Source organism: Petromyzon marinus, chromosome 31, assembly GCF_048934315.1.
Source record: "Petromyzon marinus isolate PM22_M1 ecotype Great Lakes invasive population chromosome 31, UKy_Petmar_22M1.pri1.0, whole genome shotgun sequence".
Classification (NCBI taxonomy): domain Eukaryota; kingdom Metazoa; phylum Chordata; class Hyperoartia; order Petromyzontiformes; family Petromyzontidae; genus Petromyzon; species Petromyzon marinus.
Window position 1 is genome coordinate 6,352,161 of NC_133697.1, and position 72,089 is coordinate 6,424,249.

General features: G+C 51.8%; 1 protein-coding gene across 1 annotated transcript; it reads right to left on the bottom strand.

Moving 5' to 3' along the window:
* Positions 1-6,986: 6,986 nt before the first annotated feature.
* Positions 6,987-47,200, bottom strand: CRIP2 (cysteine rich protein 2). The gene is made up of 8 exons (XM_032963762.2): positions 46,945-47,200; positions 39,982-40,076; positions 36,486-36,543; positions 32,402-32,560; positions 28,651-28,722; positions 23,504-23,598; positions 14,269-14,326; positions 6,987-13,456 (listed from the first exon to the last, which is right to left on the bottom strand). Exons 1-8 carry the CDS (start codon positions 46,982-46,984, stop codon positions 13,389-13,391), a joined length of 645 nt encoding a protein of 214 aa, XP_032819653.1. The 5' UTR covers positions 46,985-47,200; the 3' UTR covers positions 6,987-13,388.
* Positions 47,201-72,089: the final 24,889 nt, after the last annotated feature.

The following is a 72,089-nucleotide window of genomic DNA, read 5'->3' on the forward strand; positions in this document are numbered from 1 at the left end:
CAAACACGGGCAGGGTCACTCGCGCGTGAGCTCTGTTTGGGAATTAGGCCGGCTCCCCTTGGCCCGTTGTTCGGAACTCGCAACCCAAGAGGCAGCTGCTTTTTAAAAAATTTAAGTCGCATTTCTAAACTGTGATAAATAAAAAATAAATTATCACACTTTGTAAAATAACGTTACTGGACGTCTAGCGAGGAAATGGAGCGATTAAATCAATTCCGTTCGCGCGGTGGGTTATCGCTTGACGGGGCCGTGAGAGATGACAAGGCCTTCATCCAGCAGTGGATTTACCCTGGCCACCGACGACGGATGATGATTATATTACAATGTGTACGTATGTTGAACATCTTTCGCGACGTACGTAGCCCACCGCGCGAATCGAAAGGTGCTCTGCCCAACCGCTGCCGGATGAAGACCTCCCCGCCACGGCGTCTCGATAGCGGGGGGTTGTTTGACCATACTTCAACCACTCTGGGCAGCCTGGCTTGGTAAAAGCTGGGGGAGCAACAATAGCCACAGACGGCGGGGTTCGTGGTGGGGGGGAAGCTCTTGAACCTGGACTTGGACCGAGGAAGGAGGTCGACATCACGGATGTCTGGAAAGAGGGAGTTCCATGTGAAATTAAATAGGGGCTTAGTAACCATGCCATGGGCCGGTTCAGAAGAGTTGATATATCGCTCGCCACTGATGTTAGCCTTGGCCCGGAATCGTTGTCTTCTGCGGTGGCGAGATGTTAACTCCCTCGCCTGGTATGCAGGAGATCGTGGGTTTCGATCCCAACTCTGGCGCCTGCTGCTCTATATTTGGAGTTTGCGGTGTCTCTCTCCCTGTGGTCGTGTGGATTTTTCTCCGGGTCGTCCGGGTTTTCCCTCCACATTTAGAATCGGCGTGCGTTTCGAGTATTTGGCTGTTGTAAATTTGCACGTGATAAGCCACTTCGTTGAGCTATCATTTGTGGTCAGGTCGCTTCTGAAAAAGAGCTACATAGCTCAGTGGGGCCTTACCGGGTAAAATAAAAAAATAGTTTTCAAGTTTAGTTTAGAACTCGGTTCACGGCATTCGTAGCGCAGAGTGCTAACAGAACTGTTTCAACGCCACCTTCACAAATATCACTCTCAATCAATGTATTAAAGTCGTGTTTGCATTGCACTGCGTGCATGTTTAGTTTGCAGTGGCCCGTGACAATCCACTGCTGGATGAGGGCTTCCCCACGCCTTGTCGGTCCACGAGTGTTGTTTGTTCGGAGCCATACTTCACCACGCTGGTCGGAGCGGATTTGGTTTAAATGGAGGGTGGTGGCGATCCGCTTCCAGTTGCCGCGTGTCCAGATAGTTCCAAGTTTAAGTTGCTTAGCCAGGAGAGAGAGTGGGGGAGATAAAACTGAACGAAACGATTTTAATTTTACCAGCTAAGGCCCACTGAGTTGCAACCTGGCTATTACAAATGACAGCCCAATGAAAGTTGCTTATCATGTATAGCAGGCAAATACTCTAAACGCGTGGTTCTAAATGTGGAGGGAAACACCGGAGGACCCGGAGAAAAAAATATAAACAGGGGTCAGGGTCTGGATCAAACCCACGAAGTTCCACCGGACATCCAAGGTTCATCATACATCCTACACACGCATCCATGACAACCTACTCAATCCTGACGGCGTACACATTCCTTCACTGTCAGTTTTCTGTATAACGTCTAGGTTGAGTGCTGTCCTTCCGTGAAATTCCAAGCACTCAGCCTCATCCATTGTTGAATGTCTGCACCCATATGATCCATGATAGCTTCTGCTGCCGATAGCTGGTGTCTGTAGAGTCGCTGACCTACCGCATACCAGGCGAGGTAATTAACATCTCGCCACCGTGAGGCCCTCCCCGATCTAATATCGAACCCACGACGGGAATCTAACTGCGGTTAGGAGAGAGAAGACGAGAGAGAGAGATAGACAGGGAGATCGCCTGTTGATGCAGGGGCTGCTGTATCAGCCGCCTGGCCTCACCATGCAGCACCCTCACCACGGCCGGGGGAATCCAACTCAGGTTTAGGTTGGTTCAGAGCGCAGTGCAGCCGAACCCGAACGGAGCTTTCGACCACGGGGTTCAAAGGCGCGGGCGTGTGGCACGCGTCACGAGCTGTGTCTCTCGCCACCGTGAACAAAGATCGACCTGCGACCGTCAATCGAGGACTTTGGCTGGCTTGCTGTGCGCCTTGTTGCTGATGCAGCAAGCCCCAGCCATCAGCAACCACTCCTCCCTCCCTTTTTCTCTCTCTATCTTTCTCTCTATCTTTCTCTCTATCTTTCTCTCTATCTTTCTCTCTCTATATATGTCTATATCTCTCTTATCTCTTTCTCTTGTCGTCCCCTCTCTCCTGGCCCGACACGATCTCTGGTTTTCATGACGCACGTTCTCCCTTTATCGTTTGTTTTGAAGCTGTCATTGTTTACCGAAGGGTCAACGTCACGCTTTTAAGAGGTCGTCGCGGGCAAGACTGTTGAGGTTGCCCTCGCCACTCCCCCCTAACACCCCCCCCCCCTCTCACCACACTCATCGCCGTAGCTTCCTTCCTTCTGCCCTATGTCCCGCAGCGGGTTTTTGTATCGTCGAGACCCGACTCTCAAATCAGTTGAATCGCCGCTGCCGCTGTCTCCATCTGGATTGCGGTCTCTCTCTTGTTGCGAAGGTGGCTTGACCTTTGAAGGCCCTCTCATCACCACCACCACCACCACCGAAGGCCCTCCTCCGCCCTGCGTACGTGTTCATAGCGCAGTGCACTAACCACTGCGCCACCACTCCCCACGACCAGCCTAGATAGACTCTTGGGGCAGGTGCTGTCAGGGGCCTGTGTTGTCACTCTCAGTCACTCACCCAGTGGTGCCAACTGGTGGCTGAGTCGGCCCGACGGGTGTACCCCTGCGCCGCCAACCCGGCGAGCCGAGTTCGATTCCCCGATGTGACGATGGGTAATATGTCCGAGATGAGCGGCAGATGCATCGCCCACACCTGTACTACCCATTCACACAGAAGACAAATATCCCCCGTAGAGCCTTTAAGAGACTCGCGGGACAGGTGCTGTTAGTGAGCATCAATTGTAGGCAGGCACGGCACACGAGGGGATGGGGTGGCCAGCATTACGTCCGACCGCCTTTATCTGCCGAGCGACGATGTTTACACACCGCACGTTTGAGGCTGAGTCGACCTAAGGGAGGCCCAGGATCGGTTCAGATAACCGTCACTTTGTGTTGGCCGTGATCAGGAAGCGAACTCGGGTCGCCGGATTTGTAACGCAGCGCGCTAAGCACTGTCCCGCACACACTCACCCCCAACTGACCCAAAGACAAAGATCCCCCGTATAGCCTACAGCCTGTGAGGGGCAAGTGCTGTTAGCTAGCACCTACGAAGGCCGAACCCCAAAACAGTGTCTCACACACACACACATCACTCACGTATCGTACCCCCTGCAGGGTTGAAATGATAAACGACTTCCGAGTTCAGAAGGGTCGTATAACCGGTCAGCGGTGCTAGTGTGTGGGTAGTGTGAGGTGTGGTGAGGGCAGTTTGGTGGTTGGCCGGTTGTTCTGGTTGAAGTAATTGCGATGTAATTTTCAACGTTGTTGACTTTCACAGTAGGGCGTGCGCGTGTGTGCGTAGTGGGGAGCGGTAGTGTAGCGGTTAGCGCGCTGCGCTATGAACCCGGTCACCCGGGCTCCCGCTCACGGCCAACACCCAGTGACGATTATCTAAACCGGTCCTGGGCCTCCCCAAGGTCGACTCAGCCTCAAATGAGTACCTGGTGCGATGTGTAAACATCCCCACTGGGGGCTGAGCGTGGTGTTGTCCAACCACCCCCTCGTGTGCCGTCCATGCCTTCATGGCTGCTCGCCAACAGCGCTTGCCCCAACAAGTCAAAGGCTATGTAGGGGACCTTTGTCTTTGTGCGTGTGAATGGGGAGCTGTAGTATTGCCTTGAGCGCGCTGCGGTACGAACCCGGCGACCCGAGTTCGATTCGACCCCTAGGTCGACTCAGCCTCAAATGACTTCCTGGTGTGGTTAAAAAACATCGCCACTGGGGAGACAAAGGCGGTCGGGCGTGGTGCTGGGCACCCACCCCCTTTCGTATTCTGTATCGGCCTCCATAGGCGCTGCTCGCTAAATTCACTTGCCCCAACAGCCCGCCGAAGGCTATACTGGGGATCTTTGTCTTTTGCCTATTGAATGTGTTATGGGAAAAATTAAATAACGTAATGCGGTACCGGATACAAACAACGCACATATTTGATCGGGGTCGTCAAGAACCATGCAGCCACGCCCCGGTCTCCCTTGCCACAGGGGGGGGGGGTGGGGGGTCTCATCTAGCGCACGACACGTTCCCTATCCGTCACGTGCATTCCCCTCTAGATGATTTGAAAGTGCACAGCTCCCAGTGACACCCTAATGTGGGAACAAGGAGCCGTCCAGACGGCCGCAGAAGCGCATCTTGAAGGAGCGCGATGCGGTGGCCGTCTTTATTCGATGGTGATCCGAAGGTCGCTGCGTGGGCTGACCGCGGCGCGAGTGATGCTTTGTTGTCACGTTGTTGTGACGTCTTTGAACCGTTGACGTAAATGAAGATAAAGGCGCCTGCCCACGAGAGGGGAAGCTCTCGGAAATGTTCGCCGTAAAAATTTTGTTTCACTGCGAGAGTTCGATTCTGACAACCAACCTTCAACGATGATGGCGCATGCAGTTGCCAGCGGCACGTCGTTCGGATGATTGTTCAGTGCGCGTGGGTTACTCTCCAACGTACCGGAGTGCTGAAACGACGAGACATTTGGCGTGACAACTTCACTTTTGCTCGCGGCTCTGTTGGGTGGAGGGAGGGAGAGAGAGAGGGAGTGACGACACAACATTGCTTTGTACTCGACCAAACCCCCCCCCCCCCGCCCCCCCAAAGAAAACAAACTCTTATGGATCGACCTCTGGCTGGTGAGAAGTCTATTTCGTGACCGGAGTACCCACTCTTTCTTTACCCCACCACACGTGACCTACATATTTGGCCGCAGGTGTGATCCATTTACACCGCACGCCGGTTGATCGTTGGGAGCGGTGGTCCAGTGGTTAGCAGCACACTGCGCTGTAAAACCGGCTACCTGAGTATACTGGCGCGGCCCTGGGTCTCCCCAAGGTGGACTCAGCCTAAAGTGTGTGCCTGATGCAGGGGCGTGAATTCCGGCGTAACCGGGGCGTGGTACTGGTCCCGACTGCGTTGTGTGTGCGGTTCCGGCTGGAACAGGCGAGGGTGCGTGTATGCGTGTGACGTGTTTGTATTTGAGTAAGTGCCTGCGCGCGTGTGTGTGTCAGTGTGTGGAAAGGGCGCTGCGCTACAAACCCGGCACCGCCAGTTCGATTCCCGCTTACGGCCAACCGCCAGTCACGAATTATCTGAACCGGTTCTGGGCCTCCCCTCGGTTGACTCAGCCGACAAAATGAGTACCTGGTGCAGTGCGTAGTAAAACACCGCCACTCGGGAAACCAAGGCCGGCCGGGCGTGGTGCTGGCCACCCACCCCCTCGTGTGCCGTGCCGGTGTCCATAGTTGCTCGCAAACAGCACTTTACCCCAACAGTCTGTTCAGGCTATACGGGGGATCTTTGTATCAAAGTTTTCACCCAGCCTGGCACAAGCACCGCCGGTTGCTAGTTGTTGTGTTTGTGTCGCCATGGCAAACCGTGGCGTGACTCAGTGGACATCACCACGCCCGGCGCCCGTGCGTGACACCAACCGGAGCTCGCGGTGATGCCGATGACGATGCTGATGGCGATGATGATGGTGATGATGATGCTGATGACGATGCTGATGGCGATGCTAATGGCGATGATAGTGATGATGGCGATGATGATGATGACGATGATGATGATGCCGATGCTGATGGTGATGCTGATGGCGATGCTGATGTCGATGATGATGATTTTTTCCATTGATCGCTTCGTGCCATTGGTGACTGAGCGCGCCTGACAGCTCACACAGCCCCCCCACCCATCCTCTCCACAAATGTCCATAGACAAGAAGCTGCCCCACCCTCACCTCTCTCTCGCCCTCGCTCCAACTTTTCATTTAACGAAAGTGTTGTGAGTCTCAGACAATGCTTCATTCGAGTGCCTATTAAAAAAAACGAATGCCCCCCCCCCGCCACTAATGAACAGCGCCCCCCCCCTCTTCCCTTAGACGGGCCCCATTCAGAGGCGGCTCATCAACAGCCGTCATTCGCCAGCCAGTGGCGGTGACGTCACCGTAGTGCTGTGCCAGGCTAGGTGCACTTGACTCGAGAGGCACTTTCCTTGCCTGCATCTCTCCCCTGTCGCAGATACCGGCAGCAGTTGCACACAGCCGCCACGCGGCCTCAATCCAAGGTTTGATGTTAAAGTCTCACCACCCCCGCCGTCCGCCCCATCGTCTTACACAGTGGACCCGTCCTTCAGTGCACGCTCTAACATCTCACCATTACCTTATATGGCCACCACCATCATCATCAACGACAAAGATCGCCCGTGTAGCCTACCCTACACTGTTAGGGGCAAGTGCTGTTAGCGAGCACCCATAAAGGTCGATAGCGGCACACGAAGAAGTTGGTGTGGCCGTCACCTTCACCCACACCTATACGACTACACATGTACCACCCACCCACACAAAAGACAAAGATCCCCCGTAGAGCCTTTAACGGACTCATGGGAGAAGTGCTGTGTAGGCAGGTGCGGCGCACGAGGGGATGGGTGGCCAGCACCACGCCCGGCCACCTTTGTCTCCCCAGTGATGATGTTTACACACTCGACCAGGTACTCATTTAAGGCTGAGTCGACCTAGGGCGGGGCCCAGTGCCGGTCTAAATACTGTCCACGAATATCATTATCATCACCACCAGATCAAAACCCCTGTTACACCGTGTCCTTGGTAGTCATCAATGATCGTTCGAACGGTCTCAAGGTACAGCGCAACAAACATGAGACACACACACACAGGTACAGGAGATAGTAGTTTATACTCGGGTGTAAATGACACGACACACGGGCGGGTGGGTTGGTGGGTGGGTATACGATTCTGCAACGTGTGTCACCACACACCGTGTGTGTAGTAGTAGTAAGAGTACACAATACGCAAGCCGGTGCAGATTGATCGATGGGTAGCGCGTTTAGGGGAAAGTATAGCAACTGCACAGATCACGACAACAACATTGACAGGAGAGGTCAGCTGTTCGCGCGCAGTGTGTTGAATGCATAGAGGGGGTGAGACGGAGTCTGGCGGCGATGCGATGTCGAGTGTGCAGGCGGTGCAACTGCTACAGGCAACTATTGTCCGAATAAATACTTTTAAATAACGTTTGCGCCGTCTTTCGATGTTTGTTCGCGGCGTCTCGTGCGCGGGCATCTTGCACTGCTAGATGGCAATCTCACCAGTCGTTGTGTCAATTATATTCGTATAGATGTACAGGGTCCAGCCACGCGAATCTCCAGCAGCCAGGACCAGCGTTCTATCCACTGCTGGTTGAAAGCATCCCCACGCCATAATCATCATCATCATCTATTCACTGATGAATGAATGAAGGCGATGGCACGATCCATCTCAATCCACCAAATAAAGTGATCTCATCGAAATGAGATACATAAACCTCTCCATATAAACACATTCATAATTATAATCCACAAGTCTTTGTCAATCCACTGCTGGATGAAGACCCCCCCCCCATCCCCTCGCCGCCACCCCATGCCGTGTCGGTCATGTGAGTTGATTGACCATTCTTCACCACGATGGTGAAGATGGCAGTGGGGGGTGGAGGGAGGGGAAGGGAGGGGGAATCTCAGGACCAGTTCAGACATCACTCGCCCAATGACGTTAGCCGTGTTCGTGGGATCGAACTGAGCCCGCACGGGGTTCACAGCAGTCCTCTCTAAACACACCGCGCCAACGGCTCCACACACACACACGCGACGAGAGACCTTGAGTGGGCGTCATTAATGTGTGGTCGAGTCTTGGTTAAATTGTCGGCTGCTCCAAATCGTGTTCAGTCGTTAAACGCGGGCGACCGTGGGTGTGGTCGCCTTGGCACGACCTTAGTCGTGCAGCTTGGCTCGCCCTGCCCGGCTCGGCCACTTCGTTACTCCGAATGCGCCCGCGTGTGTTGACCCTGTGCGCAAGGACACCCCGGGGGTGACGCGAGGTTGTGTGAGGTTGTGTGCGGATCTGTGTGAGCGTGTGTGCGGGGGTGTGTGTGTGGATAGTGTAGCGGTTAGCGCGCTGCGCTATGAACCTGGCGACCCGGGTTCGATTCCCGCTCACGGCCAACACCAGTGACGATTATCTGAACCGGTCCCGGGCCTCCCCTAGATCGACTCAGCCTCAAATGAGTACCTGGTGCGGTGTGTAAACATTGCCACTAGGGAGACAAAGGCGGTCGGTCGTGGTGCTGGCTCCCCCACGCCCTCCTGTGCCGTGCCGGCTTTCATAGGTGCTGCTCGCTAACAGCACTTACCCCAACATTCCTTTATGCCTATACGGAGGGAGATCTTTGTGGCGCATCTGGGTTTGTGATTGTCAATTTTTACGCCGTCTGGCTGAATCTTTAGTTTGTCCCTTAGCGATAGCAAATGGAAACATTTCAGGTTATGCGACTGGATTTGTTCAGAGTGTATGCGCGTCTTTGCATATGCATGTGTGTATGTATGCGTGTGTGTGGAGGAGCACTTGCCCCAACAGTCTGTTATGGCTATACGGAGATCTTTGTCCTTATTTGCATGGGCTGCCTATGGCCAAAGTATCGTCATTCAATCTTCATGAAGAGGAGAGACGTGGGAGAGACGCGTGCTAGGCACGCGTGTGTACGTATTACGATCGCTGACGGCACTTGCCCCAACATTTAAGAAATCCACACGGGGTACCTTTGTCTTTTGTAGGTATCTGCATGTATCTATTTGCATACGATTGAGTGCATCCCCGAGTTGCCAAAAGCAACAGACTTTGTTTTGGCAAGCGCTGTGAGCGACTTCCCATCTCTTTGTCTGAACATGCCTGCGCTGTATCCGTACTTATTTACACAATTCATCATGCATACTACCAAGAATAAAATGTATTTATACCAAAGCTTAATTCTGCCCCTGGACTTTCTCCTTTTAAAAGAGGCCGCTGTGCGTTCAAGGGGTCGATTTATGGTTGTGAGCTGTCCGTGTGCGAGTGAATACGTGTAGAGTGGTGACGCAGCGCTTAGTGCGCTGCACTGCGAACCCTGCGACCCGGGTTCGATTCCCCCTCACTGCCACCAACACCCGTGACGATTATCTGAACCGGTCCTGTGCCTCCACCAGGTCGACCCAGCCTCAAACGAGTACCCGGTGCGATGTGTAAACATCGCCACTCGGGAGACAAAGGCGGCCGGGCGTGGTGCTGGCCACCCACCCCCTCGTGTGCCGTGCCAGCCTTCATAGGTGCTCCCACGAGTCCGTTAAAGGCTCTACGGGGGATCTTTGTCTTCTGTGTGAATGGGTAGTACAGGTGTGGGCGATGCATCTGCCGCTCATCTCGGTCAGATTACCCATCGTCACATCGGGGAATCGAACTCGGCTCGCCGGGTTGGCGGCGCAGGGCTACACCCGTCGGGCCGGCTCAGCCACCAGTTGACACCACTGGTGGCTGAGTGACTGAGAGTGACAACACAGGCCCCTGGCACGTTGCTTGCCCCGTGACCTCCTGCCGAGCGGCGAGCCTTCGACACTTCACGTGACGGCCTCCCAGCCTCAAATGTGCACCTCGTCTGGCACTAGCGCTGTCGTGGTGACGTCGCCGCACACACCGAGCGGTGATTGGCCGCTGCTGCTTCTGTTGTTGATGTCATCCATAGGTGAGGCGTTTGGGTTAGATCGCGTAAATATCAATGCGCCGTTAAACCCGCCACCACTCGACAAAGTCAACTAGTAAAGTTCGTCACGTGAACAGAACATGCCAATTCATTACTAGTTCAGCACACCGGTGTCAAACCCACAGCGTTTACAATTCGAGTACGACGTTTCGCCAGTATTTACAACGAGCATCATCAGGCGATTGCCAGAGTTGTGGAGAAATCCTCCTGTTGCGGTCTTTAAATAGAGGGATAATTGTGATGCCGTCACTTCTGAGCCAATCAGGTGTGACGGCCAGAGGGCTGGGGGAGAGGGGTTAATGTACGCATAGAAATTACAATGGACATCCATTAACGGTTGGGTTATTCATAGGGTAATCAACGTACATTATGCTGCTGTTGTGTGTGTGTGTCTGTGAGCCACAGTGGCGAAGTGGCAGTACCGTGAATGGCTGTAATCAGGTGCCCAGCGCCTTGCTGGCTTCGTGTTATTTTTGCGTTGAATGTCCTCTGCAAAACACTCGCTCAACCAGACTTCAGCGAGCGCTCTAACGTCAGCGGAATTTTGGGAGAGGTCTCCTTTTTTTTCTTTCAAAATAGCCCGCACTTGTCAAATGTCACCCCACGCCCTGGGGCTTAAAGAGGAATAATAATTGTTATTATTATAATAGTAGTACTACAGTAATGCCCTTAATTTTTTTTACCCGCGAAAGCCTCAAGACTTGCTCGAAGAAGGGGGGCCCTGGCATAATGAGATATTTGACCAATTCCATTCGTTGAGAGTTTGGCTTCGTGCGGGAGGAACCCGGAAAATGCCCCCCCCCAAGTCTCCACCCCCCTCCCCCACTCAAGCTGCGTAGGCCGCGGTCTATAAACTCGGCCGCACCCTGCAACACCTGGCAAGGCCTTGTGGCGATCACCCACCCAAGAACCAACGCGTCTCAAGCATAACTAAACCAAGATATTCCCAACACGTTTCAATAACACTGCGTGTGGCCTTAAAAGTAAAAAAAAACATGTATAAGAGTTGACGTTTCGGGCAATGACTCTTCTTCATAGCACACACATGATGTTACAGGCAATGGCACGTATTAACAGCACGATTTGAATTGCCCCAGTCGCTTTTAATCCTTTTTTCCCCTATTAAGGCCCCAGTGTTATTGATGAATGCGTTGAGTATTGTTGTTGTTGTTATTAATTGTGCTTGTGTACCACTGCCAACACAGCACCGTCATCCAGTAGCAGCAGCAGCAAACAAATAGTCTCAGCCCTGCGTAGCAATCTTCCGAGATCCGGGAAGATGTGGCACACGGATGCAAGGGAGGTGTGGTCGCTTTAACAACGTGGCGACGATGTAAGAATGTTTTCCCCTTTCTACCAATAAAACAGTTTGTGTTAAGATGTTAAAACGCCAAACTGAAACCTTTTGCAAGGAATCATGTCTGCATTAACCACACGTACTTGTGGTGAACGTGCAAAAAAAAACAATGCTCTGATAGTATATGATGAATTGTCTTTGAAACTGATTGGTCCACACCAGAGACAGCTTTCTTTAGAGCCTAGTCTCAAACAGTGTGAGACCAGAGGACGCCACAAGGCGAACACCACAAAGACAATGCCACTATCAGGACATTGGGAGCTCGGGTTGAGCAGCTACATCATGATAGCCAGAAAGGGAAAAACCTATTCTTATATTTTGATACTGGCAAGGGAGGCCCCATGATGGCGTGATGTCTATGGGGTGGAGCCGCAGATCTTGGAGAAAAAAAACGGGCAGCAGAGGCTGACGGAATAATAACAAAACTTCCGCTCAAACTTTTCCCACCCCTATGCAGAAAAAAGTCTCCCGGCAGTGGATTTGATAAAATACGCGGGCTGTGACGATTGAACATTTTCTCACAAAAAAAAACAAGCAGGTTGTTATTGTTGTTGTTGTTGTTGTTGTTTTGTTGGTGAAATGATTGTCGTTATAGTATGATCATCGACTATTCGCTGGCCCGATACAGTGGTGGTAATTCCACGTCCCTATGGCGAGAGTCAGTGTTTCTATTTGTCTATCCATCGGACTCATTGTATTTATTAAGGGTGGACTCCTACAGTTGAGTCTGCCCGTCGGTCTAAGTTTAGTGGTCGATTAATTGAATCGATTTCGTTATGAATTTAACCGAATCAATAATCCATTTGTTTGCAAACGTGAATGTAGTGGCCACTAGTGGCTAGACGGGGATCCAAAGTGACGCCATTGAATGGACACATGAGTATAATAGCGACTTTAACAGACTCATCTTCAGGAGGAGCCTCTTAGTGACTATCTGAAACGTTTCCCGATGAATGATCGAGGCGAGTGAGTGGTGTGTCCACGTGGTCCACGGTCAGAGATGTAGACTCACGTGGAGATTCGTAGACTTACATGCATAACCGTAGACACACATACACATATATAAATATCCCCAATATAGCCTCAATAGACTGTTGGGGCAAGTGCTGCTCGTGAGCACCTGTGAAGGCTGGCCGGCACGGCAGGGCACGGGACGCGATGGGGTAGGCGGCCAGCACCACGCCCGGCCGCCTTTATCTCGGCAGTGGCGATGCTTATCAGACATCGCATCCGGTACTCATTTGAGGCTGAGTCGACCTAGGGGAGATCCAGGACCTGATTCAGATCATCTTCATCGGTGTTGGCCGTGAGCGGGAATCGAACTCGGGGTCGCGGGGTTCATCGTGCAGCGTGGCTCACCGCTACCCTATCGCTCCCTCCGCACAGACTCACAACACACGCTCACACAACCTGGTGAAGAACTGAAACGCTGCCTCTGAATGATGGGAGCGGGTGAGTCGTGTTTCTATGTGGCCCGTGGTGTGAGACTGTTGCCTGCAGTCGAACTGCGTGGGTGGTTCCTTGGCTGTCCATCCGCGCAGGAGGAGATAAGCGCATGCTGCTGTACAGCTCTCCGATGCCCGAACTGCGTGTAGTTTGGGCACGATATCCGACGTTTCGCGCAGAGAGCTTCTACGTGTACTCAACTGAAGAAGCTCCCAGCGTTGGCTGTTGCCACCTTGTCCACCTTAGACCAAACCCGGACATATGTCTCAAATCAGCGCGAGGTCTCTCATCATCACCACCACCACCGTGCGGTACAATACCGGAATAAAAGTTGCGACGAAAATGTCAGCACCAGATCTCGGTAACAGATGATCAGCTCCTACCGCGCGACACGCAGACGCCAATTCCCCAAGGTGGCAAGCTCTCTCCCAGCAGGTGGTGGTGGTGCGAAACGTCGCAGGACATCGTGCCGTACAGCACGTGGCGCAACCTGGCAAACGCACATCTGGGCTGGAGGGGTAGGGGCGTGGGGGTCCCTCCAAGGTGAATTTTCCACTGGAGGTGATTGTGATGGAAGTGGCGGGGGCGAGCGGGGGGAGGGTGGGAGAGACGCGCCGGGGGGGGGGTGGTGGGTGGGGGGGAGGGTGGGGGGGGATGGTGGGGGGGCAAGGGATCGGGGGTGGTGGGAGGGGGTCTGGAACTGGCGTGGCTCTCAGTTCTCCGTGGCAGTGCCGTTCTCGTTCTCGTAGATGTAGCAGCCCACGGCTCCCGTGTTCACTCCTGTATGGGGTGGGGGGTTGTGCACGCACACAGATAAAGATCACCCGCGTAGCCTTTAGCAGACTGATGGGGGTGGGGGCAAGTGCTGTCAGGGAGCACCGATTACAATAACCGTTCGCACTCACAGGCAGATACTCACAGCCAGCAGAGGTGTGCGTGCGTCTCTTTGACGTGTGCGACGACGCATACAGTAAACTTTTTATTTTATTTTACCAGGTAAGGCCCCACTGAGCTATGTAGTTCTTTTTCAGAAGCGACCTGGCCACAAATGATAGCTCAACGAAGTGGCTCATCATCACGTGGCGATGTTTAGCAGCCAAATATTCTGAACTCGTGTCGATTCTATACGTGGATGGAAACACCGGAGGACCCGGAGATAAATCCGCGCGACCACGGGGGAGAGAGACACCGCAAACTCCAAATATACCGGCATCAGGGTCGGGAACGAACCCACGACCTCCTGTATACCAGGCGAGGTAGTTAACATCTCCTAGCCACCGCGGCACCCTGTGGAGTACAATTCCTTGTGTGGAGCGGTAGCGTAATGGCTAGCGACCCGAGTTCGACTCTCGCTCACAGCCAACAGCGCGGCGATGCAACGTCTGAACCGGTTCTGGGCCTCCTCTTTTTCGACTCGGCCTTAAACGGGTGACCCTGCTGCGGGAGTGTAACGTCGGCACTGCGGAGATAAAGGCTGGCGGGGGGTGGGGTGGGGTGGGGGGTGGGGTGGGGGCGCTTGATAGGTGCTCGCTAACAGTCGTCGCACTTTTGAACGCGCGAGTGGACGGACGGTGCCGTGCGAGGTGACGAACCTTTGGGGCCGAAGAGGAGGCCGTAGCACGGCACGTGGCAGTAGGGCTTCCCGTCGTGCTGCAGGGAACGGGGGTCAGGGTGAGAGGGGGGGGGGGGAAGTGTTACGCATCAGTAAATCGACTATGTGACCCTCTCTTTTTCGGGGTTCAACGTCTCTCACCGTTGATGTCGTCGGGGGTGGTAAATTTAAGATAAAAAAACCGTTCCATTTTATTTAACCGGGTAAGGCCCGCTCAGCTCTATATTACATGCGTCGTGCGCTGGTTGTAGCGTGGGACGGGACGCTGTTGGTGAGTGTGGGCCCTGCCCGACACAACCACACCGTGGGAACACGAAACATCAGCACCACCACCTTACTCTTTGGTTCTATTCGGTAAAGTCACGTAGGTAAAAAAATAAAACAACAAAAATCACGACGTTTCGGCCACAACACAAGCAGCCTTCATCAGGTGAAGGGACCAGACTGTCTCGAAGACTGTGCTGGAGTGAAACAGATGCCAAGCTCAGACCACGGCCTTTAAGCTGTGTGAGAGGGATTAAGGTGCCTTGACAAAGGAATTAGCATAAAAAAATAGCATTTAATTGGCGGACTTAGCATGATGAAAGGTGTAGAGAGGGTGAACATGCTGGTGCACATGCACCCGCATGTGCTGCAAAAGTTTGGGGTACCACTACTTGAAAAATTTTAATTGGCGGACTTAGCATGATGAAAGGTGTGGAGGGGGTGAACATGTGGGTGCACATGCACCCGCATGTGCTGCGAAAGTTTCGGGTACCACTACTTGAAAAAATATACTGTACCATTGAAAATTAGTTTAATGTTTGGTTCGATTTAGAACATCTTTCCAATGGTTGCTTAATTTGAAACCATCTTCTCGGTTGAAATTGTGTCTGTGTTTGTAGATCTGAATTGCCTCGTGAACTAATCTCCGATAAAAACCCGTGGGTTTGCAAAGAACCTTGGCTGTAATTGCACGAGGTGACCACCACACCTGTGGCCGGGCGGGGTTACGGTGGGGGGGGGGGGTAATTACAACACCCCAGGGCAGGTGATGTCACTGATCACACCTGGACGCAGTGGAGGGCAAGGACGATGGCTGTGTTTACAACAACAGAAAGAGACAAGTGAAGATCCCCCTCCTTTTTCGCCCCTGCCTCCCCGCTGCCCTTTGTTGCCGCGCGTGACACTCGCATTGACTTGGTCGGCGATTAGTGGGGCGATTTAGAGAGCAGATGTTCGCCGCGTGACTCGTGAATGCGGGGGAACGATCTCCAAAGGACGTGCCCGACACGACGCTACCGGGTGGAGGGGGAGGGGAAACGAAACTACAATACGCGCTAATTTCCCAGGGGGGGCTTCCACACACAGCCGGGGCCCAGGGGGTTAATCGCTCGCGTTATTTGCCTCGGCGTTATTGTGTCGTCTGTAGCGCACCTGTCCTGGTGTCGCGCGGGTCTCGCGTGTCTGTGTCAACGGTTGGGACGATTGTCAAGAAGGCCGGGCAAACACTTCTCCCGTGACCGCGCTCGGACGATGGCGACGGTGGCGTTGATGGTGGTGGTGGCTTTTGCTGAGTCGCCACGCTTAGTGGTCAGTGATATCCGAGTCGCGTGAAATGTGACCCCCCCCCTTCCCCATATCTTATCCGAGCCCCCCCCACCACCACAGCCCCCCCCCTTACTCCTCCGCTACGCTGTCATCTGCTGCCCAGTCCACGCAGCCCCACAGTAGCCTATGACTTATTAGCTTCCTTTGTGAATGTCTATATCCCTATTTCTGATCGTTGTCATTGAAGGACATATGATTAATTATGTATTTATTGGAGGAGGGGGGTGGGGGGGTGGTCAGGCCATGTGTATGATCGAGTCGAATTTGTGTCGTGAAGAACCTTCACCACCCGACACAGTCACACATATTGATTATTATTGAAATACACTGCTTGACGAGGGCCTCCTCCTCCAACACCATGCGGGTGGGTCATAGCTTTCATACTTCACCACACCGGTCAGCGCGGGTAGGTTGAAGGTGGTGGTGGAAATCAATAATGGACAATAATAGTTTTTTTACTGCGCTGTCCTCTTCACTGACCACGCTGCCTCTAGCAGCCGTGTCTTGTTGCCACCGTTCCGAGGCAGTGTCCGGGGCTCTAACTTGCTTAGCTGACGAGAAGGCCAGCAATTTAGACATTACAATAAATTCACTCTCAGGATGTAAACTAAACTACTAAAAGCTAGTTAAAAAAATAATAATTACCAGGTAAGGCTCACTGAGCTCTTTTTCAGAGGCGACCTGGTTAAAAATGATAGCTGAACGAAGTGACTTATCACTTGGAAAATGTATAACAGCCAAATACTCGAAACGCATGCAAAATGTGGAAGGGAAAAAAAACCGGTGGACCCGGAGAAAAATCCACGTGACCACAGGCAGAGAGAAGAGAGAGACGCAAACTCCAAATATACAGCAGGAGTCGGGGTCGGGATCGAACCCACGACCTCCTGTATACCAGGCGAGGTAGCTAACATCTCCTAGCACATCGTGGACGAGAAAAACGAGCTCGTTTAATAATTGAATGAGCGGAGCAATTTCTCCCGCTTCCAATTACAGGGGTGGCAGGAGTTCGACCGAACATCAATGCTCTCTGCGTTTGGTCTTGGGCTCTGTGGTGTCCTCTCTCATGAAGCCAAACATCTCAAACGCCCAACGCGGCAGCAGCAGCAACAACAACAACAGTCTCGAGACTCAGCGAGGCTTTTCATGGAGTAAGTTGCTAACTGGCACCGGTTACCAATCGCGGAAACCCCGTTGTGTGTTCGAACCCTGCAGAAACGTCGCTGTACGTCAATTTGCCACGTGGTCGATTGTGACGCGGTTCTAAATAATGAACGCACGCACGCACGCGCCTGCCGCAGGATTTGTTCCACGGGATGTTTCTTTAATTGTTGTTGTTGGCCTAGCCAAAGTGGCGCGTTCTCACGCAACGCTGCCGCACCCTACACCTGCACCCACCGAACAGCTGGTGCCCACCCGCAACGGGGTTCCCTGCCTACGCCCCACGTCCGTGTGGACCTGCCGCAAGAGAGGGACCCGCAGCCCGCGATCGCCGCGACTTCATTTTACCCCAAGGGCCACGTGGCCACACTGAGGAAGACCGTAGCAGCGCAGACGGCGATCGTCCGTCACCGCGCGCGAGCGTCTTGGGCGCACTGATCGGGTACGAGGGGGCCTTGCATGGCGAGCACTGCGTCTACTCGCCTTTGGCACGCTCAAGTCACTGCGTTGGGCGTCGTGCAAAGACGGACGTTGTATCCGACAGGTCAGATTTGGCCCGCGCTGATAGAATCGCTTGCAGGCTCAATATCGTTTCTGAGTCCTCGTTGGTAATAGCGCCACCGGGTGGATGGCATGGGGGGGGGGGGGAGCATGAAGCTTGAGACGCTCATCAAGGCCAAGGATGAATTTGTTCGGATAGATGCTTCTGCTCAGGACACACGCCTCAAGCCGTATGGATAAGAATGTGTGGTGAACTGTACGCAAATGTTACCTCTTCGCCGCTAATGGACACGAATGAGGCAATGCGAGATGGAACACGTGACACTGAACAAACAGGGCAGACAATACAAACGAGACAATATAAACGAGACAAACAATACAAACGAGACAATACAAACGAGACAGACAATACAAACGAGACAATACAAACGAGACAATACAAACGAGACAATACAACCGAGACAAACAATACAAACGAGACAGGCAATACAAACGAGACATACAATACAAACAAGACAATACAAACGAGACAATACAAACGAGACAGACAATACAAACGAGACAATACAAACGAGACAGACAATACAAACGAGACAATACAAACGAGACAGAAAATACAAACGAGACAATACAAACGAGACAATACAAACGAGACAGACAATACAAACGAGACAGACAATACAAACGAGACAAACAATACAAAGGAGACAGTTTGTCTAATCACGCGAGGTGGGTGCATCGTTGGACTTCTCAAAGCCGCACCGACCAGCCCGGTGAAGTATGGTGAAACAACCCCCACTGCCGACAAAGCGTGGAGAGCCTTCATCCAGCAGTGGATTTTCAAAGGGGCGGTAAATTATTACTCATTGATGATGATGATTATAGCGTAATGAGGCCGGGTGGCTCAAATGTAGAGCAAGCAGCTCGCGAGAGGAAGCTTGCGAGTTCAAATCCTGGTTGGGGGTTGTTGACTCAGCCCATCATCCTTTCAAGGTAGATACAATTAGTATACATTTCTTGTGGGAAATTCAACGGTGTATGCCTTATGGACAGCAGACTCGCCTCCGCCATAGCAATGTGGAATTTCCACATCTGGCTCAGGGATGCAAACAGGAAATGAGCACGGGGTCGATGCTCATTCGAGCAGGAAATTGCTTTGACTTTGAGAAAGAAAAAAAACAATCTAATAAATAACAATAATATCATGAACGTCAATGCCACACTAAGCCAGGATGGCTCCTCGCTCTTAAGCAGGAGGGGACGCGACTCAGAGGCGCGATGAGGTAACCACAGACGAGCGGGGAAGCAGCAGCCACGCGGTAGCGAGGAGCCGCCGCTACCAACGATTCTCCAAGCTCTGCGAGCCTCTACATATTAAGGTGTGATCAGCCAATTGACGAGCGTTTATAGTCGGGAGGAAATCGGAGCACCCGGAGGAGAAACTCCACGTGTGCGCGAAGGGGAAACACTCTATCCCATACAGACGGAACGTATGTATGTTGAACTTCTTTCGCACCGTCCGCAAACAACCGTGATAATCGGAGGTGCGGGGGAAGGACAACAAACGAGACAGGGGTGGAGTCCACATTTTGATGGTGCAATTCTATACAGCGATCATTGAATCCATCCTCAACTCCTCCATAACTGTCTGGTACGCTGCTGCCACTGCCAAGGACAAGAGCAGACTGCAGCGTATCATCCACACTGCTGAGAAGGTAATTGCCTGCAATCTACCAACCCTCGAGGACCTGCACACGACAAGGTCCATGAGGCGAGCGAGGAAGATTATGGCCGATTTCTCCCACCCTGGACACTCTCTGTTTCAGCTACTCCCCTCCGGCAGAAGGCTTCGGTCCATCAGGACCAAAACCTCACGCCATAAAAACAGTTTCTTCCCATCTGCTGCTGGCCTGTTAAACAAGGCCAAGGGCTAACACTGTTTTTAACATTTGATCTACATAACGACACCTTGCCGATATTAACTATGTTACCCTATTTGTATTTTTTATTTTTAAATTATATCTTAAAGCTATTTTATATTCGATATTTATTTAATTTTATATACTTCAGCCCCTTGGTGTTAGACTTTTAACCCTTATTATAGTAAGACTTGTTTAAAACTTATTTAAGATTTTAGATTCCTATATGTTGAATGTATGCACCATCCTGCCAAAGTAAATTCCGTGTCGGTGTGAACTTACATGGCGAATAAAACCCTTTCTGATTCTGATTCTGTTTTGCTGTACCGCCATCTCCTGGCGAGCCAGGGAAGGCACCCCCTCGACTCGCACGGTACATGAATTTCCCCAACGTGTGCGTGCGATCCACTGACCCTCCCTTGACCTTCAAACTCATTGGCAATCTAGGGGCGCCACGGTGGCGAGATGCTAACTGCCTCGTCCTGGTATACAGGAGGTACGTGGGTTCGATCCCGACCCTGATGCCTGTATATCACGGGTTTGTGTGTCTCTCTCCCCGTGGTCGTGTGGATTTTTCTCCGGGTCCTCCGATCCCCTCCCCCTCCTACTCCACATTTAGAAACATGCGTTTGGAGTATTTGGCTGCTATACATTTCCACGCGATAAGCCACTTCGTTGAGCTATCACTTGTGGCCAGGTCGCTTTTGAAAAGAGCTCAGTGGGCCTTACTTGGTACAATAAAAACTCAGTAGTTTCGTTGAGTTCAATCTTCTGCGAGTCCCTGAGAGCGCGCGCGACCCCTAGGTGACCCCCTAAATCCGCGCCGCGATCTCCGACCCCCACCCCCCGGGGGGGTCTCTGTGGGTTGAGCAACCTCACGTGCCACTCACGAATGAAATAAATTAATGCCGTGACGATTGCGGCCGCGTCACGGCTCACCTGAACACTCCACATCCCGTACACAAACACATGCATGCTGCTATTTCGCCACGTGTTGGTGAGCGAGGGATGGGGTGGGGGCCATAGACGTCCGGGCAGAGAAGTATGGTACAACAATGGATTTTGCTGCAAGCAACGTTTCCCTGCAGTCACCTATGGCAGCCTGTTTGTGCGTGGTGGTGGTCGCCCATACAGACAGCGTCCAGGCTCAAATCCTGCTTAGCTGAGCCGCTGGTGGAAATTCCACATTCATATGACAGGAACACGTCTCGCCGTAGGATAGCCATCGCAAAATAAAACTGATAACACTCCACAGGTGATCGCTTACGATCCCGGTTGCTGACCACGGCTCACATCAGTGGCGAGTGATGTCCGAACCGTGCCGCGCTGACCAGCCTGGTGAAGTATGGTCAAGCAACCCCCGTGACGAACACGGCGTCGGCGGGCCTTTAACCAGCAGTGGAATTCACTTTGCAAGCAATCACACAGCGAGCTCGGCGTGTGCACGACCTGGATAGACAACCGCATTGCGCAACATTGCGAGAGGTGGCTACGGTTCCTGGGAGGCGCTCATCCAGCAGTGGATAATGGCTCCTGCAGGCGGATGAGCTACAATCTAAACTTGAGTTTGTTTGTTTGTAAGTGGCGTGCAGACTGTTCTCCGTTGCCCACAGAGGCGGTATCCTGTGACCAAGAGAGGTCCGCATTGAATCATGAACGAGTGTCCGTCTGGCTGCAGGTATTTAACCTCACACAGGGTGGCCCAAAAGTCAGGAGACATAGGGTGAAAAGTGAGTGAACGAGTCACTTCATCACCCTCCTTTCCTTGCTCAGCCCACCCCGCCCCTCCGCTCTCTCCCCCCTCCTCCTCAATGTCTCTGCACGCTGAGACACATCTGACGTTACGGGCACATTCCCAACGCGAGTTTCTGCCGCTGTTGTTGCCGAGGCTCAATTCCAACTCGTACGATCGCGGAAGGGGGCAATGCCCGCGGCGACTTCCAACGTCACGTGAAGTCTACCCCTCGAGCTGCGCACGATGCAGCTCCTCCTCGTCGTCGTCGTCGCCGCCGTCACCCGCTCAGCCTCCCACGGCAGACGAGACACTGTGGCACTCGTCAGCCGTCGCTAACCGCGATCACGGTCGTCGCTCAAACGAACGCTGCGTCCGCCTGGAGGATCATGTCACGGCGTTTGTGGCCGGTGGGAATGCAAGCGCATTCGCTGACGACGAGCAACTCGCAGCCAGCGTGAGCGTCGTCATGGTGAGAATATAAATAGCAGACGAGACAAGCAAGACAATGCATCCCCTTCATATATTCGTCTCGCCGAAAGAATATTAATATATATTTTAAAAAAACTCAATCTTACACAACCCATCGTCGGCCCAACTGCCTGCCTTCGTGCCACGGTGGCTAGGAGATGTTGACGACCTCGCCTGGTATAGAGGAGGTCGTGGATTCGATCCCAACCCTGACGCCTACATATTTGGAATTTGCATGTTCTACCCCAGATGGCGTGGATTTTTTTTTCTCCAGTGTTTCCCTCCACATTCAGAATCGATACGCGTTCAGAGTATCTGGCTGCTGCTAAAAAAAAATTCCATTTGATAAGCCACTTCTTTCAGCCATCGTTAGTGGCCAGGTCTGAAATAGAGTTCTTCTGAGAGTGCATAATGTCAGCTTGCGTCGATTCAGCACAAGCAACACTCCGGTACGGTTTCGACATTCAGTGTCTCATCGGCAGAGTCAGGCTCGTTTGAACCAACGCTGGTGAACTGCCACATTTGTCGATTTCAAGCTTTCGTGACTGCATGGATTCATCTTCTCGGTTCTTTCGGTAATGTCACGTAGAAGGGAAATAATAAAGTAATAATGAAAACCAATAAAACAATGAAATAAAAAAATAATAATAAAAAAAATACGTGACTTTACCGAAAAAACCAAGAAGATGAACTGCCACATGTTCATAGGCAAGGTGTGTGTATTCACTGTCATGAACAGAGACGGTTCATCCGCTTTTTGGTAACGCTGTGATGCCTCGGTGTGCAACGATGGCACGTCGATGTTGATTTGCTCTGCGTACGTTGTATGCAACCATTCGAGGCGCTACGCAATTAATCGATTCTTGAACTGATTGGCGGCGATTCCAGAAGCATTTTGAATCGCCGCATGCCTCTTTTATCGATATGACTTTGGGGTATTTTTCACCTCATGGAACTACTGCAGAGATCCCCTCGAGCGACATGCTTTGTGCAAACACGAAAGCGCAGCACTTTCTTCACGGAGAAATGTTCACCACGACGCCGCACCTCCGATTAGCGCGGTTGGCTACGTACGGAGCCTAATAAGTGCAACGTAGATACACATTGATATCTGTGTAATTCTTGGAATCAAGATTTGTGTAAATTAAGTGAAAAACATTAAATATGCGGGGTGTGTGTGCAGACATTGATGACTGACCAGAGACAATCGACTCACTGTTTAATCTTCACTCAGTTTATTTGAGTCTATGAGTCTCTGTGCGAATCTATGAGCCTCTATGCGATTCTATGAGTATTTATGTGCTTATATGGGTCTCTATGTGATTCTATGGGTCTATGTGTAGGTCTATTGTTCTTAATATAAGTCTATGGGTGTCTGTGTAAGTCAAACAGGTCTCTTTGTGCTTCTATGAGTATATATGTGATTATATGGGTCTTTGTGTGAGTCCATGGGTCTCTGTGTGATTCTATGGGTCTTTGCGTGAATCTACGGGTCTATGTGCGAGTCTCTGGGTCTCCCTGAGTTTAGGAGATCTGTGCGATTGCATGGGGCTCAGTGGTGACCGGGCTGAGGTCACTGTGGTTGGCCGGCTATGTCCCGGATCCGAACCCAAGATCTCAGTGGTGCCGGCTCAGCGTCTCTGACCCCTGAGCCACCACCCAGCCACCTCGTATGTCGATTAGAGACGAGGTGGCAGTGGTTTTATTTTACATTATGGGCTCCGGCGATCCGACGCAATCTGGCAGGGGGAAGGGAGGTAGCCGGTCGGTGTCACCAACAGACATGGGGCCCTGATGACCTTTTTGACCTTTGACCGATAATTTATGGCCAGGGCACTGACCTCGGCGTGACCTCCCGGAGCGAGGGTTTTGCTGCATCGCTCGCAGCGCAGGCACGGGCGGTGCCAGTCGTGACCCAGAGACGTGACCTTCTCGGCTGTGGGGGGAGTGGGGGGGGGCAGAGGAGGGGGAGGGCAATGGTGGTGGATGATGATGATGATGGAGGTGGCGTTAGGAGTTGGGAGTGTATGGTGGTGTAAGTGGCGATAGTTGTGGTTGTTGGTGGTATTAAAGGTGATTGTGGTTGTGGTGAATGGATGATGATGATGATGGGGGTGGTGTTGGGAGTAGAATTGGTGGTGTTAAAAGTGGTTATGGTGAAAAGAAAATTATGATGTAAGTGGTGTTTCGGTGAAATTTGTGGTGGTTGTAGTGGTGGTGGAGAATGGTGATGACGGTATCAGGTGGTGGTGGTGGTGATGATGATGATTGGAGGTGGTGACGTGGGTGGTGGTGGTAGTGATGAGCATGATTAGTGGTAGTTCGTCGTGATGTCGATGTCAGTCAGTGGTGGCGATAGTGGTGGTTGGTGGTGGTCAATGTAATGTTGGTGGTTGTGATGGTGAGGGGGTGGGGGCACGGGGTAGAAGAGAACCACGTCAGTCCATTTGCTAACAGTTGATGACACACGCGGTGACAAAGACAAAGATTCACCGTATAGCCTTACCAGACTCTTGGGGCAAGTGCTGTTCGCGATCACTTATGAAGGCCAGCATAGCACACGTGTGGGTGGGTGGCCAATACCACGCTCGAGCGCCTTTATCTCCTCAGTGTTGATGTTTACACACCACACCAAGTACTCATTTGAAGCTGAGTCGACCTAGGGGAGGCCCTAGTGTTGGCCACGAGCGGGAATCGAACTCGGGTGGCCGGGTCCGTAGTGCAGCGTAGCGCTAACCGCTACGAGTGGTGACGCAGTGCCACAATGGGAGAGCGGGAACGGGGAATCCGCGAACAAATTCACAATCTGCGTCCCTGCGGAATTCCAGTTATGGGGAGGAGGTGGGTGAAATCGGTCGGGGAATAGGAGGGTGGGATGAGGATGAAGGGGAGAAGGGTGCCCGTGCAGAGTGACCAAGGGGCCCCCATGTGGAGTAGCCGAGGGGGCCCATGTATAGGATATTTGGGAGTCAAAGCGCAGCACCAACAACAACGAGGCCCAGGGGCAACCCAGGGGCAGCCAGGGCAGAGAAACAACAAGACCGATGCTTAAAATAGATATTTTATTATTTTATTGTTTCCCTTCAACGTGACTTTACCGAAAGAGCTAAGAATATGAATTACTGCAGTCACGAAAGCTTTAAATCAAAATTTAAGACCGATGCTCCCCATCTCCTGCTCCCATCTCCTGCTCCCATCTCCTGCTCCCATCTCCGCGGTGGCCGTCCTTCCTCTCGGAAGCCGTTCCCATCCTTCGACTGCCATTCCGTCACCATTCTCGACCGTAGGTCATCGCGGCTCCCTTGCTCGCCTGTCGCCGTGACGCGCCAAAGCCCCTCTTTGCATTTCTTAACCCGTCAACACGACGCCTCCAAACTTGTGAATGTTTCTCCGCTCGTTCTCTGTTTGTTTCGCCAGCGCGTGTCATGACAGATTCCACACCGAGGCGGTACATTTATTTTTTTTCTTCCCACGGCCGTAAGCGCAAAGACGCCAGAATCACGGACCGCCAACTGAAGGGGCGTATTGTCCACAGGGACACCCAGAGAATGCCTCGTTGACGTCGTTGCCCAGTTTTACCGCAGACGATCCAAGTGAGTGCGTGGCTCTCTGCGCGGGTCTCCGAATCTCGGTTTAGGTCAGCGGTGACTGGGCCGAGCCCATCAACTCGCTACACTTGAGGAACCCAGTTTGAGCACAACTCATGTGCGCCTATGTTAATTTTATGGGTTCCAATACAAGTCAGTGGGTCTCTGTGTGGGCCTATGGGTCTCTATGCGAGTCTATGAGTTTCACTACGAGTCTATGGGTCTCCATGTGAGTCTATGAGTTTCACTACGAGTCTATGGGTCTCTATGTGAGTCTATGAGTTTCACTACGAGTCTATGGGTCTCTATGCGAGTCTATGGGTTTAAATACGAGTATATGGGTCTCTACGTGATCACATATAAAAAAAAAATGAGAATATTGCGCAATAATGAATAATAATTTCACTGTTGGCTCGGGTAGAAAAATGTTTCGAGAGTGCAGGCGGTGCAACTGCACCTGGGCCAATGCCAACCACGCTGCACCACCGCTGGTGGGAGCCGTCTGTGGTTGTTGCTGCTATTTTTACTTTGTTGCTGTTGTTGGTCCTCTTATTGTTGTCGTTTTTTGATGTGTTGCTGTGATGTTGTTGCTGTTGTTGCGTTGCTGTTTTATCATTATTATTGTTGTTGCTGCTGTTGCTGCTGTTGCTGTTGTTGCTGTGCTGTTTTTTATTGTTGTTGCTGTTGCTGTAGTTGCTGTGTTGTTGCTGTTGCTGCTGCTGTTGTTGCTGTGCTGTTGCTGTGTTGTTGCTGTTTCTGCGTCTGATGTTGTTGCTGTTGTTGCTGCTGTTGCTGCTTGTTGCTGTGTTGTTGTTGCTGTTTCTGCTGCTGCTTTTGTTGATGTTGCTGTGTTGTTGTTCTTGCTGTTGCTGCTGCTGCTGTTGTGTTGTTGCTGTATTGCTGTTGTTGTTGCTACTCTGTTACTGTTGTTGTTGATGTTGCTGTGTTGCTGTTGTTGCTGTGCTGTCTTTTATTGCTGTTGCTGTAGATGCTGTGTTGTTGCTGTTTCTGCTGCTGCTGTTGTTGTTCTTGCTGTTGCTGCTGCTGTGTTGCTGTTATTGCTGCGTCGTTGTTGCTGCTGCTACTGTTGTTGCTCTTGCAGCTATTGTTTGTTGCTGCGCCACGCCCTAAGCGCAATCGACGTCTCTTTCCGCATTGCGGAGTGGCATTGAATGTGACTGCGCCATGCGGAGTGGCATTGAATGTGACTGCGCCGTGCGCCCGCGCGCTCCGCCGCGTAATGGGGCCTCTCTGCCGGATTGAATCGTCTCTGGACCGCGGGAGATGCTGGGGGTGCTGGGGCTTTGGGGGTGAATCGCGAGATGAGTTATTGAACTGCGCTGACGCTTGTGGTCGAGCGCTTTATTTATTTATCTCCTGGCGACGGTCCAATCTCCCGCAATGCGTCCAATCTCATCAGGCCTCGCGAGCGAAGAAGGCTCCGCCTTCGTTGGGCGACCAATCAGAATCAGAAGATTTATGTATAAACTGGAGGAATGAGATGAGCTATAAAGCCCCCCCCCCCCTTTTTTTACAGATGTCCAGTGGTTTCACAGGTGTCCAATTAATTGGGTGGCATCAGATGCTGCTGCTGCTGCGGAGCTGTGTGGTGGGCCGCAGAACAGTAGCCGTGGCTTAGAAAAATGCACAGGGTGGTTGTATTGTACTTCTATGTTCACCACCTTCAGCGCCCTACCGCAATGACCAACGCGCGGTCAAATAACTCCCACGACCCGCTCGGCGTGGGGAGGAGGCCCTCATCCAGCCGTGGATATGCGCAATACATTGAGTGGGTGGAGTTGGCGGCGCTGATTCAGCAACAATCACCAGAGTGGGGCGCTCGGTGATTTCATTGATCCAGCTGAGAATTCTAGAGACCCCCCCCCCCCAGGGATAGAATCTCAATTTTCAAGAGTGGCTTGGGTCACCAAATAAATAAATAACTACTATTTTTTATTTTACCAGATAAGACCCCACTGAGCTATATTGCTGTTTGCAGAAGCGACCTGGCTACCACAAATGACAGCTCAGCAAAGTGGCTTATCACGCGGAAATTTATAGCAGCAGCCAATATACTCTGAACGCGTGATGTTCATTCGAAATGTGGGAGGGGGGAAAAAAACCCGAGGACCCGGAGAAAAATCCACGCGATCATGGGCAGAGAGAGAGAGAGCGAGACACGCAAACTCCAGAATATACATCAGGCGTCAGAGTCGGGATCGAACCCACGACCTCCTGTATACCGGGCGAGGTAGTTAACATCTCGCCACCGTGGCGCCCCTATTGACGAAAGCAAAGCAATCAACAACAATGAAGCCGAAATAAATCGGGAGCAGCAAAAAAAACACAACAACAGCTGCGCCGCAGGAAAAGTGTGAAAACAAAGGGATGCTGGGATGGGAGTCGGGACTGCGGCGTGCGGATGTGAAGTGTCCCAGTGAAGTGCGCCGTGCCCCTGTAGAGTTTGAATGACTCTAAAAGTTAAGTTCGATCACCGGGGAGTGGGCCAACCCTCAAGTCACTGCGGAGGTCTGACCACAGGCGGAGCGCCAACTCCGTGAGGAATTGCGAATGCGTTCCGGGGAGCGGACGGCGCGCGCGGACGTGAAAGTCGCGATTGTTGTTTGTTATTTTTTATTTTATTTTTTATTTTGTTGTTTTCTGTCTATGTGACTTTACCGAAAGAACCAAAGAATGTGAATTCCTGCAGTCACGAAAGCTTAAAATCAAAATTAGTTTGTCTGTTGCTCGTTGTTGTTTGGTGTTAGTTGTTGGTTGTTTTTAAATTTTGATTTAAAGCTTTCGTGACTGCAGGGATTCATATTCTTGGTTCTTTCGGTAAAGTCACGTAGAAGGGAAACAATGAAATAATAAAAATATAAAACAATAAAATTCTCACGACGTTTCGACTGCAACACAAGCAATCATCATCAGGTGTGAAAACATTTTTAAAAAGTGGCGGTTATTTTTAACGTTAGCACCACGGAGAGCGATTTTACAGTTTGTTCAGATGGACGAGTCCATCTATGTTCGGAAAAGAGGAGGGGGGAGACGAAAATAATGGATGCGGTCTGAAAGCCACCGTAAGCGTGAACAATCAATTAAGACCCGAAATAGTTTATCAAATCCTTCCAATGATTGCTAAGCCAGAATCCATCTTCTCGGTTGAAATTGTCTCTGTGTTTGTATATGTGGATAGCCTCATGAACGAATCTCTCATGGTAGCCAGATGGCTTGCAAGGAACCTCTGTCTTGGAGAAGTCAATGTCATGTGAGCCTACTGAATTATAACAGTGATCTGCCACGGCCGAGGTGTTGATCCTACCGTGTTTTGTTGGTTGTTGTTGTTGTTTTGTTTCGTGTTGTTGTTGTTGTTCGCTGTTGTTTGTTGTGTCTCTCACCGAAGTAAACTTTCTTTCCGCAGCGTGGGCAGAGAGACACCTCTCCCGCAAACGAAGTCAGGCTGGTGCTCACTGCAAGAAGGGAGCGGTGGGGGGCAGAGGGAGGGGCGGGGCAGGGGGGAGGTGGGGTGGGAGATAAAACACACGGGGGGGGGGGGGGTCATGACCCGTCTGTCAGACTCAGCAGTGGCGGCAGCAATGCGTCCGACAATGGAGCGCAAAGCTCCATCGATTCGTTCATTCATTCGGTCGTTCGTGTATTCATTGGATAACGGCAGTGATTTAGTGATGGGCTGGGCATTGTGGGAGGGATTCGCCCACTCACGAGATTCAGGGTGGCCACTCCCGAGTGTCGTTTTTTATTTATCCTCTCGATTTGTGGCGGTTCTCGCGTTTTCTCTGCCCGGTTTGTGCGATTCTTGCTGTTTTCCTCCGTTAGTCCGCATGCCAACGCGTCTACTCATCATCACTGTCATCAGCATCATCATCACTATCATTGTCATTACCATCATCATCACCATCCATCACCGTCACCACCATCATCGCCATCATAGTCATTACCATCATCATCATCAACATCCATCGTTATCATCATCACCACTATCATTATCATCAGTCCCTAGGCACGACCGGTAGCGGAAGGCGCGAGTTGACCGACCCCATTAGGGGCTCTCGGAGACCATGAGAGGGTCCACTAAAAGCCTGGCAAGGGTCCCGCGCAGCTGCAGCTGGCAGGGCGCGTGGCTCGCAGGGAGAGGAGCGGAGATGGGCGTGGAGAGAACGGCGCGGCGGCTTTGGGAATCCTCACTGCGTGCGCGTGCGTCACTCGCCCGCCTGTATGCGTGCGTGGGTGTGTGAAAGTGTGTGCGTGACAATGATGGTGATGATGATGGTAGCAGTAGTGGGGGAGCGGTCGTGCACTGGTTAGCGCGCTGCTGTGCTACGAACCTGGCGACCCGGGTTCGAATCGCGCTCACGGCCAACACCGGTGACGATTGTTTGAACCGGTCCTGGGCCTCCCCTAGATCGACTCAGCCTCGAATGACTACCTGGTGCAGTGTGTAAACATCGCTACTGGGGGGACAAAAGGCGGCCGGGCGTGGTGCTGGCCACCCACCCCTTCGTGTGCCGTGCCGTCCTTCATAGGTGCTACTCGCTAACAGCACGTGCCCCTACAGTCCATCCAGGCTATACGGGGGATCTTTATCTGTGAATGTGTGCGCGTGTGTCTATGAGCTAACCTGGCGACCCGAGTTCGATTCCCGCTCATGGCACAAGTCAGTGGCAATAATCTGAACCGGTCCCGGTGCCTCCCCTAGGTCGACTCGGCCATAACCGAGTCGCTGGCGCCGTTTGTGTGTGAGATTAAAAAAATCGCCACTGGGGAGGCAAAGGCGGCCGGGCGTGGTGCTGGACACCCACCCACCCCTTCGTGTGCCGTGCCGTCCTTCATAGGTGCTACTCGCTAACAGCACTTGCTGTTAGCGCCGCTCCAGCCTTCACATGTTTTCAAACAGCACTGGGCTCAAAAGCCCCTATGGAGGCTACACGGGGGATCGTCGTCTTTGTTGTGTATCGTGTTAGCGTGGTAGCAGCGCGGCACTTCATTCTGCGCCAAGCACCAAAGGCTGGGCTGGGGGGGCAGGTCTGGGGGTTGGGGGAGGGAGTCCCTTTAATATGAGAGAGGGGTGAACGAACTTGAGACAACAGCGCCCTGATTAGCACGCCGTCCCTCTGCGTGTGCTGCTGTGGTGGTGGTAGTAGTGGGGAGCGGTAGCGTAGTGGTTAGCGCGCTGCGCCCGCTGACAGCCACCAACACCAATGACGATTATCTGAACTGGTCCGAATGAATACCTGTTGCAATGTGGAAACATAGCCACTAGGGAGACTGGCCGAGCATGGTGCTGGCCACCCACCCCCTTGTGTGCCGTGCAGGCATTCATAGGTGCTCGCTAACAGCACTTGCTCCAACAGTCTGTTCAAGGCGACACGGGGAATATCTGTCTTTGAGGTGGTTTGTGTAGTGATGATGGCGATGGTTTGGGGAGGCCTTCATCCAGCAGTGGATTGAGCACGTCTGATGATGATTATTACTACAACCACCATTATCGTTATAATTATTATTTTGGCCAGATTCCCTCCCTCCAGAGTGGGAATCTGTCCAAATATCCTTTCAACCGTTGAGTGCATCCGGACCATTACAGCAAACGCTCGCTTGCCGCCAGGGCACGGCACGCTGCTCGTACGCGGACTTGATTAGAGAGCGTTTTGTTTTCACTCAGATCATTTACTCCGCCGCGCCGATAGGAAGCGAGCCCCACCCCGCTCAATTCACCCCCCCCCCGCTCTCTTTCACCCCCCCCCGCTTTCTTCACCCCCCCCCCGCTCTCTTCACCCCCCCACTCTCTAATCGCCCCTCCCAAAACTCTTCAACCCCCCCCCACCCCTCCCAACCAGCTCCCGTTCTCTTTTGCCAGAATCAATGTCCTGTGGTCTGGCGTGCCGCGATTCAATCAACGCGCATGAGTCGCCACGGGAGCTGGCGGCGAGGTGCATTGTCCCCCATCGCCCGTAGCCCTCTCTGCGGCGGAGATCAACGACGTCGTCGCAACGTCGTCGTGTTTCGTCTGGGATTGTTCTTGTTGTTGTTGTTGTTCTTGTTGTTGTTGTCGTTGTTGTTCTTGTTGTTGTTGTTGGGATTCTTGCTCAGTGTTTACACCGCGAGCGGCTCGCTGACGGAATCGGAAAGGGTTGCGATTATTTTTTTTAAATCCTGGTCTGGGTTGGTCGACTCGGCCCCATCATCCCTGCGCGGTGGTTAAAATAGGTACCGCTTTGTTGGGGGGGAGGGGGGGGGTTCAACTGTGGCCGTGTGACTCTGCGGCGGCCCTACGTGCTGGCACCACAGCATGCCATACTGATAATGTCTCTACAACACTGGTTGACTCATTTATAGACTCACCCGCCCGCCATAGAAATATGGAATTTCCACCACTGTAGACACGGGACGGTGAGCGCCAATGGCTCAATGCTTATTGCGGCAGGGAATCGCTTTGACTTGGACCGTAAACTTCATCCTTGTTTATGTGAGGCCCTCTTGTCAATCCGCTACTGGATGACGTCATCCTCACCACGTCCATGTTCTGTATGGGTGGCGGCTATTCTTGAGCATACTTCACCGCGATTATCACTGCGGGTTCGTGAAGGTGGGGAGCATAGAAGGAATACAGTACAACGTTCGGCGGTGTCGTGGTTGGCGCTGCAATTGCGCTAACGGACCGAGCGATCCCAATTTGATTCCCGTTTCAAGAGCGATAACGGTGGCGAAATATCCGAACATGTTGTGGATCTCGCGTTGGTCGACTCAGCCTTACATGATTACCTGGTGCGGTGTGTAAAATATCAGCACCGGAGAGACAAAGGCGGCCCGGTGTGGTGTTGCCCACACCAACACCTTAATGCTTAACGTGCCATTCAGGCCTGCATAGGTGCTCGTTAACAGCACTTGTCCTGACAGTCTGTTGAGGCTATAGGGGGGAGCTTTGTCTTTAACTTTGTTTTGCCATCATCACAACGCGTGAGACACAGCTGGTACCACAGCTGCAATTGGGGTGGGGTGAGTCAGAGGGTGGGGGGGGGGGGTTGCTCAGCCCCCCTTAGTCCCCCCCCTCCCAATGCTACCCCCCCCCCGCTACAGGGCTGTTGCATCCCCCCGGTGCCGCGTCTGCCCCCCTCCCCCGCCGCCCCTCACCCTTGCTCGCCGTCTTGCAGGGGGCTGCGGCCCCCTTGGCGGCCGAGGTCGCGGCCGGCTGGTCAGGAGCCGGGGTCGAACCGGGGCCTCCGTCTCCCGCGGCGGCGGCCGCCGGCGGAGGCTCGTAGATGTAGGAGCCCGCTCCGCCGATGTTGACGCCTGCGAGCGACAGCGCCGGTGTTGCATAGAGACCCACAGAGGCGCACAGAGATGCATTCAGACGCACGGAGACGCGGCGAGACGCAAAGGGATACGTCGAGACCCACTGAGATATGTAGGGATGCATATAGATACATAGAGACCCGTAGAGACACATAGAGACCCATGGAGATATGTAGATAAGCATATAGATACATAGAGACCCGTAGAGACACATAGAGACCCATGGAGATATGTAGAGATGCATATAGATACATAGAGACCCGTAGAGACACATAGAGACCCATGGAGATATGTAGAGAACCATATAGATACATAGAGACCCGTAGAGACACATAGAGACCCATGGAGATATGTAGAGAACCATATAGATACATAGAGACCCGTAGAGACACATAGAGACCCGTAGAGACACATAGAGACCCGTAGAGATATGTAGGGATGCATATAGATACATAGAGACCCGTAGAGACACATAGAGACCCATGGAGATATGTAGGGATGCATATAGATACATAGAGACCCGTAGAGACACATAGAGACCCATGGAGATATGTAGAGAAGCATATAGATACATAGAGACCCGTAGAGACACATAGAGACCCATAGAGATACATTAAAAACACGAGGCACGGCAGTGGGAGAAAAGCCATTGCCACTTTGGCCATGGACCAACACAGTAACCCCCGCTGTGGTCTGCGGCCCTTCAACGGAGGAGGAACAGCCAAACGACAACAAGTCTCTCTCTCTCTGCTGAAGCCCTCTCGTCGTGGCCAGCAGCAGCAGCAGCAGCAGTCGACACTGAGAGGTCAGCTCCTGTCCCGCATTGCTGGTGCCATCGTGCGCACGAATAGACTCAGCAAGGAGGGCGCTACGTCTCAGACTCTGCTGTGTGCAGTCTCCGGTTGAGTAATTTGCGATGGAATGTTGTCAAAATTTGGCCAAATTTGAACGGTGACTCAAGGCACACAACGGCCGACTCTCTTCGAATTATGTCGCGAGATCTTTAGCATTTCTCCCTGGACGAAATCCCCCTGCGATCAGCTGTCCAAAACACAGCAAGTACTGTACAACGTTCTCCTGGCTCCCGTTGAATTCCTAATAACCATTGTCGTAAAAAAATTATGAAATCTTAAAATAAATAAATCAGACATTATTATCGGACAATGTCTGATTATTTTCATATTCTGCACTAGTATGCTGATGATTACTGTATAATGAGTCAAGTATTACTGTTATAATTTCGCGCTCGACCATGACCCCATATTGTAAAGGGGGGACGTCCTTGCCTATAACATCGGGCAGCTCACCAGCATTGATAGCAGCGAGCCAAAGTCCGCTGACGAGACACTGAGTGTCGAAAAGCAGTGCAGAGCTTTGCATGTCTTGAGTCAATGGCGCTGAAATTCTACACTCCCAGAAGGCCGTTCGGCTGATTGGTTGTGTGACTCTCGATCTGAAGTTGGTTGTGTGAAAAAATGCTTTTATTTCTATGGGAACTTTTTTTCCCAGTATTAAAAGGGTGGAAAAGAAGAATAGTCTTTGCCCCCTCCTCGCAATACAACGTACGCATTGTCAGTTTTAAAGACAATGCGTATATTATTCTATATTTAAAGTTTTCGTGACTGCAATGATCCATACTCTTGGGTTCTTTCGGTAAAGTCACGTAGGTAAAAATAAAATAAAAATGTTTTATTTTTATTTTTACCTACGTGACTTTACCGAAAGAACCAAAGACAATGCGAATATTATTATCAAAACATGCTTTGCTTGCTTTGCTTGCATGTTTTGTCACAAGCATGTGTGGCTCATGCAGACCTGATTCCTTGAAAAATGTGTTGTCTATTCGCGGTTTGAACATATTAACACCTCCTGCGTCATTGGCAGATTTGGTAAAAACTCTTATTGCAATACCTTTATTCTTTACGCGTTAGAGACGGATTCTTTACTTGTCTATTTAATTCACCGTCAATTATCGGTTGATGCTTATCACTCGAGGCGTCTTATACAACAGACTGCAAGTGCTCTAGATTAACGGCTGCATTATGCGTCCCTAGAAGGATATGGGGGTGTTTTTATTTTAATGGAACCGCTGATCTTTGAAACTTGACAGCCTTTTGATGGTGCAAGTCACAGTGAGTCTCTCATTGCCTCGACATCCAAGGAAGAGGGTTCCCTCTCTTTTCAAGTTTATTGTCAATAACCACGTGGGCAGCTCAAGAGAGACCAGCATGGAGCGTCGTTTTGCAAGAGGGACCTGGGAGTCGCCGGCGATGACAAAAACTAACGCAAAAGAAAACGTTGTATGAAGTTAAGAGAATAAAAGTCACAAAAAGTGAAGAGAAAAAAACGTTACAAATAGAAATGAGAAAAAAAAGTTCAGAGAATGAAAGTCACAAAAAGTAAGGAGAAAAAAACGTTACAAAAATAAAATAAAAAATAAAAGTTACAATAAGAAAAGAGAAAAAAACGTTACAAAATAAAAGAGGAAAAAAAGCGTTACAAAAAGAAAAGTACAACAATGACGCAAAGAGAAATAGGAGCAAAAACAATCACGGAGAAATCGCAGCTGAAGGAGTCAGACTGCCGGAGTCGACGGCCGGCAAAATCTCGTTCCTCTGGCCGGTGTGGTGGTGGTGGCGGTGGTGATGGTCTTTGTGGTGAGCCAAGTTCTGGAGGTGGTCTTGGTCGTCGTGAGGAGCGGCGAGGCTTGACTACGATCGCTTTGAGCTTTAGCCACGAGGTGGCGGCAGAGCAAGCGGGTCACTCTTTACCTTTCCCATACTTTGCAATCCTGTCGTATATTTTTTTTATTGTTTTGTTGTTACAACGTTCTGACCCCGTGCCCCTACTGGACATATGTGAAAAGAGCTTTGTAGCTCATGTAATTCATCCGGTATAAATACATATTCGGACTTTGACGAACCTGTCTGTGCGACGCTGCGAGTGGCGTTTGATCACGTGTGCCTACAGCCAAACGTCGCCGAGTTTCGTAGGGGTTTGGAAGATACGCAGGCTTTTTGGCCTGGATAATGCTTTGATGGGTGACCCTTGTGTGTAGGGCACCACGGTGGCGAGGTGTTAACTACCTCGTTTGGTATGCAGGTTGTCGTGCGTTCAACCCCGACCCTGACGCCTGCTGTATATTTGGAGTTTGCGTGTTCTCTCCCTCTCCCCGTGGTCTTGTGGATTTTCCTCCGGGTCCTCTGTTTTTTTTTTTCCCTCCACGTTTAGAATTCATTCGCGTTGCTATAAATGTCCACGTGAATAAACCGCTTCGTTGAGCTATAATTTGTGGCCAGGTCGCTTCTGAAAAATAGCTCTACAGCTCAGTGTGCCTTACCTGGTACAATAATAGTTTAGATTATAGGTTTGTATAGTATAACACAGGTGCTATAGGCTGTTGCTGCGTCTGCTGAGGCTGCGTTTTGGTCAGCAGAGGGCAGTGCTGAAAAATCCATAGCTGTAAAATACATGAATAAATATTTATTTAGTTTATCCAAGAGAGCCCGAATGAGTCGTTAGAGATCATCTTCAGGAGGGCCCTGCACTGGGTCTTTATTTTAAAAAATAATTTAGCCAATGGGTTCGGACTAGCACCTGGAAAAAAACCCCACGCATTGCGCTAGGGGGCAACACTCTACAGATGTAAACAGATGGCGATTAGTCCACTTGCTGTGCTGCCTTCTCCAGGCGAGTCAGGGTACGACAATCCTCGATGCCCACGGGAAGGGAAGTTTCACAACAACATCTATGCGGTGGTGATCCACCAAGCCTCGCTGCTGCTGCCTCCACAGCGCTAGATCACAGGCCGCCACGTGCCGCCACCAACCCGCACCGACCGCGCGTGTGGTGAAGTACGGTCAAACGAACTCGCCAGGACATGCACGGCGTGTGGCAAGGCCCTTTTATCGCGTGAACTCACCCTTGGGTCCAAAGAGGGTGGCGTAACACGGCTTGTGGCAGTAGGGCTTGCCAGCGTGCTGCTCGCACAAACAAACAACACCACACAACCACAATGTCAATATTATATTATGTTGCAGCAGCAATGTGTCCAATGTCGAGGTCTGCTCCTGGCCACGACGAGAGGGCTTCAGCGGAGAGACTTCGTGCGGTTTTGCTGTTCTTACTGCTCCTCTGTTGAAGTTGGGTTTACAGTATGGTCCATAGTTTGGATTGCATGGCCATAATCGCACTACTGTGGCTTGTCTTTAATTAATCTCTGCGTCTCTATGTGTCTTCATGCATATCCATGTGTCTCTATGTATATCTACGTGTTTCTGTGTCTCTATCTATATGTCTTTATGGGTTTACTATATGACAGTTGGGGTTTAAAGGCCGCAGTCACACTCCTGTGGCTCATCTCTGTGTGTGTCTATGTATCTGTACGAGCTTCTGTGCGTCTGTGCATCTCTATTTGTCTCCGTGTGTCTCTATGGGATCCACGTGCCCACCACAGTCGTACTACTGTGGCTCGCACCTTTAAATTTCCATCGATGAAGGAGATACGCGCATCGACCTGGCCTTGGTGATATAGTTTCACCGGTGTCTCCGAGAAAGGGGGGAATATCAAAGGCAGGAGGTGCAATGTTTAGGTCGAGGATGAGGTGTTTGTTCTGGACGTCCACGTTGTTCCACTCTATGAGTGGCGATGTTTACAAGCCACCGTACAAGGCGATCATTTGAGGCTGAGTCGAACGAGGGGAGGCCCAGATAATCGTCACTTGTGTTGGCCGTGAGAGCGGGAATCGAACTCGGGTAGCTGGGTTTGCAGCGCAGTGCGCCAACCACTACACTACCGCTTCCCCGCAAACATGCACACGGACAAAGACAAAGATCCCCCATATAGCCTTCACAGACTGTAGGGGCAAGTGCTGTTAGCGAGCACCTATGAAGGCCAGAACGGTACACGAGGGGATGGGTGGCCAGTACCACGCTCGACCGCCTTTGTCTCCCCAGTGGCGATGTTTACACACCGCTCCAGGTACTCATTTCAGGCTGAGTCAACCTAGGGGAGGCCAAGGACCGGTTCAAATAATCGTCATCGGTGTTGCCCGTGAGCGGGAATCGAACCCGGGGTCGCCAGGTTCATAGTGCAGCGTAGCGCTAACCGCTACACTACCGCTCCCCACACACACGGACACACGGACACACACACACGCGGATAATACAAGGCCACAACAAAGACAAAGCCACACACGCAAGGGCACACGCACACACGGACACACATGCACACATCCACAAGGGCACACACAAGGGCACACACACACACGGGCACACACAAGGACACACACACACGGACACACACACACACATCTGCCGACAATCTGTCGCGCGTGCAACGGGGATGAGCGGAGACGGCTGCTCTTCTCAATAGCCGAACGAGGAATCACACCACGTGTTTTGAGTGCACGCATTAATCTCGCCCATTGCGCTCATATCCGCTGCCTTCTAAACGTTTGAGTGGGGGGGGGGGGGGGTGCGTTGCTGGTGGGGGGAGAGGGGGGGGCACGGGTGGGGGGGGGGGCGATGTTGGGGAAAGCACATCCCATATCGATGCATAAACCCTCGCCAACACGCACTTGACCCAGCGTGGTGAAGTATGGACAGATGTAGCCGATAACCCGCACGACGTGGGGGAGGCCTTCATCCAGCAGTGGATTGACACAAGTGCTGCAGGAGCGCCCATGGTTATTGCACATTAACCGGCGTTCAACCGGGGTTCAAAAGAGCCACACTTGGGACTTTAAGAAAGTCAAAGCCAGAGTGACGTCCTGCAGCTCAAACGAGCGTCGTGACATCGGTGCTCATCTCCCGCCTACAGCCGCCAAAGCCAGTGGTGGAAATTCCACATTCGTATGGCGGAGTCGAGTGTATCCATAGAACAACAACAGCCGCCCGCTGACTCCTCCACTAAGTGTCATTATGCTCAGTGAGTGTTCGCTCGTACATTGACATGGGAACGGTTCTCAGTTTTGCTTAAGAGAGAAATGAGAAATTGCAATTGAGCAATGAGCTGTATCTGGAGGCCCTGCTTCTGGATCGATTAGCATCGTCAACCGCCACAGCGCAACGTCTGCTGCTGCTGCTGCTGCCGTTCATGAATGACGCAAGCAAAGGCGGTGGAGATGGTAGTAGTGATTGACAGGTGGGGGTCTGGTGGGAGAGGAGGGGATGGAGCGGGGGGGGGGGAGCCTCGAAATTGGGGGTGGTCGTGGGTAACAAGGGGTTGTTGATATTCTTTGGGTCTTTCGGTAAAGTCGCGTAGATAGGTTCAAAGATAATGACAAAAACATTAACAAGAAACTACGACGTTTCGATCGCAACACAAGCGCTCGTCATCAGGAAGTAGGGTGTTCATATTCTTAGCTCTTTCGGTAAAGTCACGTTGAAGGGAAACAATAAAATATATATAAAAAACAATAATATTTTATATATTTTAATATATATTTTATTATTTTATTGTTTCCCTTCAACGTGACTTTACCGAAAGAGCTAAGAATATGAATTACTGCAGTCACGAAAGCTTTAAATCAAAATTTAAGTAGGGTGTTATTTTATTTGAACCTATCTACGTGACTTTACCGAAAGACCCGATAGAGTATGAATCAATGCAGTCACGAAAGCCTTAAATCAAGATTTAAGGGGTTGTTGTTTCGTGGATGGGGTCAGAATTTCACCACGGATAGGGGGGGGGGGGCTACAGGGAAGGCCGGCGAGTCGGGGAGGGGGCCTTGCCACGCTGGCGAGATGTTAACTCCATCGCCTGGTATACAGGAAGTGGTGTGCTCGATCCAGATTCTGACAATGTTTGTATATTTGGAGTTCACGGTGCCTCTCTCCCCGTGGTCACGTGTATTATTTCTCCAGATCCTCCGGTATTTTTCCCCCACATTTAGAAAGATGCGTCTGAGTGCATTTGGCTGCGAGAAATTTCCACGTGGTAAGGCACTTCGTTGAAACATCATTTGTGTCCAGGTCGCTTCTAAAAAAAGAGCTATATAGCTCAGTACGCCTTACCTGGTCAAGTAAAACATAGTTTAAATAGTTTTCCTTGCGTGGTCAGTATCACTTAGGAGTGACACTTAATAGTGAGCCTGCAATGTTACTATTCACCCCCAACAGTGACAGCGAATATCTGAACCGGCCCGGGGCCTCCCCTGGGTCGACTCGGCCCTAAACGAGTCGCCGGTACCATTTGTGTCAAAATTAAACATCGTCACTTGGGAGACAAAGGCGGCCGGGCGTGGTTCTGGCCCACCCACCCCGTCGCGTCCCGTGCCCTGCCGTGCCGGCCAGCCTTCACAGGTGCTCACGAGCAGCACTTGCCCCAACAGTCTATTGAGGCTCTGCGGGGGATCTTTGTCTTTGTGTGGCACGTGGATAGAGGAGTGGGTGGGGGGTGTAGGAGGAGTTCTCACCTCTGCGTGGCTGCCGGCGCTCAGCGTCTTACTGCAGCGCTCGCATTTGAGACAAAACTTGTGCCAATCTTTGCCCAGTGACGTCACCTTCTCGGCTGTGGGGGGCGGCGGGGGAGGGGCGCAAATGGGGGGGGGGGGGATAAAGAGGGGGAGGAGTCGTGGGGAGGATGATTAGAATCTTACAATCACACAGATGGGACATGTTTTTCAATCCAAGTTCCACCCACGCCATTCTGTACAAGGATGAACAACCATGCCTACGCGTGGATTTCTATCTCGCGGCCGCCGCCGGGCGCACTCGGAGAGGAGGTGGCCCCGTGGGTCGCGATGAGACTCGGGTCTAGCAGACTGACCCGTTTCGCGTCTCATCCGCACTGCGTTCAATGAACAGACAAGCTCACCCCCCCCCCCTCGACAGCCTTAACAGGCTGTTGGAGCAAGTGCTGTTTGCGAGCATTTATGAAGGCCGGCACGGCGCCACGAGAGGATGGTTGGCCATCACACGCCCAGCACGCCACGGCAGCGAGATGTTAACTCCCTCGCGCGGTATGCAGGAGGTTGTGGGTTCGATCCCGACCCTGACGCCTGCTGTATATTTAGAGTTTGCGTGTTCTCCCCGTGGTCGTGTGGATTTTTCTCCGGGTCTTCCGAGTTGTCCGTCCACGGTCCACGTTTAGAATCAACGTGCGTTTAGAGTATTTGGCTGCTATAAATTCCCCAACAATGATAATTAGCCGCCACTTCGTTGAGCTATCATTTGCGGTGGCAAGGTCGCTTCTCAATAAATAGCTATAGACCTCGATGGGCCTTACCTGGTAAAATAAAAAAAAATAGCTGAGCATGGTCACGCCTCTTCTTCCCCGCCATAGAATTCCCCTCCCATCGTCGCTTTTCCCGTGCTCAGTTCACGCTGCTGCTGTGGTGCAACTTCAACAGTGCTGTTTGTTCCTGGTCACTTGGCGTGTTTGGCCAAATGTCTTACGTTCAGAGTTGGTACATGCGGGAGGAAATTAGAGTAACCATCATCATCATTATTATCAGCAGCAGCAGCCATGATCAATCCACTGCTGGATGAAGGCCTCCCACACGCCGTGTCGATCTGGTTGGGGGGCAGGGGGGTGCTCACGTGCCCATACTTCACCCACGCCGGGCAGCGGAGGGTTTCTGTGGGCAAAGTGTCCGGGGGATCCCAACTCGGAGCGCTCCACTCGCTTGTTGTGGCTCCGTTCCTCTTGCGCGATATGCGTTTCATTATTTATATACCGTACTTGAATTCGTCAACCTGACGTTGCACATAGCTCGCGCTGAACCCTGTCGCACACAAAGCGGCGTGCATGAATGAACTCCCCCAATAACGATGCCCCCTCCCCCACCACCACCACCACCACCGATCCATATCCCCCATGTCCCCCTCCAACGTCCGACCCCGACCCGAACCGCCGATTCCCGTGCTCCCACAGCCACCACCCACAAACACTCGTGGCATTGTTCCCTAGCGCTCCCACTGAGGACGTCCCCTTGTGAGCTTCTCAAATTCACGCGAGTGTCTCTCCCCCCCCCACCCTCCGCCACCACCGGCCCATTCTGTACACAAACAATGCTCTGTGACTATCCCTGCGGGAATTCACTGAATCCCTCGGGCATTTGATTGGGGGGGAGGCGGACTCAGATCCAAAGGACGAAATCAAAGGCTCACTCCGCTGACGAGGCCCAGAATGCTGAAGCCGGGCACAGGGTTTTCCTGCTCGAGCGTCGTGCGTCGGAGTGTGATTGGTCTGCAGAGCCGATAGGTTGATGGACCACGCAACGTTACTGTACGCTGAGACCCAGAGCGGATTTCAGATGATTTTAGTTTCACTCATAATGCTGCTACACGGCAAATGCACCACGAACGAGTGGAGAGGTGGACACGGGGAGGTTGGAGTGTTATTAATACAAACTGAACTTAATTGTGGAAAAATGCCATATCTATAAAATAGAACCCGTTTAGGTTTGTCGTCCTTGACCTGCACCTCCGATGAGCACAGTTGGGTACGTAAGGTGCGAAAGAAGTTCAACATACGTGCAATAACACTGCCTTGAAATAATTAATAGGCGTGTGGTATGAAGAGTGGACATTGCACGACACGTTGCCTATTGTGTACATTCTTATTTTAAGTTTGTTGTTATTTATACTTGTGAACCATTTCCAACGCAGCAGCATCACTAAATAACCTGCATCTATAATGTGACTTCAGACCAAGGTTATCACTCCGCTACGACATGGAGGAAGAAAACATTGACCATCGCAGAGAAGAAGAAGATGATGATGATGATGGAACTACAACTGAAAGGTGTGCAAGGAAATCACAGAGGAGTCACTGCGAGCTCGGAATTGCACTGAAGAGGCAGAAAGAGGAGCGAGGAGCACGTGGATTCGAGATCGCACCGCAAGTTGGGGAAATCTGGAATGGACTGTTTGGAAAGGTGGTTTGGCTCAGGCAGGACACGTCATGGCGTAAAGCGATTATGATAATGATGGTGGTGATTGCCGGGCGGGGTCGAGACTAAGGATGGACTGGCAGCGGTGGGAACGCGCCCGAGAAAAAAAATTCCGTCCGCCGCGGAGATGGAGCGACGCAGTCGGCTCGTGTGCAGTGTTGCTGGACGAGAGATGGCGACGGCGTGGGGGAAGGCAGCCTTCATCCAGCAGTGGATCTATCGGTCGTGGCTGATGGCGAATTTCGAAGCATTTACGCACGGAACCCTTCTGAAGTCGGTCTCAATTTATTTTCAAGAGGCGTCCTGCTACGTTGATATGCACAGTCGAGATTAAAGGCGCAGTCCTGCCGGCTCACGTCACTGCTGGCGCAAGCGGCCTCCGCTAAAGGAAGCTTTAAAGAAGAGCCTATTTAATCTACGTGACTTTACCGAATAAAACCAAAGAGTAAGAGCCTCGCTGTCCGGGGGGCACCTTTGGCCTACTCTTCCACGTTGCCCGTAACGTCCTGGGAAGAGGTGGAGGTGCCCACGTTTGTATATATATTCGTGTCCGCACAATCAGATTGGAATATTTTTTTTCTTTCCTCGATCATCATTCAGTTTTTTTTAAATAACTCCTCGAATAACGAGAAGTGACCCGAACGAAAATGACACAAATTGGAAGCTCGCTGTGTGGCTCGCTGTGCTCAACCGCACAGAAGTCACACAACGGCGATGTAATTACGAAACTAATGAGCTCACGTCCCACTGTAGGTTTCCGGACAATTTGGGGAGGGAGGGGGCAGGGTAGGAGGGGTTGGGGCACAGGCACATAATTCAAATGGTAAATGCCCAAAGGAACACTACAGTGGTTTGTTGTATTACTGTGGCTGTTACTTTCTTTTCATATTAACAGCCAAATTTAGTATTACTTAATAATCAGGTTGTTGTTGTTCTTTTAGGTTGTTGTTGTTGTTTGGATTAACCCCTTGATGAACGCACGGGCATCTCGATCTCCGTGCGCTGTCAACCCCCTCTCTACTGGAGGAGGTGGGTGGGGGGGGGGGGGGACTGCCGCCACTGGAGATCGAGCGGCGCGCTCTCAGCTCCGCAAAGAGAAACGCGAACAGACCTCGAGGGGGGGGGGGGGGTGGAAGGTGTCGAATGCGCAGTGCGCGCTGCGTGTCCGGGTCAAGTAAGGTGATGGTCACAGTTGTCGCGACGTCCTTACTCGTCACCCTGGCCGGAGGGTTAGGGTGAGGGGTAGAGGCAAGTACTCGTGACTGTTGATTCGGGCCAGGGCGTGAACTTGTGGAACCAAAGGCTTATTTATTTAGGGGTAATCCTAGCGGCTGGTTGGGGAGTTGGTTAGAGTCGGGGGATGGAGCTCGAGGCTCGTAAGGAGGTCGGAAACCAAATTAACGAGAAGAGGCTTTTTTTCGAATTTGGTAAAGATGAAAAAAATCCTCAATAATTTCAAGAGCGGCGATGCGCGCAGTGAACACATCGCACGTCACGTGGTTAGGGATAGGGGTAGTACTCGTGGCTAACTGGTTAGGGACAGGGGTAGTACTCGTGGCTGGCTGGTTAGGGATAGGGGTAGTACTCATGGGTGGCTGGTTAGGGACAGGGGTAGTACTCATGGGTGGCTGGTTAGGGATAGGGGTAGTACTCGTGGGTGGCTGGTTAGGGACAGGGGTAGTACTCGTGGCTAACTGGTTAGGGACAGGGGTAGTACTCATGGGTGGCTGGTTAGGGATAGGGGTAGTACTCATGGGTGGCTGGTGAGGGATCGGGGTAGTACTCGTGCTCGTAGCTTCATTGGTCGTGATTGTTTGGGTGGTTGCTGTGTTCACATTGGGCGACGCATTCAACCGCGCCCACACGAGCGCGTGGCCCCGCGGGGACAAGCTGGCTCAAATAAAGCAATGCAGCATTACGCAATACAAACAACACGGGTCGTGGTGGGGGGGGGGGGGGGTCATCCAGCAGTGGATTGATCACGGCTGAAAAATGACGACGATGATCATAACGTGAGATAGGAAGTTCCCGGCGAGTTAGATTCGCGGTCACGGCCAACATGAATGGCGAGTGATGTCTGAAACCGATATCGATCACCCCGATCACAGCCTACGCACCCCCTCTCCTACGCCGCATCCACCGGTTCAGCAACCTGCATTGACCCACGTGGTGAAGTATGACCAAAGCAACGCCCCGATGTGGCTCCAGAACCGTTACAAGCACCCCAACGGCGGCGCCACTCGTCCAGATTTTAATGTGTAAAAACAATTACGTCATCCGTGAACGCACGCACACACACACACAGAGACCCACACATTCCCGATGGCCATATATAGTAAAGGGTTAGGACTCCTAAAACACGGCGATAAGTGACATTTGTGGCTATTCGATTAATTAATTCAATAATCGATTCGTGCGTTCCTTTTAGTTTCACCAATCTCGCCCGTATCGCATTATTTCGTCCTTCAGCCGTGCTCCATTCACTGCTGGATGAATGCTCTCCTGCCCATCACATGCCGTCGACACCATTCACGCTCCTGCGATGGGAATCAATCATCCACCCGGGCACGGATGACACCAACACGATCTGACTGCGTTGCTCCATCTCCACGTGGGAGGTCCTCTCCCGCACGCGTTCCATCGCTCGTTTCCGATATTTGTTGTTGATTTTGTTGTGTTTTTTGTTGTTGTTGCTTTTGTTGTTGTTTTTGTTGGATCATTCGCTTTTTCTAAATGTAACACGAGCATGCGATTTGCATCCATGCATATCATGTGATAAAATTAGGATGGCATACGCGATTCGATTAATGCTCCACGGTGATTAATAATCGACAAAAAATCGATTATATACATTTTTACCCCTCCAACGCATCGGTCAATTCTGCATCGCAACGTGACAAAGACAAAGAGGCCCCGTGTAGCCCACACCGGCAATTGGGGGCAAGTGCCGTTATCGAGCACCCTATGAATGCCGGCACGGAGCACGAGTCAGTGGCGTCGCAAGGCACCACGCCCGGCCGCCTTTGTCTCCCCAATGCTGTTGTTGACACGAGATACCTTCTTCTTTGGTTCTTTCGGTAAAGACACGTAGAATGAGAATAAAATAATAAATTGATAAAATAACACAATAAAATTCTCACGACGTTTCGGCCACAACACAAGCGGCCTTCATCAGGTGTGTGTACGAGTGTGTGAATTGTGTTCAAAGACAAAGATTCCCCGTATACCCTAAATATACTACTGCGGGACTTCACCTGATGAAGGCCGCTTGTGTTGTGGCCGAAACGTCGTGAGAATTTTATTGTGTTATTTTATTTTATCAATTTATTATTTTATTCTCATTCTACGTGACTTTACCGAAAGAACCAAAGAAGATGAATCCTTACAGTCACGAAAGCTTTAAAACGAGATACCTTATTTATAGCAATCGAGCTCGGGCAAGCGGATCCAGAGTCCTGGTGTCAGATATCACTCGCCACTGATTTTGGCCGTGACGCGCGCATCATAATCGAGGTAGCCGGGTTCGTGGTGACGCGCGCGAAGCGCCACCACTTCACCTTCGACAATAACACGCACGCGATTTGCTCCAGGCAATCTAACAGCAACGTGTTGTGTGTGTCTGTGTGTATAAACAGCACTTGCCACAAAAGTCTGTTAAGGCTATGGGGGGGATCTTTGTGTACACACGTGTGTATGCACGGACGTATATTAAGTCCACGTAGATCCCACGACCCCACGTGTGTACGAGTGTGTGAATTGTCTACAAAGACAAAGATTCCCCTATACCCTTAATATACTACTGCGGTAAGTGCTGGCCAGCACCACGCCCGGCCGCCTTTGTCTCTCCAATGGTGCTGTTTACACATCACACCAGGTAGAGTACTCATTTGAGGCTGAGTCAACCTATGGGAAGGCCCAGGACCTACTGGACATCTGTGAAAAAATATTTATAGCTCCTCGTGTTCCTCCAGCATGAATAACTAACGACCGTTCCCCGCTACATACAGAGACGCGTCACGTCAACACAAAACTAAAATTGACCCCCGTCGCTGCGCTCACTTGCAGACACGCGCGGACCGAATTAAAGACCGAACGAATGAGCCACACGCACAGGCGGATGAGCAACTGAGAGGCGGCCGTCGGATGCGAATGAATGAGCGAATTGGTCGGACGAGAGAACGGATGCACGAGTAAGCGATCCAATTAGTGATTGCGTGAACGGGTTGGACATTAACGGTGGAGCGAATGAATGGACGACCGGATGAAGCGCGCGCGCGGATGAGCGAACGGGCGAGCTAAAATCGCTCGCTGTGTAAATGAATTGAATGTACGACCGAGCGCGCGGCGAATACAGCGACCGAGTGAGTGGATGAATATAACGCATGAGGAGACTGGGTGTGCGGATGAATGAATTCACGAACGCACGCAGAGAGAGAGAGAGAGACAGAGAGCGACGTAGCGGGTTTTTTTTTTAATACGTACCGAAATACACCGTCTTCTCGCATTTCGGGCACTTGGACATTGTCGGTGATGTTCGGTCTCGGTGGCACGCGGGGCTGTGTCGGCTCCAGCCGTCGCTTTGAATCGAGCGGCGAGCGAGGGCGGTGGCGGTGGCAGAGAGGGGAGGATGAGCGGAGGGGGCTTTTCTGGCGATGGGGGTCTACTCACATCCCCCCGTCAGACTGGGGCTCCGGGAGCGGGCGGGGCCCCTTTTGAAATGGGGCGAATGCGCGGCTGCGCAGTGGCGCTCCCCCTCCATCCCCCCCACTCTCCCCCCCCCACTCACCAACAGTCGCCCAGCCCCGCCTCCAGAACAGCCCGCCCCTCCCTCCCCTCTCCCCATCCTCCATCCCCGCGGCAGCGCACCACCAACCCCACCCCCGTGCCTCCAGTCCATGGCCGATTATTCCACCCTCCAGCGCCCGTCGCTAACCCCCCCCTTTCCCCCCCTCCACTCCTCTCCCCCCGTCTTTAGATCCCTCTGTCCCTCCAACGGTCCCTCCCCTGCCCTCTCATCCCTCCATCCAATTCATCCCTCCCATTCCTCCCTCCCTCTATAATTTATATAATTTCCTTTCATTGCCCCGTAATAATTCCCTCCCTCTCCCTTCCCTTCTTTCCTGCACTATGCTGCCCTCTCTCTCATCATTCCCCCCTCCCTCCCCATCGCCTCCCTCCCGTCTCCCCCTCCCCCCTCCCTCCTGCCTCCCTCCCCACGCCACCGCTGTCTGCTCCGAGTTGCCCCAATTTCTCGCAGACAAGGCGGCACGTGTCCGCCCATGTGGCCGGCGATGCGCACACGTGACCATCATCACCACCACCATCATCACCACCATCATCATCACGACCTTCATCACTGTCATAATCAATACCATAATCATAGTCATCGCGAGCTTCATCATCACTCCCATTATCATAACTCCCATCATCATACTTTCTATCATCATTGCTATCATCATCACCATCACTACCATCATCATCACTACCATCATCACCATCCTCATCGGGATTAAGTAACGCGGATATTCCGCATGTCAATGTTAAACCACAAGTCATTCTCAACACTGTATATGTCCGTGCACAACGCTTTACCTCAATCCACTGCTGGATGTGGCTGATTCGATCATCCCTCGCTCTATTCCCTCGCTCTGAGAGAGTTTGGTTTGTGCGATTTCGCGTTCATTCAGATAACCGATTTCTACCCAAAATTTACTATATGCGGTTTGAATTCACTCTACATGCGACTCTTGTTTTTGGGGTCCCGACCCCTGAGCTATACGGACTGTTGGCGCAAATACTGTACTGTTTGCGAGCTCCTATCAAGATCATCTAGCCTCCCCTCCCCATCCGCCTTTGTCTCCCCCCCAGCGATGGTGTTTACACACAGCGCACCAGAAATGACTTTCCGCCGTGGCCGGAAATCGAAGTTGCAGTCCCACGCAGTGCGCGAACCACCGAGCCACCGATCAGTAGTGGGACACAGCAGGTTTCTAATATGAAAGTGATATCAAGAACCGGTTCTCGACGTTCACCTAGGTCGACTCAGCCTTAAATGAGCACCTCTCGCGATGCATAAACAAAAACGATTGTTGTATTGTTTGCTGCTGTAACTTGCTGGCCCGCCCATTCTGGACAGTTTATCGCATTCCTCCAGCGGTCTAAATAAATACTCTGATTATGATTCACATGAACGCTCGAGAGAAAGAGAGAGAGAGACAAAGACAGCCGGGCGTGGTTCTCGCCACACCACCCCTACGTGCGCCGTGGCTGCCTCAATAATAGGTGCTCGTTAACAGCACGTGCCCCATTGCCCATTTAAAACAGTCTGGTAGGGTGGGGGTGTGGGTCTTTGTGTACACATATGCACGTGGCAAGTGCGCATGTATTTATGTGCGCGCGCGCGCGCGAACGTGGGTCGCCGGGTTCAAACGTTGAGCTTTTGAACCCGGCGACCGAGTTAGATTCCCACTCACGGCCACCACCAGTGATAATTATCTGAACCGGTCCTGGGCCTCCTCTAGGTCGACTCAGCCTTCAACGAGTACCTGGTGCGATATGTGAACATCGTCACTTAGGGAGACAAAGGCGTGCGGGCGCGGTGCTGGCCACCTACCCCACTGTCTGATGTGCCGGCCTTCATAGGTGCTCGCTAACAGCATTTGCCCCAACATTCTATTAGGCCTATATGGGGGATCTTTGGTCGATGTCTTGTGTGCACGAGTGCGTGTGTCAAAGGGAACAAAGGCCGATCGATAGCCTCGTGCACCTTAATTGAAGCAGGCTAACTCTCTAAACCATGGGTCGGCAACCTATGGCTCGCGAGCCAGATGTGGCTCTTTTGATGACTGCATCTGGCTCGCAAATAAATCTTAGCTAACATTTCTTAACATGATAAGTAATGAATAATTCCGCTGACATTAAAGTAAAACATTACAGAAATCACAGTGTTAAAAAGTAACGTTTAAAATATAAAACATTCTCATGCATTTTAATCCATCCACCCATTTTCTACCGCTCCTGCTCAGGGTTGCAGGTGTCTGGAGCCAATCCCAGCTGTCCGACACCAAAACTCTATTTTTATAGGATAATGCGGTAGCCTAAGGGTCGTTGTGAGGTCAAGATGTAAACTTCCGTCCTTTTAATCAAATAGTCAGCTAGCTAATTTATGCAGAGCAAACCCTTTTGATGAAGAAGATGGCGAAAAGTAAAAAAAAGATGAGGAGTACCGCACATTTCAGCACGAATGGACAGAAGAATTCGCCTTTGTGGAGAGAGCAGGTTCTGCGGTGCGTCTAATATGCAATGATAAAATTTCATCGATGAAATGGTCAAATATAAAGCAGCACTTTGGCACACGCCATGCTACATTTGCATCGAAATATCCAGCGGGGGACAGCAGAAAGAAGGCATGCGCCAAGAGCTACTGTCCAGAGTGCAAGCTAGTATCAACCAGACTACAAAGCCATCAGCAAAACCATGCAGCACCAGAAGTCGCATTAATGTTAAGAAGTATTTTATTTATTATTGGTTGTTGGTATAACAACGTTATTAAAAAGGATACATTTAGAGACTTATTATATTCTAAAATTGGTGGTCTTAGTTAAAAATACACGCATTTAGTTGTATTCAGTGTTAAAAATTTATTATATGGCTCTCACGGAAATTTATTTAAAAATATGTGGCTTTCATGGCTCTCTCAGCCAAAAAGGTTCCCGACCCCTGCTCTAAACGATGAAATGTTTCTCAGTAAGGCCCACTGAGCTATATGACTCTTTTTCAGAAGGGACCTAGCCACAAATGAGAGCTCAACGCAGTGGCGTATTGCGTGGACATTTATAGCAGCCAAAAACTCTAAAACGCATGTTGATTCTCCGGAGGACCCGGAGAAAAATCCACGCGACCACGGGGAGAGAGAGAGAACACGCAAACTTAAAATATACAGCAGGCGTCAGGTTCGCCATCGAACCCACGACCTCTTTTCTGTATACCGGGCGAGGTAGTTTACATCTCGCCACCGTGGTTAACAACAAAACCATGGCCCCGTTGGCTCCAAACGTCGGTGCAAATGGAGGAGGCTATAGAGGGGGTTGGTTGGTGGCGGGGGGGGATACTATATCCATGCGGGCAATTTGCTTGTGGCGGGTTTTCATCAACCGCAAATTACACGGAGATCACAATCCCGAGTACCCCGAGACGCCCCTGAGAACCCCCCTCCTTGAGCCCCCCCCATCCCCTGAGACCTCCACGCTCCTGCGCGTGAGAGGCCCGGGGCTGTTTGATCCCAAACGCCGACGCTGCCCTCCCCCCCCGCACTCGGGAACCGAACCCCGGGCAGAGGCACTCGGTTCCACGTGTTCAGAATCAGAATCTGGAGGAAATCCGAAGAGCTATGAAGCACTTATTTCGTCTATCAGATGTCCAGTATGGGCGGGTCAGCAAAGTTGCAACAGCAAACAACAAAAACAACAACAATAATAACAACAATAATAACAACAATAACAACAACAATAGAAGTGCCAAAATGGACAAAGTGGTAGGCTTGGAACCAGCCGGTCTCCTCATCGAGTTCTCACCCTCTACTTACAGCCCTGAACCACTGGTGGAAATTCCACGTTCTCGTGGCGGCGGAGAGTATATCCAAAGGACAAAAACTGTTTAATTCCTCACAACTTGGTATAATTTTTTGTTTATCCACCCCGGAAGGATGATGGGTAGAGTCAACGCACATACAGCCCCATCTTTGTCAATCTACTGCTGGATGAAGCTTCCCTCTATGGCCGTGCTAATCGTGGAGGTTTGTTTGACCATACTTCACCACGTTGGTTAGTGCGGGTTGGCCAGGGCGGTGAAAGCCCACGCATAGACCGGTTGTGACAATCACTCGCCACTGACGTTAGCCGCGGCTGGGACTCGAACTTAGGAAAGTAGGTTCGAAGCGCCTCGGCGCGCTAACGAGTGCGCTGAAAACCATTGCTTCAACTTTTTAATTATAACCCCAGTAGGCGACTGCTGACGAGCTGACAATCGGTTTCCACTTGGTTCGTTATTTCAAACGGGGGAACGCGTTTTAACGTGCAATAATAATAATAACAACAACCTTTAAACACGCATAATAACACATTCTAATTTAAAGTCGCCAAGCGTCTAAATACACACGGGGCGACTCAAGCGGATGCCACAACTCTCTAAACGCGTGTTGTTGATTCTTAATGCGGAGGGGAAAAAAACGGAGGAGCGCAGAGAAAAATCCACGCGACCACGGGGAGAGAGACACGCAAACTGCAAATACGCAGGCGTCAGTGTTCAGCATCGAACCCACGAGCTCATATGCACGGGGCGAGGTAGTTAACATCTCGCTAACGTGGCGCGGAGTTCCCACCCTTGATCACCACCAGCACATTGGAACGGGCAGGGCAGGGACATTAGAATGTTGCGCAATCGCGGCGTGCCTGATTTTGGAAACGAATAATCTGGACCGTAGGTGCAGTGAGCTCACCATGACACCACTTACGGCAGGATCCCCAAGTATACACAATACAAATTAAAGTTTTAAAATATGAATATTATTACGAGATTTTAAAGGCCTCCGAATTCCGCACAGGTCGCAAGAGTTGTTCGACCATACTTCACCGCGCTGGTCAGTGCCAGTTAGTGAAGGCGGGGGGGGGGGGGGAGGAGGAGAGGGGGGGTACGCAGGACCGGTTCCAGAATTCACTCGCCACTGATGTAAGCCGTCGCCGAGATGATCATTCAGGTCGCCGGGTTGGTAGTGCAGTTTGCTAACCATTGCGCCACTGCTCGCGACCCCCCCCCCCCCATCTCTCCCCTACCCCTGCCCCCAAACTAGAATAAGAATAACAGAACATAAAATGTAAAACAATAAATATCAGTTGGAATGTTTGAATGTGTCTAGGCTTTCAGACAGTCCCGTCCGGTACCCTTCAGCTGATTCGCTTCGCTCAAACATTGTACGCGTTTCCCTCGCTCTACGCGGATTCGGTTTGTGCGATCTCGCGTGTATGCGGCGAACATATTTCTACCCAAAATTAGACTATATATGGTTTAAATTCACTCGTGTGCGGCTTATGCGGTCGGAATTGAGACAACGTGTGTAAGGTGTGCGTACTGTCTGCGATTTCGCTTAAAGCGAGAGGGAACCTGTGCTGGCATTTAATTGATTTAAGTCATTAAAATATTTAATCCGGATGATCTCTTGAGATGATGGAACATTCCTTTGGCAATGCTGTCCGGGGGCGTCGATGAACACGAGACGTGCGTTGCTGGTCAGAACAAAAATCCCTCACCACTCCTGGTCAGCGCTGGTTTGATGGGGAGCATAGACGTCGGGATCGAAGTGCAGCGCAGCAACAATTGATGTTGTTTTTTTTGCGTCACGAGCTAGCGGTGGAAATCCCACGTTTGTCATGACGGCGACGAGTCGATCCGTACGATAGTCGCCGTTGCAAATCTCTGGTCCGCGCGCAATAATCCGGGGGCGCGTTGGCACACGTTGCGGCTCGGGAACACGGCCAAGGGAAGGCGAGAGAGCTTTTTATTTTATTTTTTGGCAAAGGTGGCCCCCTTCAGGATATAATAATCAGCTCTTTCCGAGTCCAAATTTGCGATGCTTATTAATCATCGTAATGCCTCTCACGTAACGTGTCTACAATTTTTGTGTTTGTTTGTCTACAATGCGACGAAGATTTTTATTTTCTTCTTATTTGTAGCAGCGTGTGATAAAATGCGAGTCGAAGGATCTCAGGAGTAGTTTTGCGATGTCTCCTTCCGTGGGCCGTTTCTAACGCACGGCGGTGATGCACATTTAGCCCTGCGAGCGTTCCGAATAGACACGAACACTCAATCTCGTGACACGACGCTGGTAACAATTGTAAAATAAAGATTTGGGGGGGGGGGGGATACGAAGCGTAAATCCCTTAACAGTGTTAAGGAGAGAGAGACTAGTAAAGTATCGTATAGAGAGGTGGGATAGGTGGGAGCGATAGAAGAGAAGGGAGCGATAGGGCAGGGAGAAGGAGAGAGAGATGGGAGAGTTAGGAGAGTGAGAAGAGAGGGGAGAGCAGAGCGAGATAAATGTAACATAGAGGAGAGTTGGGAGAGATGCGGGGTGAGAGGCTGAGCTAAGGGAGAAGACGCACGGGGGGAGTGAGGCGGAGCGGAGACATTTGGTGGTGCGTGCAGGCAAATGGAGTGAGATGAGAGAGGGGAGATGTATGAGAATGTTTAGAGGATGGGGGGGGGGGGTAGAGGAGAGAGTTGGGAGAGGGAGGAGAGACAAGAAGGAGAGAGAGTCGTTAATAATTCACACGTGCTCTCGTAACTCAATACAGAGCCAAGCAACGCGCGTGCAACTGCGACAGCGCGGGGTCGTACCCACCACCCCACGTCCACCTCCCCGCGTCCACCTCATCGCGTCCACCTCCTCGTGTCCACCTCCCCACGTCCACCTCCCCGCATCCACCTCATCGCGTCCTCCTCCCCGCGTCCACCTCCCCGCGTCCACCTCCTCGTGTCCACCTCCTCGTGTCCACCTCCCCGTGTCCACCTCCTCGCGTCCACCTCCCTGTGTCCACCTCCTCGTGTCCACCTCCTTGTGTCAACCTCCTCGTGTCCACCTCCTCGCGTCCACCTCCCTACGTCCACCTCCTCGTGTCCACCTCCCCGTGTCCACCTCCTCGTGTCCACCTCCTCGCGTCCACCTCCCCACGTCCACCTCCTCGTGTCCACCTCCTTGTGTCCACCTCCTCGTGTCCACCTCCTCGTGTCCACCTCCTCGCGTCCACCTCCTTGTGTCCACCTCCCTGTGTCCACCTCCTTGTGTCCACCTCCTCGTGTCCACCTCCTTGTGTCCACCTCCTCGTGTCCACCTCCCTGTGTCCAACTCCCTGTGTACACCTCCCTGTGTCCACCTCCTCGCGTTCACCTCCTCGTGTCCACCTCCTCGCGTTCACCTCCTCGTGTCCACCTCCTCGTGTCCACCTCCCCACGTCCACCTCCCCACGTCCACCTCCCCACGTCCACCTCCCCACGTCCACCTGCTCGCCTCCAACGGCTCGCGTCCACCTCTACTCTCCCCGAACAGGCGGTGTGTGACCGTTATTAATCACACGCCTTCCTGCCAATAACTCACTTGTCATTACCGATAACTAACTTGTCATTACCGATAACTAACTTGTCATTACCGATAACTAACTTGTGATTAAAGATAACTAACTTGTGATTAAAGATAACTAAGATGTCATTAAAGATAACTAACTTGTCATTAAAGATAACTAACTTGTGATTAAAGATAACTGAAATGTCATTACCGATAACTAACTTGTCATTACCGATAACTAACTTGTCATTAAAGATAACTAAGATGTCATTACCGATAACTAACTTGTGATTAAAGATAACTAACTTGTGATTAAAGATAACTAACTTGTGATTAAAGATAACTAAGATGTCATTAAAGATAACTAACTTGTCATTAAAGATAACTAACTTGTGATTAAAGATAACTGAAATGTCATTACCGATAACTAACTGCCTCTCTTGTCCGCGGGTGCGGCAGTGGAAGCAGTTCGATGCCGGGCCACGGCTAACGTCAGCGCTTTGCCGCGCCGCGCCGTGAAATACGCTCAAGCAAAAACGGCCCACGATGGACAGAGCGTCGGGGGTGGGGAGGCCCTCATCCAGCAGTGGATTGACCACGGTGTCCTGATAGATCAATGCAAGGGCACCCAGATGGCGGCTACGCTGCTGCACGTGGCAGCTGCCTGTGATCCAGCGCTGCGGATGCAGCAGTGAGGGTTGGTGGATCACCACCGCACAGATGTTGTGGTGAAACTCCCTTCCCGTGTGTGTCGAGGAGGTGCCATACCCTGGCTCGCCAGGAGAAAGCGGTACAGCAAGTGGACTAATCTCCGTCTGTGTCCATCTGTACGGGGATAGAGTGTTGCCTTATCGCGCAAGTCGTGGGTTTTCTCCGTGTGCTCCGGTTTCCTCCCCACGTGTATAATAATAATAATAATAAACACAACTCATGATTAATTGGCTGAAAATATCTTAAAATAAAATAAAACAAAGTAGCAGCAGGACCCTCCTATCACTCAGTGCGGCAAAATAATAATAATAATGACTAAATACTAATAATTTAGAAGGCGGTACAGCAGGTGGACTAATTACCACGTGTTCCCAGGGTTGTACATTCACAAGGGTTCTTTGTTTACATTCACAAAGTGCAGTGTGCCTCTCTGCTTGTCCACCTTGCCTGCCTACAGAACTGCGTACCGACCCACACCCGTCTAGCCACTTTGCCTGTTCAGGTGTCACTTGTTATTCTCTCGTTTAAAGGCCGCTCCGAACGCAGCTCTGTTGCCACAAGAGAATAGCCGTTCGTTATTTTTTTTGGTGGGTGCATAGGCGCCGCAGCATAGGAGTACAATACAACCGTGGATTTATTATTTCCCGCTCTGCTCAACAAGTATCCCCGCGGTCCATGAACAACCCATGTCACCCTTGCGTCCAAGATTCATCCTGGTCACCTTTGAGCACCCACGTGGCAAAAATAATAATAATACATAAATATAAACCTGAACCTGTTGCGTCTGGTGGTTACCCATAGGGACACTATCCAGCCTCGGACCTGCTTAGCTTCCCAAATCGGGCCAATTCGAGAAGGTTATTTGGGCAACGCGAAGCAACCAATGGATCCACAAGTGAACGGTTAAGAAACTGTAAGTAACTCCACGACCCAACCCAAGTACACGTTGCCAGGGCATATCACAGTTATTATAAACATTTCAGCACGCCGACACGTCCATGATATGCGCACCGGCTTTGGCTGTGGTGGCGGTGGGGGGAGGTGGGGGAGCTGTAACGGGGTGGGGGGGGGGTTAAGAAAATGTAGAAACACGCTTTGGTGAAGACAATGTCCATTTTAAGGTAAAACGCGGCTTGCGTGTGGGGATTACGTCAGGAGCTTCCGAAAAAAAATCCGCCCTCCTCCTCCTCCCCCCTCCTCCTCCATCGTCCTCCTCCCTCCTCCTCCACCTCGTCATCCACCTCATCATCCACCTGAGTGGAGGGTGAGAGTGAGTGGAGGGTGAGTGGAGGGTAAGTGGGGGGTGAGAGTGAGTGGAGGGTGAGTGGAGAGTGAGTGGGTGGTGAGTGGAGGTGAGAGTGAGTGGAGGGTGAGTGGAGGGTGAGTGGAGGGTGAGTGGGGGGTGAGAGTTAGTGGAGGGTGAGTGGAGGGTAAGTGGGAGGTGAGTGGGGGGTGAGAGTGAGTGGAGGGTGAGTGGGGGGTGAGTGGAGGGTAAGTGGGGAGTGAGTGGGGGGTGAGTGGGGGTGAGAGTGAGTGGAGGGTGAGTGGAGAGTGAGTGGAGGGTGAGTGGAGGGTGAGTGGAGAGTGAGTGGAAGGTGAGTGGAGGGTGAGTGGAGGGTGAGTGGAGAGTGAGTGGAGGGTGAGTGGAGGGTGGAGGGTGAGTGGAGGGTGAGTGGAGGGTGGAGGGTGAGTGGAGGGTGAGTAGAGGGTGAGAGTGATGTTATTGCTAGCGCTGCCCTACTGCCCGTAACTATAACAAACTAGCCGATCCTACCACGAACAGTAACCAACGACAGTAGTCAATCAAGCACGATTACAATCCCTATCCCTAACTAACTAGCCAAGCAGTACTACTACTTCTAACTCTAACCAATAATTATAGATTATCAACCCGGTCACTCGTACTACCTTTCATCATAATCAATGAGCCCACTAGACAATATCCTACACCTAGCCAACCAAATCACAAGTCCCCAATACATCTGTAATCCGTGCCGACAAGCCAACCAGCCCCTATAACTAGCCTGACTCCTAACCAACCAGCCCCTATAACTAGCCTGACTCCTAACCAACCAGCCCTTATAACTAGCCTGACTCCTAACCAACCAGCCCCTATAACTAGCCTGACTCCTAACCAACCAGCCCCTATAACTAGTCTGACTCCTAACCAACCAGCACCTATAACTAGCCTGACTCCTAACCAACCAGCCCCTATGACTAGCCTGACTCCTAACCAACCAGCCCCTATGACTAGCCTGACTCCTAACCAACCAGCCCCTATAACTAGCCTGACTCCTAACCAACCAGCCCCTATAACTAGCCTGACTCCTAACCAACCAGCCCCTATAACTAGCCTGACTCCTAACCAACCAGCCCCTATAACTAGCCTGACTCCTAACCAACCAGCCCCTATAACTAGCCTGACTCCTAACCAACCAGCCCGTTTAACTAGCCTGACTCCTAACCAACCAGCCCTTATAACTAGCCTGACTCCTAACTAACCAGCCCGTTTAACTAGCCTGACTCCTAACCAACCAGCCCCTATAACTAGCCTGACTCCTAACCAATCAGTCCCTATAACTAGCTTGACTCCTAACCAACCAGCCCCTATGACTAGCCTGACTCCTAACCAACCAGCCCCTATGACTAGCCTGACTCCTAACCAACCAGCCCCTATAACTAGCCTGACTCCTAACCAACCAGCCCCTATAACTAGCCTGACTCCTAACCAACCAGCCCCTATAACTAGCCTGACTCCTAACCAACCAGCCCCTATAACTAGCCTGACTCCTAACCAACCAGCCCCTATAACTAGCCTGACTCCTAACCAACCAGCCCGTTTAACTAGCCTGACTCCTAACCAACCAGCCCTTATAACTAGCCTGACTCCTAACTAACCAGCCCGTTTAACTAGCCTGACTCCTAACCAACCAGCCCCTATAACTAGCCTGACTCCTAACCAATCAGTCCCTATGACTAGCCTGACTCCTAACCAACCAGCCCCTATTACTAGCTTGACTCCTAACCAACCAGCCCCTATAACTAGTCTGACTCCTAACCAACCAGCACCTATAACTAGCCTGACACCTAACCAACCAGCCCCTATAACTAGCCTGACTCCTAACCAACCAGCCACTATAACTAGCCTGACTCCTAACCAACCAGCCCCTATAACTAGCCTGACTCCTAACCAACCAGCCCCTATAACTAGCCTGACTCCTAACTAACCAGCCCCTATGACTAGCCTGACTCCTAACCAAACAGCCCCTATAACTAGCCTGACTCCTAACCAACCAGCCCCTATGACTAGCCTGACTCCTAACCAACCAGCCCCTATAACTGGCCTGACTCCTAACTAACCAGCCCCTATAACTAGCCTGACTCCTAACCAACCAGCCCCTATAACTAGCCTGACTCCTAACCAACCAGCCCTTATAACTAGCCTGACTCCTAACCAACCAGCCCCTATAACTAGTCTGACTCCTAACCAACCAGCACCTATAACTAGCCTGACTCCTAACCAACCAGCCCCTATAACTAGCCTGACTCCTAACTAACCAGCCCCTATGACTAGCCTGACTCCTAACCAACCAGCCCCTATAACTAGCCTGACTCCTAACCAACCAGCCCCTATAACTAGCCTGACTCCTAACCAACCAGCCCCTATAACTAGCCTGACTCCTAACTAACCAGCCCCTATAACTAGCCTAACTCCTAACCAACCAGCCCCTATAACTAGCCTGACTCCTAACCAACCAGCCCGTTTAACTAGCCTGACTCCTAACCAACCAGCCCCTATAACTAGCCTGACTCCTAACCAACCAGCCCGTATAACTAGCCTGACTCCTAACTAACCAGCCCCTATAACTAGCCTAACTCCTAACCAACCAGCCCCTATAACTAGCCTGACTCCTAACCAACCAGCCCGTTTAACTAGCCTGACTCCTAACCAACCAGCCCCTATAACTAGCCTGACTCCTAACTAACCAGCCCGTTTAACTAGCCTGACTCCTAACCAACCAGACCCTATATCTAGCCTGACTCCTAACCAACCAGCCCCTATAACTAGCCTGACTCCTAACCAACCAGCCCCTATGACTAGCCTGACTCCTAACCAACCAGCCCCTATAACTAGCCTGACTCCTAACCAACCATCCCCTATAACTAGCCTGACTCCTAACCAACCAGCCCCTATAACTAGCCTGACTCCTAACCAACCAGCCCCTATAACTAGCTTGACTCCTAACCAACCAGCCCCTATGACTAGCCTGACTCCTAACCAACCAGCCCCTATAACGAACCTGACTCCTAACCAACCAGCCCCTATAACTAGCCTGACTCCTAACCAACCAGCCCCTATAACTAGCCTGACTCCTAACCAACCAGCCCCTATGACTAGCCTGACTCCTAACCAAGCAGCCCCTATGACTAGCTTGACTCCTAACCAACCAGCCCCTATGACTAGCCTGACTCCTAACTAACCAGCCCCTATAACTAGCCTGACCCCTAACCAACCAGACCCTATAACTAGCCTGACCCAAACAAACCAGCCCCTATAACTAGCCTGACTCCTAACTAACCAGCCCCTATAACCAGCCTGACTCCTAACCAACCAGCCCCTATAACTAGCCTGATTCCTAACCAACCAGCCCCTATAACTAGCCTGACTCCTAACCAACCAGCCCCTATTACTAGCCTGACTCCTAACCAACCAGCCCCTATGACTAGCTTGACTCCTAACCAACCAGCCCCTATGACTAGCCTGACTCCTAACTAACCAGCTCCTATAACTAGCCTTGACCCCTAACCAACCAGATCCTATAACTAGCCTGACCCAAACAAACCAGCCCCTATAACTAGCCTGACTCCTAACCAACCAGCCCCTATAACCAGCCTGACTCCTAACCAACCAGCCCCTATAACTAGCCTGACTCCTAACTAACCAGCCCCTATAACTAGCCTGACTCCTAACCAACCAGCCCCTATGACTAGCCTAACTCCTAACTAACCAGCCCCTATAACTAGCCTAACCCCTAACCAACCAGCCCCTATAACTAGCCTGACCCCTAACCAACCAGCCCGTATAACTAGCCAAACTTCTAACTAACCAGCCCCTATAACTAGCCTGACTCCTAACCAACCGGCCCCTATAACTAGCCTAACTCCTAACTAACCAGCCCCTATAACTAGCCTGACCCCTAACCAACCAGCCCCTATAACTAGCCTGACTCCTAACTAACCAGCCCCTATGACTAGCCTGACTCCTAACCAACCAGCCCCTATAACTAGCCTGACTCCTAACCAACCATCCCCTATAACTAGCCTGACTCCTAACCAACCAGCCCCTATAACTAGCCTGACTCCTAACCAACCAGCCCCTATAACTAGCTTGACTCCTAACCAACCAGCCCCTATGACTAGCCTGACTCCTAACCAACCAGCCCCTATAACGAACCTGACTCCTAACCAACCAGCCCCTATAACTAGCCTGACTCCTAACCAACCAGCCCCTATAACTAGCCTGACCCCTAACCAACCAGCCCCTATAACTAGCCTTGACCCCTAACCAACCAGATCCTATAACTAGCCTGACCCAAACAAACCAGCCCCTATAACTAGCCTGACTCCTAACCAACCAGCCCCTATAACCAGCCTGACTCCTAACCAACCAGCCCCTATAACTAGCCTGACTCCTAACTAACCAGCCCCTATAACTAGCCTGACTCCTAACCAACCAGCCCCTATGACTAGCCTAACTCCTAACTAACCAGCCCCTATAACTAGCCTAACCCCTAACCAACCAGCCCCTATAACTAGCCTGACCCCTAACCAACCAGCCCGTATAACTAGCCAAACTTCTAACTAACCAGCCCCTATAACTAGCCTGACTCCTAACCAACCGGCCCCTATAACTAGCCTAACTCCTAACTAACCAGCCCCTATAACTAGCCTGACCCCTAACCAACCAGCCCCTATAACTAGCCTGACTCCTAACCAACCAGCCCCTATGACTAGCCTGACTCCTAACCAACCAGCCCCTATAACTAGCCTGACTCCTAACCAACCATCCCCTATAACTAGCCTGACTCCTAACCAACCAGCCCCTATAACTAGCCTGACTCCTAACCAACCAGCCCCTATAACTAGCTTGACTCCTAACCAACCAGCCCCTATGACTAGCCTGACTCCTAACCAACCAGCCCCTATAACGAACCTGACTCCTAACCAACCAGCCCCTATAACTAGCCTGACTCCTAACCAACCAGCCCCTATAACTAGCCTGACTCCTAACCAACCAGTCCCTATGACTAGCCTGACTCCTAACCAAGCAGCCCCTATGACTAGCTTGACTCCTAACCAACCAGCCCCTATGACTAGCCTGACTCCTAACTAACCAGCCCCTATAACTAGCCTGACCCCTAACCAACCAGACCCTATAACTAGCCTGACCCAAACAAACCAGCCCCTATAACTAGCCTGACTCCTAACTAACCAGCCCCTATAACCAGCCTGACTCCTAACCAACCAGCCCCTATAACTAGCCTGATTCCTAACCAACCAGCCCCTATAACTAGCCTGACTCCTAACCAACCAGCCCCTATGACTAGCCTGACTCCTAACCAACCAGCCCCTATGACTAGCTTGACTCCTAACCAACCAGCCCCTATGACTAGCCTGACTCCTAACTAACCAGCCCCTATAACTAGCCTGACCCCTAACCAACCAGACCCTATAACTAGCCTGACCCAAACAAACCAGCCCCTATAACTAGCCTGACTCCTAACCAACCAGCCCCTATAACCAGCCTGACTCCTAACCAACCAGCCCCTATAACTAGCCTGACTCCTAACTAACCAGCCCCTATAACTAGCCTGACTCCTAACCAACCAGCCCCTATGACTAGCCTAACTCCTAACTAACCAGCCCCTATAACTAGCCTAACCCCTAACCAACCAGCCCCTATAACTAGCCTGACCCCTAACCAACCAGCCCGTATAACTAGCCAAACTTCTAACTAACCAGCCCCTATAACTAGCCTGACTCCTAACCAACCGGCCCCTATAACTAGCCTAACTCCTAACTAACCAGCCCCTATAACTAGCCTGACTCCTAACCAACCAGCCCCTATAACTAGCCTAACTCCTAACTAACCAGCCCCTATAACTATCCTGACCCCTAACCAACCAGCCCCTATAACTCGCCTGACCCCTAACCAACCAGCCCCTATAACTAGCCTGAACATTAACCAACCAGCCCCTATAACTAGCCTGACTCCTAACCAACCAGCCCGTTTAACTAGCCTGACCCCTAACCAACCAACTCCTATAACTAGCCTGAACCCTAACCAACCAGCCCCTATGACTAGCCTGACTCGTAACCAACCAGCCCCTATAACTAGCCTAACTCCTAACTAACCAGCCCCTATAACTAGCCTAACTCCTAACTAACCAGCCCCTATAACTTGCCTGACTCCTGACTAACCAGCCCCTATGACTAACTAGCCTGACTCCTAACCAACCAGCCCGTATAACTAGCCTGACTCTTAACCAACCAGCCCACCAGCCATTACCACGAACCAACTAGCCAACGAACGGGAAGGCGCACGGGTTGATGGAGTTAACCCATTTCAAATATTATTCATCATCATTATTGTTTGTAATGCGCAATTAGACCCTCGCGTGCCTAGCCATAATAGGTCGATGGCCCGCAATGCACGTTTTCTTTTTATTGTTGATGTTTTTGTAATTTCTCTTTGCGGGGGGAGGGGGGGTGAAACGAACCTCGTGGCTGCCGCAGCGTGCGATTACGGGGACACGAACGGAAGCAATGAGCGTCGATGACGATCTGAACAAAATCGAATGCATACCGGGGCGAGCTCCCTCCCTCCCGTGGGGTCGTGCAATTTGTCCACGCGTGCCTCCCGCTGACTGAACTATTCGCTACTTTATTTGGCACGAACCGCAACACGCAACGATCTTCAAGAGCGCGGCCGTACAAGGGAGGAGAAAAAGAGATGACGTGCTTTGAAGAAGGTTCATTGCCCGAAACGTCGTTTAACCCAACCGCTACCCCCATGACCCCGAACCCTCGCCAAACCCCCGAGATTCGAATAATTATTTTGACGATTCCATTTCGATTCAACACAAAACGCCGTGAGAGCGACCGCGGGCCTACGGATTGTAAATAGTGAGGCAGTCACTCACTCGGGCACAGTGGGAGGACAGGGAAGGGAACAAATCGCCTCCGATGAGCACGGTTGGCTGCGTACGGTGCGAAAGAATTTCAACGTGCATACACACATACACACACGTACATACATACATACACAAACACGCACATACACATACATACACACACACATACACACAACAACAACCGCCATTCGCCACTAAGTGGCGGTGACGTCACCACGACGCTTGTGCCAGGCCATGTGCACTTTGAGGCCACGTGAAGTGTCAAACGCCCGCGGGCAGGAGGCCACGGGGCAGACCCAGGTGCCACGGGTCGACTGACTGAGATGACTGGCTGGTGCACCACCTGTGCCCCCTACTGTGCCAACCTGCTGTGCTTTAGCCACCCGGCGCTCCGCTCGTTGTTGTGAGCGTCGCACCTCCGCCCTCCGTTGTTGTTGGAGGGCGACTGCCTCCAACTGCCCAATAGCGTCCTTCAAGAGCCTCCTCCACAGAGGCCGATCTTGACACCGCTGGTACCAGTCATCGGCAAGTCCACTCAGCTCCACGTCCTCCTGTACCACATCACTCCATCTCTTCTCTAGCCCGTGCCGCGCCCGTTTAGCCCCCTCGATCCGGCCGAACAAAAGCTGTTTCGGCATGCGGTGGCTGGGCATGCGGGCTACATGACCCAGCCAACGCAGCCTTGCCTGCCGGAGGAGCTCACCGATGGGACCTTGCCCAAATCTTTCAAGGATTTTTGAGCTCCTCACACAATCCAGCCTGGTTAAACCCAGGATGGATCGTAGGCAGGCCAGCCTAAATGTTTCCAACCGGCGAAGATGCTTCATTAAGGGGGTCCACGTGTTGCAAGCGTAGAGAAGGGAGGGAATGACCGTGGCCGAGAAGACCTGAAGCTTAGTGCAGAGCGACAGACCAGGTAGCTTCCACACAGCGTTCTGCAACCGATTAAAAGATATTGCCGCTCGACTGATTCGGAGTGAGACCTCTGCTGTTAAACTGGAGCCGGTCATAAGCACACTCACCAGGTATGGGAAACTCTCCACTCTCTCCACAACTGCCCCATCACCGATTGGGAGTTGTGGGGGTGGAGTGTCCGATGGTACAAAATACCCAGGCAGGTGCTTAGTTTTGGTGGGGCTGGTGGTAAGGCCCCATCTCTTAGTGGAACGCTCCAGTCTCAACAGCAGCGTCTCCAACTCCTCCTCTGAATGAGCAGCTGTTACCAAATCATCAGCATCCGGTCATCGACCAGCCTCCCATTATATCTGTACCAAATGGAGATTCCCCCGGTACAGGTATTGAAGGCTTCACGAACTACGTGGTCAAAATAGATGTTAAATAATGTGGGAGCCAGAGGACATCCCTGTCGCACCCCAAGGTGTACAGGGAATGGCTCTGACTCCCGGCCACGTAGTTTTACCCGGGCCCGCTCACCATCATGAAGGTCCTTAATGATCGTGAGCAGAGGGTCAGTTCCTCCAAAAGCACGAAGAACAACCCAGAGCCCAGGCCTACTGATGGTATCATAGGCCTTGACCAGGTCAATAAAGCAGAGATGTAGGTCTTGTTGGAATTCCCTACACCTTTGCTGTAGCAGACGGACAGAAAATATGGCATCTGTGCAGGACCACCCTTTCCTGAAACCTTTCCCAGCACACTGAGGAGTGAGATGCCCCTGTAGTTGTTAAAGTCTGTGCGGTCCCCCTTCTTAAAGAGGGGGACCACCATGGCATCCTTCCAATCCTTCAGAACCCGTCCAGTGGTCCAGACTGTTGTTATGATGTCATATAGGGCAGTCTGTGCACAAACGTCACCCTCCTTCAGAATTTCGCTTGGGAGATCATCTCTGCCCGCTGCCTTTCCTGGTCTCAGACTCCGGATCGCCTTCAGTACTTCCTCAACAGATGCTACTTCAGCCAGCCACTCACAGGGGTGACTTCTTCCAATATTTGAGGCACTGCAGCCTCAGCAGGGTCATCCTCACTTTGTGCCACGATGTTTTCCTGGCTGAGGGATTTTCCCACCCCCAGGACCTCATAGAAATGTTCAGCAAATCTGCAAACCTGTTCCTGGGGGTCGGAGATTGGATCATCATTTTTTCCCCTAATGATGGTAATAGGTGTGGTGCTGCAGGTTACTTTTTTGATGGAGTTAAATAGAGATTTGTGATCGCGGGCCACTGAGGCAGACTCCATCTCCTCAGCACCCCGCGACCACCACCAATCCTTGCAGCGCCTCACGGCTCTCCGAACCTGCGAAGGCTGCGGTAAGCCTCCTCATTCTCTGACGTGGGATTCTGTAGCCGATGACAGTGGGCCTGTCGCTTTATCTCAACCATCCTGAACACCTCCTCTGTCAGCCAGGGTCTCTGGGGAGGTCTGGACCGCGTACCCAAAGCAGCCATTGCAGCTGCATGAGTCACAGTCCTAAACCTCGCCCATTTACCCTCGACATCAGGAGGAGTGGGGGACGATGCCAATCCCAGCCGCAAGCGATGATGAAATTCTCGCTTGCAACTTTCATCAGATAACTGAGACCAGGCCACTTTAGGTTGGAATGGGGTCCTGGGTGTACACCCACCACCGGAGGGGAAGAATGGCAGGCGCATCTTACAGATTACTAGTCGGTGTTCAGAGGGTGGATCAGCTCCACGGTAGGTCTTGGTGTCAATGACATGGGCTCGCATCCACTGGTCCGTCACTATGTAGTCCAGCAGATGTTCTTGCTTGGACCCGGCATGCATCCATGATGTTGTGTGGATGCGCCGATGCCGGAACAGCGTGTTGATAATTACAACCCCATGGGCTGCACAAAAATTTAGCAGCCTCCTACCGTTGTTATTGAGCTGATCTGGCCCATGCCCTCCAATCACTCCAGACCAGGTGCCAGCATCATGACCAACTCGGGTATTTAAGTCACCCAACATGATGATTCTATCCCGAGGTGCCACTTTAGCCAGCACCTGTGACAGGAGGTCATAGAAGGCACCTGACTCATCGGCTTTGCCTGCATCCCTCCACGGATGTTCGTCTTCGGTGGGGGCATAAGTAACCACGACCACCACTCCTCGCCTCCGGTTGATGGGAAGGCGAGCCCAAAGTAGCCTGGGACTTACAGCTTCCCACACCTTACCGCCACGCTCCCACACCCTCATTCTTTTGTTCAAAAGAAGAGCCACACCCTGTTGTTTGGCAGTCTGCTGCCCCGAGTAGAGGACTGTCCACCCCTCATGGTGGCAGGAGCCAGAACCGGTTCACCGGACCTCCTGAATGCCACAGAGATCCAGGCGGTACCGGTCCAGCTCCCGACAGAGGAGTGGCAGCCTCTCCTCCGCAGTCAGCGTTCGAACATTCCACGTGGCCATCCGTAGTGGCTTTTCGCTATTTCTGGAGGAGCCCTGAGGGTAGAGATTCAATCTCCTGGCTCCGCCAATTGGGATTTGGCCAGGAGACGTCATAGACGCTTTCCCCCCGGGGCCTTCGGCACAAGCTTATTAGTTACATATTTCAGTTTAACTCGTGGTTTAGTGGTAATTAATTGAAGGTGGAGGGGTTACCAGCCCCTCGCACCCATCCAGAGCCCCGTTTAGCCACTGTGGTGGACACAGACGCCATGAGTGGAGGAGCCAATCGGAATTGGCCCTCCCCCCACAGCACTGTCCACGACAGAGTTGCCTATCCGGCACCGCGAGGAGGTAGGGGGTTGTTTTACCGGACACACATACATACACACATACACACACATACACACACACACATACACACACGGTGGTGTGAGCTTGGACGTTGAGGGGAAATGTTAGTGAAGGTGACGGGTGAAGGAGCAGCCTCTGCAACGTCTCGCTCACGCCACTGCTGGTGGAAGGGCCTCCAGTTCAGGGAGCTCCAGAGAGCTCCCCCCACCTCCAGAGGGTGTGATGACCTACTGACTCTTCTACTTAGGCTAAGCAATTTGGTACCCACACTGGGCCCCCACGCCCGCCCCCTCCAGAGGGTGTGATGACCTGAAGACTATTCTACTCAGGCTAAGCAACTTGGTACCCACACTGGGCCCCCACCCCCGCCCCGCTAGGTCTACTCATCCTCTAATGAATACCTGGTGCGGTGTGTAAAAAATATCGCCGCTCGGGAGACAAAGGAGGCCGGGCGTGGTGGTGGTGGTGGCCACCCATCCCCTCGCGGTGCCGTGCCATCCTTCATGGGCGCTTCTCGCAAACAACACTTGCCCCGAAATTACGTTCAGGCTACACGGGGGATCTTTGTCTGTGCGTTCCGGGGCCACACGGGGAAGGGCGAGGTGGTGGTGGTGTTGTTGGGGGGTGGGGGTGACGCGGAGTGAGTTATATTCGCGGATGAAACAAACGCGCCGCGCGCGAACGCAGAGCACGGGGTCTGGATCCGTTTCGCGAAACGTGATTGCGTTTCCTGCTCACACGGGGAGAGAAGGGGGGGCGAGGGCAGGGGGAGAGACAGGGGAAAGGGGAGAGAGAGAGAGAGGTTGGCAGGAGCAGAGAGGCAAAGATTTGGGGTGAGAAACAAGAGAGGGCCAGAGGGAAAGGGAGATCGGGTGAGAGGGGAGAGAGAGAGGGGGGAGATCGGTAGGAGAAGGTGGAGAGGCAGGGATGGAGGTGGGGGAGAGCGAGTTATGGAGAGAGCTAAGGTGAGAGGCAGGGCGGGGGGAGGTAGGAGGAGAGGTGGGAAGTAGGAGGAGAGAGAAGTAATGAGCGATGAGAGAAGATCGCGTGAGAAGGGAGAGGAGGAGGAGTAGAAAGGTGAGGGAGGGGAGAGGTAGGAAGAGAAGCAGGGAGATAGAGAGAGAGAGAGTGGCAGAAAGGCGAGAGAAAGAGAGAGAGAGCGTGGGAAAAGAGAGATAACGATGAAGAGAGACTGGGTAGGTGAGTGAGTACATTCATACCGAGAGCAATTAATCTCAGTATTTTTTTTTATTGGTTATTATGATGGTGATGATGACCATGGTGGTGATGATGATGATGATGGTTATCGTGATGCTGGTGGTTGTATTAATGATGACCATGGCGATGGCGCTGACATCATTCCACATAAACCTCTTTCTCACTCCTCCCTTACAGTAACTCGTCCTTACCTCAACTTCTCAACTTCATCTGGATTAGACATTAGCAACCTCCCCCACCCTCCCCCCTCCCACTCCATCCACCACAGATTCGTTCCGTCGCCCGCACAACACTCGTCAGCGTTATTAAGCTGAGTAGGTTTGTTACACACGAGATGATGGTCACGTTCAGCCAGTCGCCCCGGGGCTGCTTTACACGGGAGATCCGTGAGTGCTGCGCTAGTACAGCAGCAGCAGCATGCGACAAAACAATGACGCTGACGTCAAGATTGCAGAGGACGCGTACAGGGGGGTCCTCAAGGAATATTGTACAACTACCAAACGGGGTGTTTGTTCAGCGTCGCTCTGAATGCATAGGCCACGTGCGATGTTTACGGACAGCTGCCGGGAAAGTGACCAGCGCAGTCTGCCCGCGTTCCATCCTTAAGGGCATTCATTTGCGTTTCCGTATTTAGGCAATTACAAAATAAAAACAATTTTAATCTCTTGTTAAAACGAAAATAAAAGCCACTGCTGGACTGATTCTCTCAAAAATCAGAAAGCACGCACGGCGTCTTTTGTTCGAGGTCACGTTTTGTTGAAGCGGTGCTGTTGACGCGACCGGTGCGTCGCTGCTGTTTGCGAGCGACTTTTGTCGCCCGCAACTCGAGCCGGATTTTGTTGTTGTTGAGACGACCAGGTCCGTTCCCTGTCGTGACATCAACTAATGAAGCGTGCTCCCGTTTGGCTCCTGTTCAGCAGAATACATTGGGTGAATCGTCAGCGTTGATGTCCAGTAATACAATGACAATGCAAATGTTACGATTTATACGCATGTGGTTGAACAGAATCAGAATATACCAACAACAACAACAATAATTATTATATTTAATGCCCTACATCCAGGGTAATGTCATGGCATATCGAGATGGTATTTTTTTTCTTTTAGACAGCGGTCGGGAAAGACGGACTTACAGGAGACCCTTGGATTTCGCGACACTCTCCAAGATACGGAAACCCGCGCGATATTCAAGGGTCTCCTTGTCCAAAACTTCCCACGGACTGTGAGAGCGCGTGCCCCCCCCCCCCGGCCCACCTCCCCCCCCCCCCCGCCGCCACCTCCTAAGCGCATTAATTTTAGCTCCCGTTTCCGATCAGGCGACAACGATTTAGCGCATCTCGACTTTTAAAATTAATAAATAAAGGAACTATTTCCCTGCCGCCGTTCCGCGCGTTCCGCGCGCATCGCCCGGCCGTGTCAGAGGCGCGCGGGTGAAGGCGGCGCCTGAGCCGCTAACGATGCGGCAGCCGGGTTCGATTCCCCTAACGGGGGATCTGCGGGGCGAGGAGAGCAGCTGCAGGGACCCCCGGGGGGGGGGGGGGGGGTGAGGGGGGGCGCGATGAGGGGGGGGGGGGCGCCTGATTTAGTCCGGAGCAGAAATAGCGGCCCAGGGGCAACTGGGACTCAACTCACTTAGAATTCCCAGCGACTGGGCACTATTCACTCTTCACCATTCACCCTGCACCATTCACCCTGCACCATTCACCCTGCACCATTCACCCTGCACCATTCACCCTGCACCATTCACCCTGCACCATTCACCCTGCACCATTCACCCTGCACCATTCACCCTGCACTATTCACCCTGCACCATTCACCCTGCACTATTCACCCTGCACTATTCACCCTGCACCATTCACCCTGCACCATTCACCCTGCACCATTCACCCTGCACCATTCACCCTGCACTATTCACCCTGCACCATTCACCCTGCACTATTCACCCTGCACCATTCACCCTGCACTAGTCACCCTCCACTATTCACCCTGCACCATTCACCCTGCACTATTCACCCTGCACCATTCACCCTGCACCATTCACCCTGCACTATTCACCCTGCACTATTCACCCTTCACTATTCACCCTGCACTATTCACCCTGCACCATTCACCCTGCACCATTCACCCTGCACTATTCACCCTGCACTATTCACCCTCCACTATTCACCCTGCACCATTCACCCTGCACTATTCACCCTTCACTATTCACCCTGCAATTTGTCCAAACACCGAGCTTAGGAAGTTGGCCTGGACTGGACCTCCTCGAGGCCGACTCGGCCTGAAATGCGTGATTCGCGGCGGCGAGCGACGTTTAGTGCCGCAGCCTAGACGGGGATATGTCGAGGTGCCGGTACCACGTGGGGTGGCATAGCTTGAGTGGCTTACGGTGTCTTAATGTGGCCAACAACAGTGAGGCAAGTGATTGCCATTTGAAGTGAGTTTTTCTTTTCAATCGATCGACTCGTATTGGCCGTATAATTAAACAGGGCTGCCCAATGTGGTACCAATGTCTGCCCTGGCCCATAAAACTAAGCGCCGAATAAGGCACTCAATTGAGATCACACACACACACATAACGTCAACATCGCCCCCCCTCCCCACCTTACTACGAGAAACGTGGCAGAGACCCTTTTGAAAAATATCGTGAAAGAGACTCAAGTGAGGCTTTTCCTACATCGTCAAACGTAAAAAAAAGAATCAGAATAATTCGTGAACCAACCGCTGCTGCCCATAGCCGGGTCCACACTCGTGCGATCATTTGGTGGAACTACATCGCTTCTGCGTTCATGATTTGTCGCATTTATCTTTAATCAGCTGCGTTGTGATGAAGTCCTCTGCAATTATCAGTTCACGAGTGGTTAGCCAGGCGAGGTCACTAGCAACGTTCGGGTCTTCTCTAAAGACCCACACCTCTTTCGCCTGGCCTACACTCCGCATGTGTGATCAGTGGACTCTGTAGTATTTAGATTTCCTCACTTAGTGCATGGCACACTGAGATCCGTCGATGAGTTCCATCTCATCAATGCGAATTGCTATTGTGCTTAATTTCGGCTGTGGCGAGTGTGCCTCGCAGTCACCAGCGGGCTGCTTAGTATGTGTGCTCACGAAGAACGCAAAATAATCGTGGGCGCACACACACAACTACAAAGATCCCCCGTATAGCCTGCAACAGACTGTAGGGGCAAGTGCTGATAGCGAGTAGCACCTATGAAGGCGGGGACGGCACACGAGGGGTGGGTGGCCAGCACCACGCCCGACCGCCTTTGTCTCCCCAGTGGCGATGTTTACACACCGCACCAGGTACTCATTTGAGGCATAGCCGACCTAGGGGAGGCCCAGGACCGGTTGAAATAATCGTCACTGGCTTTGGCCGTGAGCGGGAATCGAACTCGGGTCGCCGGGTTCGTTTCGCAACGCGCATAACCGCTACACCACCGCTCCCCACAAAATAAAGAGTGCACACACACAAAGATAAAAGATAAAGAGCCCCCGTATAGCCTTAACAGACTGTAGGGGCAAGTGCTGCTAGCGAGCACCCATAAAGGTCGGCACGGCACACGAGGGGGTGGGTGGCCAACACCACGCCCGGCCGCCTTTGTCTCCCCAGTGCTGATGTTTACACATCGCATCAAATACTCGTTTGAGGCTGAGTCGACCTAGGGGAGGCCCAGGACCGGTTCAGATAATCGTCACT

Coding starts and splice junctions, on each gene's coding strand:
- CRIP2 (XM_032963762.2), bottom strand. CDS start 46,984: ATGTCCAAGTGCCCGAAATGCGAGAAGACGGTGTATTTCG. Junction 40,077..46,944: donor CGAGAAGACGGTGTATTTCG/GTACGTATTAAA, acceptor CGCCCCCCACAG/CCGAGAAGGTGACGTCACTG. Junction 32,561..36,485: donor CACCCTCTTTGGACCCAAGG/GTGAGTTCACGC, acceptor TGTCGCTCGCAG/GCGTCAACATCGGCGGAGCG.